The sequence below is a fragment of the Trichoplusia ni genome, chromosome 20, assembly GCF_003590095.1.
Source record: "Trichoplusia ni isolate ovarian cell line Hi5 chromosome 20, tn1, whole genome shotgun sequence".
In the NCBI taxonomy this organism is placed as follows: domain Eukaryota; kingdom Metazoa; phylum Arthropoda; class Insecta; order Lepidoptera; family Noctuidae; genus Trichoplusia; species Trichoplusia ni.
Window position 1 is genome coordinate 6,252,200 of NC_039497.1, and position 68,670 is coordinate 6,320,869.

At 35.6% G+C, this 68,670-nt stretch overlaps 5 protein-coding genes across 5 annotated transcripts; 1 reads left to right on the forward strand and 4 right to left on the reverse strand.

The window, feature by feature from the left end:
- Positions 1 to 2,697: 2,697 nt before the first annotated feature.
- On the reverse strand, positions 2,698 to 7,993 carry LOC113503691 (delta-like protein B). The gene is made up of 6 exons (XM_026885752.1): positions 7,504 to 7,993; positions 6,307 to 6,445; positions 4,745 to 4,903; positions 4,073 to 4,264; positions 3,471 to 3,662; positions 2,698 to 3,009 (listed from the first exon to the last, which is right to left on the reverse strand). Exons 1-6 carry the CDS (start codon positions 7,681 to 7,683, stop codon positions 2,750 to 2,752), a joined length of 1,122 nt encoding a protein of 373 aa, XP_026741553.1. The 5' UTR covers positions 7,684 to 7,993; the 3' UTR covers positions 2,698 to 2,749.
- A 2,502-nt stretch (positions 7,994 to 10,495) lies between these two features.
- LOC113503692 (alpha-(1,6)-fucosyltransferase) lies at positions 10,496 to 46,364 on the reverse strand. The gene is made up of 13 exons (XM_026885753.1): positions 46,174 to 46,364; positions 31,946 to 32,133; positions 30,775 to 30,897; positions 29,653 to 29,868; positions 25,240 to 25,405; positions 19,691 to 19,877; positions 17,195 to 17,294; positions 16,659 to 16,796; positions 15,312 to 15,465; positions 14,625 to 14,798; positions 13,872 to 14,030; positions 13,473 to 13,547; positions 10,496 to 13,239 (listed from the first exon to the last, which is right to left on the reverse strand). Exons 2-13 carry the CDS (start codon positions 32,077 to 32,079, stop codon positions 13,132 to 13,134), a joined length of 1,734 nt encoding a protein of 577 aa, XP_026741554.1. The 5' UTR covers positions 32,080 to 32,133; positions 46,174 to 46,364; the 3' UTR covers positions 10,496 to 13,131.
- A 398-nt stretch (positions 46,365 to 46,762) lies between these two features.
- LOC113503773 (protein maelstrom homolog) lies at positions 46,763 to 53,135 on the forward strand. The gene is made up of 11 exons (XM_026885856.1): positions 46,763 to 47,029; positions 47,333 to 47,534; positions 47,721 to 47,864; positions 49,458 to 49,688; positions 50,067 to 50,230; positions 50,641 to 50,784; positions 51,199 to 51,246; positions 51,425 to 51,515; positions 52,094 to 52,147; positions 52,518 to 52,592; positions 53,045 to 53,135. The coding sequence occupies exons 1-11, from the start codon at positions 46,901 to 46,903 to the stop codon at positions 53,089 to 53,091; spliced, it is 1,329 nt and encodes a 442-aa protein (XP_026741657.1). The 5' UTR covers positions 46,763 to 46,900; the 3' UTR covers positions 53,092 to 53,135.
- Positions 53,136 to 56,577: 3,442 nt separating this feature from the next.
- Positions 56,578 to 61,343, reverse strand: LOC113503694. Its single transcript, XM_026885756.1, has 4 exons — positions 58,997 to 61,343; positions 58,005 to 58,163; positions 57,414 to 57,543; positions 56,578 to 56,864 (listed from the first exon to the last, which is right to left on the reverse strand). The coding sequence occupies exons 1-4, from the start codon at positions 59,117 to 59,119 to the stop codon at positions 56,611 to 56,613; spliced, it is 666 nt and encodes a 221-aa protein (XP_026741557.1). The 5' UTR covers positions 59,120 to 61,343; the 3' UTR covers positions 56,578 to 56,610.
- A 104-nt stretch (positions 61,344 to 61,447) lies between these two features.
- LOC113503693 (signal recognition particle receptor subunit alpha homolog) lies at positions 61,448 to 68,335 on the reverse strand. Its single transcript, XM_026885755.1, has 10 exons — positions 68,132 to 68,335; positions 67,401 to 67,653; positions 67,011 to 67,130; positions 66,130 to 66,265; positions 65,647 to 65,791; positions 65,033 to 65,165; positions 64,362 to 64,504; positions 63,582 to 63,737; positions 62,903 to 63,110; positions 61,448 to 62,389 (listed from the first exon to the last, which is right to left on the reverse strand). The coding sequence occupies exons 1-10, from the start codon at positions 68,246 to 68,248 to the stop codon at positions 61,959 to 61,961; spliced, it is 1,842 nt and encodes a 613-aa protein (XP_026741556.1). The 5' UTR covers positions 68,249 to 68,335; the 3' UTR covers positions 61,448 to 61,958.
- Positions 68,336 to 68,670: the final 335 nt, after the last annotated feature.

Consider the following 68,670-nt stretch of genomic DNA (forward strand, 5'->3'; position numbering starts at 1 on the left):
CTGATGTGGAAGTCTGTCTAAACTACAAATTTAGATTTAGCCTTAATTAATTAGGTATTACACTAAACAGGTGGGTCATATAACATCACAAAAACTGGTCCTCGTCAGAAGAATGTCCAAACGGACGTGTTCCATTACGTAAAGGGCGTGGAGACTTCCTTTACTGGTGATCGAGATCGATTTGAATTTGTAATTCAGTCTCCATAAGATTTTCTACATACAGTCGACGACAAAATTCGACAGACGATTAAATGTCGTCCTTGGCTGTCATGTTTGTGCCATTGTGAAGTGAGTTGTTAAAAATAGTCTCATTAAAATGCTGTTGATTTTTACTTGAAGTATAAGATGTTTGTAAAGTGCGGACATATTTTTATGGTTGTACTTGTACACAGATTAGTAAAAATTCTGAGTCGGAATGGTGGTGAATACGTTTTTCTTTACTATGGGCTATGAGACCGAAAAATTGGATATAACGTTGACTTATAGCTTATAACTAGCCTCAACCTTATAACCAATTTTTATGTCACCCTTTCGCAACTATAATAATATCACTTTAAGTGCTAATAGTTATAGGCTCTCATAGTAACTTTTAACACCCTCTAAACATTTTTTTTTTGGACAACATTCACACAACACCGTCTAGTCTCAAATTAAGCGGAGCTTGTGTTATGAGTACTAGACAACTGATAAACATACTTACTTATATAGTTCTAAATACATACATAGTATAGATAAATTACACCCAGACACAGAACAAATGATCGTGCTCATCACACAAACATTTGTCCCGGGTAGGAATCGAACCCACGACCTCCGGTATAGCAGTCAGGGTCACTAACCACTAGACCAACAGGCCAGTCAATATATTTGACTTAAGAGTATCAAAGATCCCACGACAGTACATACTTTACACAGCATTAAGGCATTTTCAACCTGCATTACGTAGTTAAGATAATTTTAGATGAAAATTATATTTGTCATATTGCTCTTAACTTTTTTCTGGATACTATTTTGTTTCTGACTGTACCTAGTACATTGCTCAACATATGCTCCGAATAATCTTTGATTTTACATAAATATATAAGCACTACATATGTTGATGTCTTGTGAGCTTTGGTTAAATATGCTGTAGTGAAGTAATTTTTAATTTATCGCACCCAGCGTTCACCCGTAGTAGGTATGCTTTGCCATACTGCATAGTTATTTGAAGTTTTATTTTTATTTTTAGTGTTTCAGTTTAGTGTGAGAACTATGTTAATACAAAATTTTCGATAATTGATTATTATGTTAATTATATTGAGCAATGATGATCACACAGTTTCAAAATAGTTTTAACTGCACGGAGAGCCGATTAATACATGTCGAAACGGTAATAGCCACAATGGGCTATGTCGTGGGTTCGATCCCCATATATGAGATAAACATTTATGTCATTCGTAAATGCTTGTTTTTATACTGAGGGTTCTTTGTTCATTCATCTAAAAATGCATAGGACACAATAGAAACGGAAAAAAGAAACTCCATTTTTAATAAATTAATCATTCATTTTATTACAAAAACTATAAATTAAATCTATCGTTATAAACCAGACATAAACATACATAAAACATTTTACATGTCAAGATTTACTTATAAATATAACCATTCAACAGACAGACAAAACAATAAATTAAACGATCACACACAAACACATGCATTTAAGAAACATATACTTTCATATTATACGTTCGCGTTTAGAAATTACGTACACAATTCTCATAACTTTCTCACTTAAACTACTCACGCGCGTTCCTTGGTGCCGCACGACTAGTTTCGAACCATTTTTCGACCCGGTAAAATGCTGATGAGACGACTGTACCTTGCGACGAATCTAGTCGGGCGATCTCTAAAAATACGCAACTGAACCACCTTTCGCTTCATGTATCTATTAGGCTCCTGAAAGTTTTTATTTAGGAAAACCAGTTGCTTTCATAAACCATATAACTCAAAGCTATAATTAAACTATGCAAAAGACTAACAAAGTACAATTAAGAATCATTCTTATAAAATTATCTAAACACGAACATAATTCGAAGCAAACAACGTCATTTGAGTTCAACTGAAACCGCAATAAGTTATTATAGCACTTGCATCACGCACTGTTTATCTTTCAATCGTACATTATGCAGACATTCACTAATTATAATTACCTATACATACATACTTGCATACTCATATAAAAGCCCATTCGCAATGTTTCAATACACATATGTTTTGAAGCCCATAGTAGAAACACTATCGAAATGTATTTCGTATTCTAGCGTTATAATTTGTATGGAAAAACACTGTTCTCGTATCAACGAGACTGAAAAAAGGTTAAATAGCATATATCCACACTCATTATAACGTTAAAGATAAATAAATACTTTTTAAAAAGTATTTGTGATAAGTTCTCTGAACTTTTAACTAGATTATGAAGAATTGTGTTCCAGTTGTGGAGTTTGGACCAAACAAGGTTTCACGATATTGGCGAGTTTCATTTATTATGATCAATATTTGACTCTTAGAAATTAACTAGAGTAAAACAAATACATCATTCAGACTGTAAATAAGAGATTGAATAAGTATTCTTTGAGCACCTAATACTTGAGACCTAGTGATACCTCTTAAAGTAATTGTTGCAGTTGTAAGAGAGAGTATAACGGTGTAAAGCGACGTCCCTCTCACAGCTGCAACCGTCTTACTTTAAGTGGCGCCATCTATGATCTCATCACTCAGTCTCATTTTCCCCATTATCTATCTCGGTTGATGTTGCTTGTGAAGAAGAATCCACCTCCTCATCTGGCACTTCGGTGGTGTCTTCGGAAGTGGTCCCGTTGGCAGGCTTCTGTACCTCTGGCAGGATTTCACAGTTCTTGCCAGTGGTGCCAGGCTTGCAGTGGCATCTGAAGGAACCTTCACCAGACTCTAGTGACTGGCACTCGCCCCCGTTCTGGCACGTGTCTGGATTCTTCTCGCAGTAGTTAAGTTCTGCAAGAGGTATCGGTTAATCGTTTTTAGTCAAAGCAAAGTATATTTCATCTTGCCAATCAAAACTAAGTTGTGAAGCTACTTATATGTATATGGTTATAACTTGGATTTCACTTAAAAAGAACAAAGGATTTGTCTGATCAGATTAAGAATAGTATGTATTAAAAAGGTCTAATATGAACAATGGACAAGTAAAGATTATAATGCATTGAAGGAAATCCAGTTGAATGAAACTTTCTACTCAAATATTTTACAACTTTCACACAACCCTAATAAGTATCAGAATAACCAGAAAGTTTGTATTATGAGTACAAGGTGATAAACATACTTATATATTTCTAAATAGACACATTACACCCTGACACCGAACAATCTAATCGCAAAATCATTTATCCTCGAATCGAACTCACGACCTCCGGTATGGCAATCACGACCACAAACCACTAGACCAACTTAGTTACCTTCATCGCATAGCATTCCTCCCCACCCCTCCTTGCAGATACACTCCCAGGGTTTGTTGCAGGTGCCGTGCAGGCAGCCGGGGTAGCGATGACACTCGTTGCAGAAGGTGCCAGTCCAGCCCACCTTGCAGCGACACTCGCCGGGGCGCCGGCAGTAGCCGCGTTCGGTGTGGCAGCCGGCAGAGCAGATAGCTATAGATGTCATAGAATTTTATTTGTCGTTGCTTGTGATTTGGACTGCACTTTCTAAAAAGTAGCTAAATCGTAAGGTACTTCGTAATGCTGGGTAGTTGCTAACGAACTGGATCAAATCTTTTAGTATAGCTTAGAAGGCTTCAATTCTCAATATATTACAATGAAAGGTTATTATACTAGGTGATATTAAATGGCAAATTCCCCCTATTTTAAGCTACTAACCTTAAATTTCACCATCCCCATAAAACGAACACATAGAAAAGCTCAATCTAATCTTTTCTATTGCGATCTTACGCTTGACACGGCCATCATCATAGATGATTTTGCCGTTTTTTTTTGCTATTGGACGAAAACTGTTGATCGATCTACTGAGTTCTTTTAAATAAAGTTTTTTGTTGTTTACTCACGCGTCTGACACAGCAGTCCAGTGTACCCTGGCAGACATTTGCACTCCAGTGGCTTGTCGCAGTACCCGTGCTGGCAGCCGGGCAGCTGCTGGCACGAGCGGCACGTCTTGCCCGCCCAGCCCAGCTTACAGCGGCACTCGCCCGGCATCTCACAGAAACCGCGGGTAGCGTGGCAGTCGGAGCGACAGATAGCTGCAAATTTGTATTAAGTATACATCGACACGTTTGTCGCTTGCCCGATAACTCCTGGGCCAAAGTATAATAAAGCAGTGAGTTCCATCCAACATAAAGAGGGGTAGAGGGCTGCTCCGCGCAATAACGGGACAATTTGTGGCATACAAAAAATGGATGGAACAAGTAATGAAGGACCGGACAGAGTGGAAAAATCTAATTATTGTTTTTGCCCTGCAGTGCCAGTAACGATTTAACAAAAACAAAATATCGACTGCACTGATATGACTGCGAAATGCCCATATCAGCCCCAATGTCCCATCCCAAACATTTGTGTATTCCATGAACGCGTATTGAGTTTGGGTGTTTTGGTGCATGTTACTTGGGTGTTTGTGAAACACCGTGACATAAGGATTACATCCCTACGCGCAAAGGTATAAAACGAATTCAGTCCACATTTATCAAAATCCGTTTCTCCATATATACCAAAGTGTAACTCACGTTCGGAACAGAACAGTCCATCCCATCCTTGTTTGCAGATGCACTCGAAGGATTCGTTGCAGTACCCGTGCTGGCAGCCCGGCAGCGGTATGCACTTGTTACAGCGCTCTCCGTAGAAGCCTAGCTTACATCTACACTCGCCCGGACGCTTGCAGTAGCCTGGGGATAGAGGTAAGCTTGATAAAGAGGTAGTATTTTATAAGGTGGACTTCTTAAAGTAAGTCTGTTTGGACCATGACGAGTAATGTGCGTCACTTCCGCCATTAGTTATTTTTTTTATAAGAGTAGATGTGCAGATTTTAAGAAATGGGTTTGATTACTTCTATTTAGTGTTTATCCAAATGGCTCTTTAGAAACATATTGTAGGTAAACAGTGCGTGTTATAAACGCATGACTTAAATCTCGAAATATTCCATCGTTCCATGATTCATGTGAACATTGCTACAGTTGTGCCAGTTGTGCCCATGGTTGGGATAGAGAAGATATCAAAGTGAAAGTGACTTATGTTTTTGAGCAATTCTCACTCTCTCTCTAAATATTTATATGCACACAAAATAGTAAAAACACAATATTACAAAATAAAGTGTACAAGGATGCTATTTTTTTCCGAAGAAATGTACCATCAGACCTGCCGGTACAGTTTTACTTACAGCATTATACTGCCCATAGCTATAAATAAAGTAATAAAAATAATAATTACAGGCAAAAGAAAAGAGCGTCGTATTCCACAGCATTTAAACAGGCACTTAGACCGAACACGAACGAATCAAAGACAACCGTTAAAACTGTCAAAGTACAGTCATCGCATTGCACTAATGAGAAAATTAAATAGAACGCGCCGTTAGCTTTGCACAAAGCGATTGACTCATTGTGCTGGTTTAAAAGCTTTGTAAACATCATCTCGATTGAAAGTGTAACAATTGCAGTTAGTTTTTAACAAATGTACTGTACTTCAAGTGACAGTTTCATGTTCTTTGATTAGGTGTACAGTATAGATTTGACATAGTACCTACATATACATACTCACACCATTTCCTTTATTAATTAGTAGAAACAACAATCTAGGAAGTTCTAGAATGTTTATTCGAATATGCTTGGAGCTATAACAAGTTAACAACTACTTACATACTTAAGGTGTAAGTGTAAGTATTGAACTAAAATCTGACTAAAGTATAATTAGTATTAAGCTGAATTTACTGAAGTCAATCAAAATCGATCTATTTATATTATACCTATGTCACTGTATTGATATTTTTTTGCATCTGCTTGGAATCAATATTAATGAATTGCTTGTGGGTCATGACTTAAGGCGTGTGTTTATTTATATATCTTTGATCAGAATTCGACCAGATCAAGATACGCACTGACAGAAAATATCGTGCTCTCCTTTTACTGCTTTAACAAGAATCACAAGAGCCAGAGACTGATGTTAGTGAAGGGCTAATGCTAAGCTAATGTCATCTACCCTTGCCAAGGTCACGGAATAACGCTTTTGTCTGACTTAGGTACATCCACTAAAGCACCTCGCTCCCTTTTCCCAACCAAGTGCGAAGCTTCCTTACCTTGTAAAGGATCACATCCCTTCTTGCATATCGGCACATCGCAGAGGTCTCCCTGCCACCCCGGCAGGCACTTGGGCTCTCCTTTATCATCACACACGTAGTGACTGTGCTCGCTCTGCACCGCGGGCAGCTCGCAGGCCTGTCGAACACGCACCGGCTTGCAGTAGGTGATGACAAACAGGTTAGTCAGGAAAGAAGTGCTTAAGAAATAGATTTGCAATAAGGGCATGCGAAATTAGTGTTGATAGTAGAGAATCTTTGCGGAACCTTGATAATATTGAAACTCGAGATTTCATGTTAATAGCTTTATTCTATTATTTTTTAGTTATTTACTTTAAATTTCAAGAAATGAAGAGCTTATGGTTGTTTTGAAGATAGGAATGAAATTACAGAGGTGTATCAAGAATTTAGATCTGACTTGACTACAAATGCGGAAACGGAAAGGATTAAGTTACAAATTTTTATTATTGATAGTAACCAGTTACGGCCGTTAATTACGCGCATTTTAGTATATTGTTATTATTTATCAATTAAGGTAAAAATAAGTGAGAGGCAGAAAAATTTTAAGATAAATAGAGAGAAACATTTAGTGATCAGTCATAAACGTTAAAGAATATTAGAAAAGAATTACGTAAAGTGCATTATTAGGAACCAACAAAACACAATCAAACTTGAGTTATTGTGTTTTTCTGCGCTATAGGCAACGTGCAGTCTATTTCATTATCAATGAGGCTATCATCCAAAAACACCTAGGTATAGAAAGTGACACGAACTTTTTTCATCCTAACAGGATCGCGTCGAGATCTGCGTCACCGCAGGAACTTTCTAATATGAGCCGCGAGAAAGCAGCACGAAAGTGTGCCGCGGGAAAACAGCGTGAAAACATTTTGTATACCTCGATATTAATAATTTTATATTTTTTTTTAGTAAATATTATATGAGAAAAGTACTTTAAGTTAAGCAATAGATCCCTTGGACATCATAATATCTTGGTTGGTATGTATTTAAAATATATGGTCTAAATTCAGCTGTTTTAATTTAACCAAGTATAAAAAACCAAACAATGGTTCATCCGAACTATTGCGTTAAGTACCTAATTATAAGTCTTTTAACACAACACCAAAAAATCAAGCGAAAGTTTTGACTGTCATCAACAAATATTGTTAGAAAAGTCACATTAATTAGTCACAAACCAACCTGTTTCTTCCATTTAGGCAGATGCCTGGCCGGCAGCACGCCACTCACACAACACACAACAATTACTAGAGCACTCCACATCTTCCTGTCATTGAGATGCAACCTGGTCGCGCGCACACCACTGACTGTTGCCGTGCTATTGAACTTGAGAGATAGTCGACTTTCGCCGCGTCGGCCCATTAAAAGTGCGGTTGAGAAAGTTGCCCGCTGTTTTGTTTGGTAGCGGATACAGAGGTGGGTCTCATGTCGGCATGAATGATGGCTGTCAATTGTTAGGAGATAGGTAGAGCTGTGATAGGATCACATTAAAATTTTGCGGTGTTAAACAGTATGATAAATAGTATTTTGCAAAGCTAAACATTTTACAAATTAAATAAACAGACTTAGAAGTAGGTAATCCGTCAAGCATATTTTGTTCTAGTCGGGAATCGAACCCGAAGTGTACCTAATGTGCAGATGTCCTATCTGAAAACATTTTTGTAAAAGTCTAAGTTCTTTTGTCCTATAAACTAGAAATATGACCAAAGCATATAATAAGTGAGAAATGTTGTACACGAAAAGGATTTACAGATTTCAAATATCACTAACGAATTTAGCAAATACGTTTACTCCAACTTTAAACAGATAATTCAAAACAAACACGCTTACAAACCTCCGCTGGTTTCATAGCCTCGCTTAGTTGCAATCAATAAAATTTCTACATAATTACCTTATGGGAATCCCGGTTTACATGCACTTGAGATGCGCCATGTTTACCCTTCCGAACAGTTAACGAAACTGATCCGAAGTAACGGCACTCCTTATAAAGAGGGTAAGTGACCGCACGCGAGCCATTTCTAAGAAGCCGAAGAGGAAAACTAGTACCTTCTTTTGCAGTAAATATTTACTTACTATAAACTTGGTATTATTATCGAGCCCACTGTGTCCCACTGCTGGGCAAATGCCATAATAATGGCCATATTTATAAAAATGGTATAATTTTTAAATAAAATTTTATGAAGATGTTAAATCTCAATTATGCGTATAGAGTACTTTATTGCATTTCTTAGTACTGCTGCGTATCATAATGATTCTCCTAACCTTTTTCGGGTTTCGTTAGTTCCTGACCGCATGCGCCAGAAAGAGTGTTATTTAAATAGAGCAACTGCCGGAAGGGAAACCTTCAAATTACTTATCCAGCTTTGGGTTGAGCGCAAGGGGTTTTGGTCAGACTTTTACTGACTAAAACAACACCCATGTTCCTTATATGGCCTTTGTGTAAAGGGGCCGCAGTGATCCATTCGGTGGTTATTTTCTCTTTGATTCGGACAATCCTGGCTACCACCACGTCCTAAAGTAATGCGCTGTATATTGCACTCTCACGCTAACAACACTAATTTTATTACTTCAAAGGAGAGACAGTTGGTCATCAGAATATTTTTCTGCAGGTCTCAATAAAACCACACAATACCTTCACATGTTACCATTTATTTATATTATTTTCTTTCTATATACACTATATTATAAAGCTATATACACACATTTTAGGTCCATGTTACTTTATCATCAGTTACATACTTACACAAGCTCAGACAGATACGTTTAAAAAATACACCAGATATCACTTTTCTAGAACAATCTATTTACTTACTATGGAAATAAATATGGAATAACAAGAAAATATTTAGATGTGCCTTATTTAATTCGCTAAGTTCAATCTCTAAAGGAGTAAACCTTGGAAGTATACCTGTGTTACCAGTGCGTAAAATAAAAATAAAATCGTACAACACGATTATTATATACCACAAAAATATAACAAATTTAAAAGCAATAATTTAACATTGCACAATTCGAGAATGTTTTCTCGTATTTTTAAGATTTTTTTACTACAGTAACATTTTTATTATAGGCGTCAGATTACTCACAGATATAAGGCATGTACGTATAATAGCACTCGGAATACACATTTTTTTTACACTGAATAATAATTAAAGTTACAAGAATATTCATCTCAAGAAAAACTTTTTAACAAATCATTTTTTTTGATTTGACCATAATTCAAAAATAAAATATCTCAAATTATATTATGACACCAACGCCTAAAGCAGGCAACGGCAATGTTTCCAATACTGAAATACAAACTCTTCCGTTGATAGGCACGCATCGATGAAGACTAAACTTAAGTATATCAAATGCTAAGGTTGACCAAAAAAGAAACGATTTGTTAAAAAAAATACTTGAGAACAAATTATAAATGCTTTTCAGACAATATCATACACGGCTACTTTTAATCATAACATAGTACATTTACAAATAAAAAGATTTAAATATAACAATAACTAAAATGAAAGTAAAACATTTAATTACATGAGCAAAATGTCCTCATAAATAAATAGTTCGTACGTAATTAAATTATTATTAAACGACAACTTACAAAAACAAAACAAAAAAAAAACTATTTTTTTTAATATATTTTATAATATTTAACTAAAAAGAGTGGGCCTTGGAGTTCCGATTTGGGCCGAATTTCAGATCTTACTTCAGAATCAATTAATTAATTTAAAAAAAGATCTAATAAGAATCCAATTTATTATTAACACTATAAACTATAATTTTCTAATTTAGTGGATTTCGACAGACCATTAAAAATCGTCTAAATAAAAATTAGTTACTATTGTACATCACTATTTGTCAGCTACTCATATAAAATGACGTCACAAGTTTTATTAACACAAATATTAAATTTAACACATACTGTTAAACTATATTTATAGGCCGTGACACATACATCACAATTAGTATAAAGCTGGGTTTGCACTAGAGATGTGCGAGGAAGCGTAGTGAGGGATGTATTTTTTTACGACTCCCGCTCTAAGGAATGTTATACTTGTGTCGCGGGGGGGTTTTACAAACATACAACTCATATGCACAAAGACACCCAGACTCAGGACAAGCATTTGTGGATCACACAAACGCTTGTCCTACACGGGGATCGCACCTGCGACACGTCGCGCTCAGTGGGTTTGGCGTGATGACCTCAACCACTCGGCTTTCCGTGCAGTCGACGTGTCGATGTGTTTGTAAAGAATCAGTCATCGATCGGTCTGAATAGTATCGGTCAGCATAGCTCTGATGGAAACGGCTTAGCGGACATCCTCACACGATTCCATCGCCCATGTCTGGTGGAAACACAGCTTTAACGAGACCAACCTCCATCCCATAAAGTAAATTCTGTAGTTGCACGATGAAAGCGAGAGAATGCACTACATTCTCTCGCTTTCATCGTGCATATCGGTAGCACCCTTCCACAAATGCAATGATTTTGCTTTAAGAGGTGGAGGAAGGCAGTCAGACCAAACCATGATATTAATAAGCTCATTTGTTTTAGTTACCAATATTGAGTGTTGTAGCATTAAGGAAAAGTTAAGCTATACCATTTAAAACAGCTAACGTTTCATAATATGGTCTCATCCCTAATTTAATATCTTTCAAAATGAGTTGATAAAAAAAAATAGCACTAGAATGTCATAAAATATCATTTGAATATCGCACGATATAATTTTTAATAAAACCTTTTCAGATTTAGTCAACATTGTTTAATCATTCAAATACAACAGTTAAAGTCTTTCACTCATTCATAACGCGAGAATTACTTCTCATTCAATTTATCATTCATTCAAAAGTATTCGATCAAGTTGGTTTTTAATGAGGTTAATATAATTTAAATAAGCTGTAAATTATTTATCGGAATGTTCGAACATTTGCAATGTTGTCACAGTACAGACTTTAGGCAGTATTAATAGTACACAAGCATAGCCGTCCTACCTTTTAAAATAAGTGTACTTGTGGGAGCTAGACAACGCTCTATACCGTGTAGCTTGCTATCTCTTTCCCACTATTACTCCGTCTTACATTAAGAGGCGGTGGAAGGCCAAAACATTGAATAGGCCACATTGGACAGAAGCAGTTATATTCAGTACATTATTTAATAGGGAACGAATTAATATGGAATGTATTCACTGACTATTAATTTATTATATTCAAATACAAGGTGAGTTTTGGAAACTCATTGTTATTTACGCCCATTTTTTTAAATAATGTGTTGTTAGTCCGCGTAATTAAATTTGAAACTTAAGTGTGGTAAATAAGACTCATTTTCGCGTGCTATAATAACGGTTGAGTTTTGTACATTTTCGAAACATGTCAATGACTAAGTTATTGCACAAATTATAACACACATATACTTGTCCTACGCGAGGATCAAAGTCGCGCTTTAATAGGTAAATCATGTTTAAGAATCACTAATCATTGGCAGTTAACAATTAACAAGCCCGTAAAAGACACACGCTGTAAACTTTAACGATCGTAGAGATTACAAATTTAATGAAGATCTAATCCGCGTTCACTTCAAAATATATTTCTTATTCAACGATTTTGATGTTATATTTAATGTACGTATTTAATATTCATACACAATATATTAGGTTTTTGTTTATTTAAATTCATTCTGTATTTCAAAGGCGAAACGGCAATGGTCCAGCTTCGCATAGTAAAAACAATAGAAAACGTGAATCGGAATACTATTGCAGAGTAAATTCTTATTACAATGACAGTAGGTACTGATTATTATATATGAATTTGAATGCAATCATTGTGAACATTTTAATATCGCTTTGCTTTTACAACGCAATACGACTGTCTACTTTATTCCCTGAATGATAAGGTTAACATTGGAAAACATAACAGATATTTTGACATGTCATTTAGTGCTATGCAAAATGCAACCTTGCTAGTAAAAATATGAATGTGACTTTAGATTGAAACTATCTGAAGGGCACGATGTAACACACTTGATCATTTAAAAATTACAATTTGGATGTAGTTATATGAAATAGAACCAATTTAAACTTAATCAATAAATGATAAAGTATTTATATAGCTAAAACCGTTCAATAGATTCACCAAACAAAATAAATTTGTTTCATTCTGATCTTGGTTCTTTAACACATAACTACATCCAAACTACGTTTTATGGCTTAACATAACCGTATATTGAAACGCTAAACAATTTTAAACCACTATACTATCTCTATCACTTCAAGGGGTAAAGTAGCGACAGATAGCTATTCGTGCCGCGAGAGAACCTCATTGGATAGTTATTACGAAGTTCTTATCGTGGGCTAAAAACATTAGGTGTAGCGAGGTCCGAGGTAACTTAAGAACGTGTTAAAATTGTGTTTCGTTTCAGCATACAGTGGTAGGAACACAGATATAGACATACAATAGATGAAACAGGTATCGCTATTTGTATTGAAACAAAGCGTGTCGACTTTTTGACCACAGGATTTACGCATAATATAACTTTAAAATAATTTACCTGTGATAGGAAATATGCCTGCTTGTATGCTTCTTGCCTTTGGGTACTCGAAATTTTTGGGCTATTGCAGTTAATTATCCCGCAACGAGGCATTTTTTTAGATCACGCGGTCGTCCGGTAACAACAACAAACGCCCAAGGACTGTGAGTAGCGGCGGCCAACCTCGACGCTTGGTCGGGGTTTGGACACGTAAAGTACGTGCATTTGCGTCATCTATTGTTTATCTACGTCTATGGGTAGGGAGGTTACTTTAGCACTATCGTGTGTGTTGTCTATAAGTCCTTTTGCCGCGTGTCAGAGTACATCGGCACCTGTTTGTATTCCGGGAAAGGGTACAGGACCAAGTGGTCAGCCGTCTTGTACCACGGGATCAGGCCGTTCTGAAAGGATAAGCGTTATTTTGTCAATTAAAACTGTTGTTTATGAGCCGTCTACACGCACGAAAAATGCGGTGTTACTTCGCTCTGAGGCGTTTCCTTGACAATGTTTTTCCAATGTAAAATACAAACATTCCATCAGTATTTTCTTATGACGTTGTCACATTAAAGTATCGACAGTAAACCGACTTTACAGACAAACGATTTTCTTTTTCATTCAATTTGTTACAACTTACCAAGTTAGTTCTCTTATTAGTCCCTCGACCGTAACCATTCCAATGGTTGCCAGCGATGCCGATTAGATCGCCGACCTACAAACAAAAATCAAAATATAACATAAATAAAAGAAAAACTTATCTACTCAAAAGTCGAGAACGACTTACTTTGGTTGCGATGGAATTGTTAAACATTTAGGGTAAGTAGATAATCATAAAAAAAGTGGCTAATTGTTACGGTTTGTGAGTTTTCAGTGCTGCCATAGGTAATCAAAACGACATTTAAAATTAATTAAAATGATCGGGTTTTCTTTTATCTTTTTCGATTAAAAAGTCTCGGTGCAATCGTTTCACACCCCTAAATTGATTGCATAGATCTTTTAATACAAACTGTATATCCTAAATATGACATGGTCTTACCTGGAACGCGATATCCTGGTAGTTGCCATCATTGTGCATGACGGCGATGCGGTCGTGCGCGTTCTGTCCGCCGAAGTAGTAGATGTCGTCCAACGAGAAGAAACTGTCCGACGCGTCCACGCGGTTCGTCTGCATCATCTCGTAGGCCACGCGACCCACCTGGAGGTCAAATTATAAATATTTAGAATCAATTAAAATTCGGGAAAGGAATAAAGGAAAGTTAAGCTTTATACATTAAGGGTTGTAAAAGAACAAAGTTATATTTCAGGGTTGGCTGACTAAAAAAATTATCATGTTTTATTCTGTCAATCTTTTTTTCACCAAATTTTGACGCAAAATAATTTTAATTAAAGAAAACAGCCGATGTTATAAAACTTTAAATAGCACGTAACACAACAATCGGTTATCATCCTAGCATAAAGTGATAATAAACCTTCAATTATGCGTTATAAAGTAGAAACATGGCACAGTATGCTTATAAACATTTATTTTCTCAAATATTTGTGCGCCGGAAACGGAAAAATATTATGGAGCGAAATTTTTGTTACATCCCAATTACTATATTCTTACAAATAAATATATCTTTATCTTGATCTGAAATCAGGAGTCTGTGAGTCTCCCACCACCGCTTAACAGCAAGTACGTATGTACCCTTCAAGACGGCTAGTGCTCTGTCTTCACTTACGACTGCAACAATCTTACTCGAAGATATGGTACTTGGGTTTACACCTTTACCCTCCCCCCTTTCCTCACCTGACTACTGAAGGTGCAGACGAGGTAGTCGCACATGGCCAGCATGTGCAGGTCCACGAGCAGGCCCGTCAGCGACAGCGGCGTGTAGCGCCGGTGCGTGGCCGCCGTCTTAGCGATGGACGCGTCGCCCAGGAACGTGTAGCCCGGGTACTTCGAGCGGGCGTCTTCTAGCACCTGGGATCATTAAAATTATGATATCAGTTGTTGAAGTTTGTTGATAAAATGTAATATTATTATGCTTAACTATAAAGGTCCCACTGCCAGAATCAAGTACACGTAAGACGTTCCAGTTTAATTCGATATTGAACCAGGTTTAGATCAGGACGTTTTAAAAGCTTTTTTGTTCAACCTATTGCCTAATTGAATTTAGTTAAAAGTCGTGCAGAACTGGCGCTAATGCCACGAATCTTGCTCAAGCAGAAGAAGAAGCTGGTTTAGTCACTGAAATATCACATGCCCCACGTGCCCTCAGTGGTTGAAGTTATTAAGTGTTTGACACCAGAAATCAAATGATGTGTGTGAACGTATCAGTGTAGTAGAGTATTCTGCAAAACGACACTAGAGCCACTCAATCTTACTTGGGTTGGATAGTACCATTTTAAGACCGAATTGAGGACCAAATCAATCAAAAACAGAACTACACCAGTTTTAAACGTTGAAATATCACCAGTATATTGTATTACTCACGTTAGCATCATCAGTGGCGAGATATACGCGGCGGACGGCGACGGGCCGCGTCAGCTCGAGCTGGTCGTAGTAGTCCTTCACGTGGGCCATATACTCGTGGATGTGGTGGAACGCTGCCTCCGTACCCACTTTATCCGTCCGCCTTATGTGGACACTAGAAGACAACGTGTAAATGTTAGAGAAGTAAGTAACCATCGGCTTTTTCCCAACTATGTTGGGGTCCGCCACCAGTCTAACCGGTTTCAGCTAAGTACCAGTGTTTTACAAAGAGCGACTGCCTATCTGACCTCCTCAACCCAGATACCTGGGCAAAGCGATACCCCTTGGTTAGACTGGTTGTAAGTAATATAAAGGTGGTGAATACTATTGTATTTTAACCTTTTAGTGATGCATGATGTGGTGACGGTGCGACCTCTGTTTGGGACAAAAAATTAAGTGTTTGGGACGGATACGGATGGTTTTAGGAGAATATGATTATAAAACTAAAATAACAATATTTCTGTATCATATCAATAAAATACCTAGAATAAGGTTTCGTTAACTGTATGTAACAAATAAATTGCTTAGAAAACAACTGTACTTCGCGTCAATAAAAATCTCGATCAAGCGGTGCAAGCAATAAAAAACTATTATCACATAACCAGCGAAGGTATTATACGGTAAATAAAATTTAAACAATACTAGCACCGACAATAAGCCTCGGTAATGCGCCATAAGGAAGCAATGTACGCAAAAACAATTAATTTCATACGATATACCGATTAACGACACCATAAAAGTAGGTATAATGGAAACTGCATGCTCGCCGTAACTAATTTTGTTGATGGTATGTTTGCCGGTTCGCATATTCCGAAAGATATACGCCTCAGACTATGACAATATTAATTATAAACTTGCAATTATTTCATGATCAATTTTAAGGGTGAGTTATAAAGATTATTTTACAAATATTAATAATAATTATTGACCAAATATTAATTGTAGTGCCAATACCTACCCATTTAATTATTGTATGCTTATTAGGCAGGACATATTGATACTCGAATATATTGTTGAGATCTGTTACTTACATATGCCCACAATAAAGATACTTTGACTTTGACTTTGACAAACATATACTTGACGAAAACTCGGACATTCTCATTCCTTGTTAAACAATACAAACTTTTTGAGCCCACGGTATCTTAACTAAAAAACATTGCCTTCTAAAAAAATGACTAGTTCTTTAAACGTAGTTTTTTTAACCTGCTTACTAAAACTTTACCATACAGAAAATGATTAATCCTAAATTGATGAATTAATGTGTACTTACCTACGTTTTTTGACTAGAACTTATAGCACACTCACCCAACAATAGGCGTCTTGAAGTTCATCTTCGCGATGGTATCATTAATGGCCTTCTGCATCGCCTGCCGCGGCTTCAGCACGTACTTCAGCATCTGACCGATCCACCATGATGATGGATCGCCGTTGAATCGCGTTATCCTGTTACAATATGAAAAATAGCATTGTTATCATTGTTAAAATACTTAAATACGGAAACGGACAGAAGCTTAGGTATCACTTGATCCTAAAACTTTCTGTGATTAACAACTTAGGTAATCATTTTAGTCTGTAAATGTCCTTGCAAATATCTTTTTTTTTTATCTGGATAAAGGCATATTTTCCAATATTTCACGACGCTCTTAATAAAAATAACATAGTCATAATAATAACAACATACAAACGATCAAGTTATTGAATTACACATAAAACAAAATAATTTCACACCTGCGAAGTATTAACTCAGTTAACATTAAATAATTTATTTAATAAATTGTTCTTACATATGATAAAGGTTAGGTTACGGTCGTAAATAATAAAAATACAATTTAATTACTCACCTATGCGCTAAATCCTTAGGTATTGCCAGTGGTAAAAACTTAGGTTTCTGCGATATTGAGTCTATGAATGGTAGGGATACCACTTTAGCGTCATACGTCACTGAAAATAGAAAAAGATATATATTAGAAAAAGAGAAAAACAGCAAGAAGAATTAAAGAGAAGTAAATACTTTAGAACGAAAGCCTGAATACAATAGGCTGATATTAAAAGTTGTGACCAAAAAATCTGTACAAATGTAAGGCACAAACCTTGCTAGGAGGCTACCACATTACCATACATGGTCGAACCAGATGAAAACGCTAAGAATCAGTGTATTTGGGAATTCACACTCACAGGGAACGTAACCTATATCTTAAGTTCAATTATGGAATGTTACGTACAGTAATTTTTCGGTCACAAATAAATACACCACAAAAGGAACACATAGACATTACAATATTTAATAATATACCCCGAATACACCTACCAACGTACAACTGTGAAATATATTTATGTCTATATGATGAAGTGTAGAATGAATTATAGTATATAGTACACGAAGAGTACAGTATATAATTTAAGTCGAAACCCAGTAAGTGCATATTGCAATAAATTGATATATTCTATAGTAATATTTGTTCTAACTATAACAAAGAGTATAGTATAATAGAATAGTTTTTAATTGTTACATTATAAAGCCTCGTTCTCATTAATGCCGGCCGGATCACACAAAAAACAACAAAAAAAAAACAAATTCTATTCTTTAGTTTTCAATAGCATATTAAAAAACAACAATATAGATTGTGTAATACATATAATTGATTTTAATAAAGTATTTATAAATAATATTGTGTAAATTTAGTTTCAGTCTTTCATAAAGATTTAAATAAAACAGTTTCAACTTTAAGATGTAAGTATTAAGGAATGCAGCGATCGGCCTTTGTTTCCAGAACATTCCAAAGTTTGATCGTTCTCTTTCCGATGTTTGTTGAATGTTCGCAGAAGCACTCTCATGATCTTATTGTGATTGTAACCCGAAATCCGTGCATAATGAAAACGAGGTCAAATTAACCCACGATAGTGCAAAACAGAGAGGAGAAAAAATTAATTTGGAAAGAAAATTTAATAAAAAATAATTTTACGTGAGAAATTCGTTTCCAGCAACTTTCGAATTCCTTCCGGACATGATTCGAAGTCTGTTCGATTTGGATTACACATCCTCATCATGTCTTCGTCTAGTTTTTAGCCCAAGAAAATAATACCAACATTAGTTTTCCGTTTATATTTAAGCAAATCAGCTCAGTTCAGATGTTCTTATTCAGTCACGAAATTGCTTTAGGCTAAGCACGAATAAGCTTTTAATTCACTTTTCATTTATAAGCTGTTTTATATAAAGTCAATAACGGCTTTGCCTATCCTTAAAAAATCTTCTAACCATTAAAAAAAATGGTTTAGGAGCTTTCCCATCCAGACATTACAGACAAACTTTTTTACATGTTTTAGAGGAGCAGAAAATATTTAATAAATCATTTGTCATACCCGGCCGGCATAATATGAACGTAGGTCTCAGAGACTACAGTGTGCAGACGAGAAAAGTAGTTCAAAATGTATTACTGTTCAAAATATCCTTTTTCCTGCATATTGCACCTTCACCGGGTATGTTTGGGTCACACTCATGATCACTGAATATATTCCAAAGATATTTTCTAGCGAGTTTCTTTTTGTCTCCGGAAAGAAAACATTTATTATTTTAAGTAGGAACATGGTACTAAAATTAAAGTTATTAAAACTGTTCACGATTGTCTAAAACTTGGAAGACAGCAATGGGAATGGATAAAAAAACAGGCCGTTTTTTCAGGCACTTTTAAAACGTTATAGTAATGAATCTAGGATACAAATACAGGTGATATTTTCGTCCTATTTTATCTTCCAAGAAGCAAAAATGTAGGGTTCTAGAATTTATTTAATATTTAGTTTAAGGCGAATGTGACATAGATAGCCACCATGTGTGACTAATCATTATTAACGGCTAATTCTATTCAAAATTCGTAACTGTACAATGGTTTCCTTAACAATACTGATAAGTCTTATCGTACTGCTGAAACATTATTTCGAAATGTCTGTGTCTAACATTACAATAAAACAATAAATTGAATTAAGACTATCCTCTCTCTGGGTTTTAATCTTTGAATAAACTTAAATCTAATTCACTCTACTATCTCATTCGAGGCCAAATGCCGCTATCTTACAGAGGTGGAGAGCGGCATCAAGTCAAGTATTGCTTTAAGGGGTGGTAGTATGCCCCAGGTTTTCCAACCGACTTCAAAAACTATGAGGTTCTCAATTCGCCTGTATTTTTTTGTTCGTTACATCGAACTGGATGTACCGATATTGTGGATTCATTTTTCATTTAACTTGAGATAGCTGTCATTGAATCCCATACATCAAGTTTAATTCAGTGGCTTATTTTTGTAGTTAAAAAAAATATTACAACATTTTTTGGAGGAAGTATTTACCTGGCCACTGCACGACTTTATCGTCATACGCGCTGGTACAACTATCCGATATGGGCTGGAAGACGTAGTCCCAGCCCTTGTTGTTATACCGCCAGCCCTTAGAGTTGAGGATCAGGGTCCTCTCGGTGGCGTACGCGAAGATCAGGCAGTACACTATGTGGTGGAGCTGGCAACCGAAGCCGCAACCCTGGTGGGAGAAAATAAATGGGAATATTAGGCTAACTTCAAGGGAGAGATTTGTATGTATGTAAAATCTCGGATAAACATAAAATATTTTTGACTTTCTTGGGAATATTATTGATAATAAAATCTTTGACTGGTCTACATATCTTGGCTGGGCAAATTAGTTGTGCAACCGCCTTTATTTAATTGGTTCGGAAATTGTTGTACGTAAAAATTAACACGTCTTCTTTAGTTTAGTATGCCGGTTTTTCAAACCAATCAGAGAATATGCGAAAAGGGTAAATAATTCACAATGTGCAACTATTTATACGGAAAGACCTTCAGTAGATTTTAATATAAAACTGAAACTCAAATATTCTCATAATAAATACAACACAATTCTATACGCACTTATGTAATCCTAATATTTAAATAAACTAACTTTGATATGGCTTTACAGATAAAGTCAATCTAAACTCAGAATTTCAACAATAAACAAATTAGTTTTGCTAGTGACTTTTTATCAACATTACTTATTATAAAATGTCGTTAACCTTTCCATTTAATCTAATCCGATTATACATAGTTTTGTAACGACGTATGTAAATTAAACAAAGTTATCGTCGATTATTAAATAACGCAACGGGTAACGCGTATTTATCGGGGTTGCACGACTAGTTTCGGACCCAACCGGTCCTTAATCATAAGCTGACGCGGCGGCGGGGCGAGTCGAACTAGTTACCGATTCTCATTATAATGAGTTCAATTTTAGTTCAAAGATATAGAAGTGTCTAAAAGAGTTGCAATGTGATAAAAAATATACTTCATTGAAATAACTTAGTAAACAACTAAAATGTATTAAAACAATACGTTTTTGCTCGCGGCTTTGCCCATATAGATGACGGATGCGTCAAAGAGAGTCCTGAAAAGTGAATCGACTAGTTTAAACGTAACAAACCAAAGGGGCAGGTATATTCGTTTAAAAAAAATCCTATGTGTTAATCCAGGTTAAAATCTGTGTACCAAGTTTCGTCTAAATCCGTTCAGTGGTTTTTGCGTGAGAGTAACAAACATCCCTGCATACAAATAGCGATTTGCAATATTAATAGTACATGTACAGTTTCCTCATTTAGCTGGTCCCCGACTTTTCACCTCATACATGCAAATCATTGCACCGTGTCGCCGTGTCGTTTAGCGTGACGCCGTGAACCGAGACAGTTCAGGTCCGGCTCGCGTGACAGAGTCTCGCTAACAGCCACCGGTGTTAATTGCTGCGCTAACGACGGCTGCGTTTAGTGTAGTGTACTTAGCGTAGCTATGTACTAGGTGTGAATCGGAAAACTTTTGGAAAATAAATGTATGCAGTTAACATGAGAGCGATGTTTTGATGGCAGCTGCTATCTGCTTTGGGGGTATTTTTTAATGATCTTAGCTCACACACTAGGAATCTTGCCAGAATAAGTTTTTCTAAATCATATGTAACATTAGTGATAATGTTTGATAATAGATCTATACAGTTAGCCTTAAAGTTTTGACTGCCTCCTGCTTCTTTTTTGGCTATGAAGTTTTGGGTGTACGTAATTAATTAACTTAATCTCAGACCAGGAATAATTCGGAAGAAGTTTAAAATAACATTAAAATAGGAAAAGATCTTGGACTTTAAGAATATTTTTAAGATTTTATAATAACTAGAAACGAATATGAATGTAAACTCAAGATTGTAATAACAACCATAAGAATTAATTTCCGACACTTTTACAAAAAATCCTGTTAGTTATTTTTATTGAAGTTTACTTCTCCGCCTCTTTCTTTGTATGAATGAACACTCTTTTCTGACATTACGAAAGGTCAGAATAATTCTTTTGTTTTATACATAGCTGTGTTCATAGAAAAGGTCATAAAAATTAAAAATGCTCGTAATTACATGACGGAATTTGTAAGTAGTATTCCTTTGAATTAGCAATTATTCATAATATGGAAAAATAATATGATTCTGCATAGCCCAATTGAAATGCTTTGGATAAATTATTCTGAAGGATAAAATTGTCAGTTTTACATGTCTTTTTTGATAGCTGTAGTTCGATATACGTCTATCTGACTACGCCGAGGAAGGATATTACCCTGATTATTTTGTTGCATTTAGGAGCGATAGAAGGTTGTCAAATTGTCCATCAAGTGAAGAGCAAGATGTTACGTTACGTTACTCATCATTTGCCTAGCTTTTTCCCAACTATGTTGGGGTCGGCTACCAGCTTAACCGGTTTCAGCTAAGTACCAGTGTTTTACAAGGAGCGACTGCCTATCTGACCTCCTCAACCCAGTTACCTGGGCGACACGATACTCCTTGGTTAGACTGGTTGTCAGACTTTTCAAGCTTCTGACTACCTGTAACGACTGTCAAAGATGTAAGAATAACAGCCTTCCGTTACGTTACTATACAAAGTATATTCGATTTCATGCTGGAACATGGCATACTAGTTAAATCCTAAATAACAAATTAGAATAACCTCTTCACTTCACTTTTATTCTTTACTCAAAAAGCAATGAAAGTGTTGATAATTTATTCAAAGAAAACAAGTTTTGAAAGAGAGATTTTTACCGATTACTTAATTTTAATAGTCCAGTGAGGCAATAAAGCAAGTTTGATTAAACTGCTGCAGACATTTTTAACAAAAACTCGATTTCGAACAATCGAAAGCATGTCCAATTGTTTTTGAATATATTCAATTCACGCTATGGTAATTGCGATAAACTTTCATCTGAACCTTATTTTGGTGTGATATCATCCGAAATTGTTCTTAGCCGGCGTCAAAAGAGGAGGAAGTTCTTTAATGAAATAAAAAGTTTTAATTTAAAGAAGCTCCTTTTGCAAGCTCTTTTGAAACCCCGTTATTGTAACGAAAGAACTCCGATTGGGTCCGAAAGAAGTTGGGCTAGAAGTTATCAAAATAAATAATTATATTCCTATTCAATTACGATTTCAAAATGATACGATGGCATCAACTTGAACAACAAGAAAAAAACATACGTATCTATCAACTCTCATATCCTTACTAGCTGTTGCCCACGACGTCGTCCGCGTGGTTAGAAGATATAAGTTGTGATTTATACCTGCCCTGTTTTTCCACATTTTCCATTGTATCTTCGCTCCTATTAGCCGCAGCGTGATGATATATACTTCATATATACTTCAGCTTCATATATTAGTATAAGTATATAGATACTAAAGCACATTTACATAGTAAACTAAACAAAACGTTTATTTACAAACCTTGTACTCTAAATAGACATAAGACTGCACGTGATCGCCATATTACTACAATACCTACACATCAATTCAGCGGCATGGTTCCTGCGGGTCGCGAGTTCAAATCATATTGGATTATTGACCTTGCACCCGCCGATAAACTGAGGTTAAAATGTTCAACACGTACGGGTAAACTACGATTTACATTTAAAAATACTGATGTGGGGAAAACGCGAAAGAAATATTGAAGTTTTAGGTTTGGATGAGATTAGGTGCAGAGGAGGAATGTAGAGTAGGCAAGGATGTTATAAAAGTACGAAAATGTTGATGCCCTTAAAGGCGAATGATTGGACATTTCTACTGTACAAGTAGGTATACGAAATGATATTATAATTCACCTGACATCTATACTCTATACCAATATATAAAGCTGAAGAGTTCGTTTGATTGTTTGTTTGTTTGTTTGTTTGTTTGTTTGAACGCGCTAATCTCAGGAACTACTGGTCCAAATTGAAAAATGATTTTTGTGTTGAATAGAGCATTCATCGAGGAAGGCTTTAGGCTATAAACCATCACGCTGCGACTAATAGGAGCGAAGATAAAATGGAAAATGTGAAAAAACAGGGCAGGTATATATCATAACTTATATCTTCTACCCACGGGGACGAAGTCGCGGGCAACAGCTAGTTCACGAATAAAATGGCAATGCTTCGGTCTGACACTTTTGTCTTGTTTTTGCTGTCAGCACTATATATCATTCTTAACTTAGGATTCGACTGACGAAAACTGATGGCTATCTGTTAATCTTAATCTAAGCTTAAGAGAGACTCAAAAATTATTCGAATAACGAATTGCCATCTTTTGTCTGGTCAGATAAAAAAAAATAACTACACATCGAAACAAAAAAAGGAGTCAAAAGTTTTCGCACATAACTGTCAGGCGTATATAATATTCTCTTTCATTCTGTTATAGTATGAATTTCACCTGTGACATATGTATTGGTGCGTTTCCCGACACTCCTACGTGTGCATTGTATCGCACGAGACTATGAAAGTCTGCGATGACAACATTGTTATTGTGGGAATCACTCGAGCCTGCGAGACTGGGTCAAATGTAGTGCCAATGTTATCCAGACTATGAGAAATTAAAGCGTTATTGCATTGTTCTTTATAACTAAGTTTGGAAACTGCTGATATTTTTTTTGGTAGAACCTGAAGTAGTTCCAAAATCTTACCAGCACTAATATTGAGTTTTTTGCTCTTCAAACCAAATCAGATAAAGTTTTTTTCGATGGCTTAGTTTATGGTTTTAAATATGAGGGTAAACTAAACTACGACTAGAGGAAAAATACACTAAGAGTTAAGCTTGATTTCCCATAAAAAAACCCTTACCAAAAACCCCGCTACATGTGAGACCAACAAATTCCTACATTAAATCTATTTAGGAAGTCTGTGCGAAAGTAAACACGTATAAACACAGAGTACCACAAATGAAGTAGCAGTTCGAAATCATGAGTATTCTATCACAAAGGAATAAGGTTGATATTTGCGATTGATTGTAACTGTTGACGTGCTGTCGACTGTACGTCACAATGTCAATGACCCAGTGACGGATGCGTGCGTACGAGTTGTGACACACTGACGACTAGGACCGTTGTTTGCTAATTATAGCAAGTTAGATCTTGGATAATGAAAATTGATAGCAACAGCACGATACACATTAAGTTTGGAAAACAATTTCGAGAATTTCTTTGTTTGGGCTACGACAGCTAAAATAAACTCGAGATAAACGCCACTCGGGCCCGACTCGCGTACGTTTTAAGCGATCGTGTGTTGTTTCACGAGAACAATAAAATTTAGATTCGATTCAGCACGCGACATTTTTTCCTGTGCAAGAAAAAATGTCGTAAAATGTTACAGTTAATGCGAAACACACCATGCTTATAATACCTAGGATTATTTTGAAAGGTTTTAATCTATTGTGGTGGGCAACTTAATGCTTATTCTAAAAACAATAAATGTGTAAATATTTGCTCCTTAATGGGAAAAAGCAGCAGTAGTTTGATTTTGTAAGGATTCTCGTTATTATTTCCATTTTACGATCAGTCAATTGTGGCAATTGAAAGGCATCACATATTTACCTTATTTAAATTGCATATAAGTTTCCTGGCATCCTTGCAGTCCGGTGGGTTCTGCAGGTGTCTCAGCCGCCTCTGCACCAGGTCACTGACGTTGGCAGCCTCCGCTATCCGCCAGTCTTTGTAGCCGTCGAGATTCGGCAACTCTTGCTGGTCAGAGAGCAACGATCTGAAACGGAAAGCTTTATAAGAAGGAGACACAAGACATTTTAGGAGCGCAAGATATCATAATAAAAGGATCCCCCGGTGCTGAAATCGTTAATCAGTATTAAAACCTTCTTCCCTCTACTTTCACACATATTTAAAAAAAATAACAAAATAGATCCAGCCCTTTTGGAGTTTTATCAAATCTAAGGAACATTATTTTTTCCTTGTTCTACTAGTTGGCTTACGTAGGAATGTGTGCACGGAGCAATCGTCTATCTGGAGACACTTTATGGCTATTTTGCCAGTCGGCTTACGTAGAAATGACTCAATATAATCATGGATCTAGAGGGAATTTTCTGACTAGTGTCTCAATATATAAATCAGCAAGTGGACCGTTTGTACTTTTTTCTTTAAATGAGGTCCTTATTGACGTGACGCTTCCAACGGTACAGCCGGGTGGTGTTCTCTTCATAAGGTTTTCAAAACATATTTATTTATTCACGAAGCTAATGAAATGGACTTAATAAAGGTTTCCAAAATCATTAATACTTATTTACATGATACAATTTGAAAGCTCAACTTAATTGAATCGATACAAGAGCAAATAATTAATGATAACAATTAAAAATTGACGACATACAAAACGCTTGTGTGTGTGTGCCCGTTAAAAATAACCTTGAGACCGTACAGACGCGTGACTCATTGATTTGTGTACACAAATTACACGATTAGATATATACAGTTACAAGTTGGGAGTTGGTGATCAGTCAGAAATGGTCTAAGACGGGAAGACCGATGGGCAAAAATCGTCACCCACTGGACATCGTCGCCGAGGTCGTCCGCGGCGCAGATGGTGTGATGATCTAGACAAATATGCGGGACGCACGTGGCGAGAAATCGCAAAAGATGGAGAGGTCTGAAAGGGAAAGGGGGAGTTCTTTGCGCAACAGTGGAAACTAAAAACAGGATATGCCAAAGACAAATACTTTTTACGCCAAAACAAGACAATTTTTCAAGGAGAAATGATTCGTAAAGTGCCTTTCTGGCTTTTTAAGAAAACTATACCGAACTTAACGGATTCCAATGTGCAAAACATCAATGCTCCACATACCTACGCAATGCTTTGTGGCAAAACTTAAATACTAGTTATGGTTCGTACCGAACATTTTGTTTTTATTCTTTTACATCAGATCAACACTCTTTATATCTTAAGCGCCAAAGCAGATTCTATTTCTTTTTAATTTATCCAAAAATCCTCCTCATATCCAACAACATTTTGCAAATAATCCTTTTGCTGCTTCCATATGGCCCAGGACAGAGAATCATGGAAGTATCTGAGAGAGGCCCTAACTTAGCAGTGGGACACAGCGGGTATAAAAAAAATCATCAAACTATAAAACAGTTTGTTGGTAAGGGTAAAAAAGGCGAAGTAATTATCAACATCACTAATCTATCAGGGTTCCCTCGATCACATACTGTGTTCTACTCGTCAGTACTTGTAGCTATCGCGGCGGCCTCATAAGTCAGGCTCGTGACGCTTACGTAACATTTGTTGACTTGAATCACTAATGAACAAACTTTCTTTGCATATATGGAAAGAACGCATATTTTGTAAGCCGGATATGTAAACATACACATTTTTAGTATAAATAATAAATTAATGTATTCTAGGTGTCATTCAAACCTTCCCAATACGGGAATAGGCCTGTGCCCAGCAGTGGGTCGTATATACAAGCTTGTTTTATTATATTATCCCAGAATCTCTATGATAAATACAGAGATAAAATATAGGTGTGTATTTAATTAAGGCTGAAAATTAGTCATGAAAACATTTTTATTTTATTACATTTGAAGGAAATATAAACAAGCTAAATAAGGAAAAAAACGATAAGAAGAGGATAATCAGAAAAGGAAATATAACAGGTTACACAATATTGTGGTTTGATTAGTTATTTTTCAACGAATACTATTTTAAGCATATCAATACTGGGAAAACGATAAGAAGGAGGGATAAAGGCAAAAAAAACAATGAGAAACTAATTAAATACGTTGACCTATTTATAACTAAGGGAATTAATTAAGGGAAAGGTGAGTTTGTACCAGCAGGAGATGCGTACGGTATAGGCACGTTACCGGAGAAATCAATAGACCGATTGTTTTTGATAATGTTTTAACACATGCACCTGAAAACTCGATATTAGGGCAAGTACAGAAAGAAATTGCATGCAGTTTGACGAATTTTTGTTGAGTATCTATTGTATGTATTTTTGATGAAGAACCATTGCAATCGTATATAAGAAGAATGCAAAGATAGCTGAGAAGTTAAAATCACGGCGCCGAACCCACTGTGTGCCACGTGTCGCGTGTTCGATCCCCGCTTAGCACCAGGTTTTGTAGGATCCACTAATGCAGTTTTGAGTATATGTGGATGTGTCGTGAATGTTTGACCTTTTATTGAAGTAAACGTGTAAAAGTGCCATCACTTCAAGCCCTATCTACCAAAAAAACATATTCATTCAACGATGCGCTTTGCACTAACATATCCAAACAGACATTCACATTTATTGAAGCAGAAACATTAAAACCAGTTGATATTTCATTCGCGATTCCCTACAGACCCAATAACCAAAATTAAAAGCGGCCATCATTATAAATTCAAGAACCGCGACCGGTTTCCATACTCGTCCGAGATTGTCTTGACAAAAAACCGTATCAAGTGTGTGCTGTTGTAACGACACGTGCACTTTGTTATATATTTAATACGAGTATGAGGAAGGCTTTTAATGTTTCCTAACTTAAAAGATATTTAAAAGATGATTGATACTTAAAAGAACATAAAAAAAATAGTTATGTGAACTTTCGTGATTTATAATAGGGATGATGAGATTTTTTTCAGTGTCCGTCTTGCAATCCGATATTCCAATATTTTAAGAAACTTCCCAAAAAAAAAACCATTTATATTCCAATTTTCAGCGTATACCCCGCCGCAGAGTAAAACCTTTATTTTCGCACATTTTGCTTAATACAAAACGTAGTTTATTAGTTGTACTTGAATTTTATTTAACTTTGTATGACCATATCAATATTATGCATTTAGTAGTAATAGTTACGGAAACGTCGTCATATTATTCTAACAACTTCAGTACCTAGTTATAATTTAATAATAGCATGCTGATTATGGTTATCATTTTCAAAATAGAAATATCCTTGCATGGCATGTTAAAATATCGCATGTAGCATCAGTATTTTCAATTAGCATTTTGAAACTTATTAAGATTAAAATATTGTTGCATAAAAAAATATCTTATTTTTCTGTTGGTTTTTGTCACAATATATCAATATTAAGTTTCGACACTTTATGAATTAAGCAAATCGGTCTATTTGTTACAGTTTGACGGTTGTATATTTTAACTGATTTTGATAAAACCATCAGGTCAGTAAGAAACGCTACCCAAGTGACGAAACCTAAAGCTTTTCACATAAAGCTTATTTTTTGCGCCATAACCAGATCACTTGGTATGATCTAGCATTGTAACCATGGTTATTTTCAGTACACTTATTAAAGAAAACAACGTATTATTCAATAGAAGGCCAAAAGAGCATTTATCACTTAAAGGCTAGATCATCATCATCATCATCATCATCCGAATCACTTCACTGCTTGCCTGCAGCACTCCACAAAGCTGAGCTCGATCTTCAGCTCATAGGATAAACAAATTATTTTGTTGAGAAAGAGAAAATGTACGTCAAAATGCCAACATGCCATAGGAATGCAATTTCCTCTTTAGCATACGGGAAGCAATTCAACCTCAGTAGGATATTAAAACATACATTCCCATTTATTCTTCACGTTAACAGAAATAAATATGGCGGTATTGTTTCATGTAAAGATCATAACTAAAATTATTTTACTTAGGTTCGGCCTATAAACCAGATGTTAGTAATCAGCAAAGACATTTAACAATTATTGTTTATTAGCCTTACAATGTCATACCGCTAGGCGAAAGCTTCCACTTTTCTCTTTCATGAGAAATGGTGGATAATACCATGTCTAGCACACTGAGTAGGTACCGCTAGCAAAGACCAACTCAAAATCTTTCTACGATTCTCTATCACGCCACCAAGAACCAGCTCACGCTCTCAAATCAACCCTCTCTATAAGTAGATAACTTAAGTAAAAGTAGCACCTTAAGGAGAAATACCAGTTAATCATAGTCTCCAAGTATATCTTACTAAGAAATAAAAAAAACTACAAAATCGAAAACCAACCTTTTCCTTTCAGCAATTTGGTCTAAAATCGTCTGAATCTTCTCCGCCTTATTATCCTCTTGCAGCACTTTGGTCAGCTCATGGTTGACGTAGTACCATAACTCCTTCGTGTTGGAGTATATCCTCCTTCTGAGATTCTCGTAGTCTTCCGTTGGTCCCTGTCCCTCATCAAGGAACAGGGACCCTGTGTCGATGTCCTTTAAGTTACCATTGAGACTGAAAAATAATAAAGATTTGGAATCTCAAATTTTTAATTGTGGCGTGTATAGGAGGAAACAGAGGGCCTAAATAAGGCAACATCGGTTTAAAACACCAGCGTGTACACGGCCCAGAACTGGACATAGGACTCTTCTTATATAGGGGAGGTTTGAGTTTAAAGTCAGATTTTTCTTACGTTGATTTCGGTAAATGGATAAAGATACAAATGCGTATTGTATAGGACTGTATCAATAGATGTTACAATTTGAAGAACTTTCGTCACGGCTATTGTTTCAATCTTAACCAATAAATAGCAAGGTCAGATTGATCATAGGAATTTCAGTAGAAAATTGCAATACTAGTGCCTTGTAGTACGGTACGGAGCACAAAGGTTATACGAAATAAGCTTGTTAATGAATGAGTCAATAGTATACTGAATGAATGTATACTACAGACCAAGGTTTACCTCAAATAATGATAACGAAGACGCATTACGTAAAAGGAGAAAGATCAATAGTACGAAGAACAAGGTTGAAATTACAAAAACTACTCCAAAAAAAGAAATAAATTCTAAGTGATTTTTCTCCTTACATTTTTCTCGAGTCGTGTTTGCAATTTATTTTAAACAAATACTCTTCATAAGTTGTTTAAAATTACAAAAAACTAAAGGTTAAGTAGACAGAAATTTATGGAGATGACATTTCAGACAAGCGTTTGTGTGATCCTCGAAAGCATGTGTCTTGAATGTTTGTCAAACCCCGCGCGACACATAAATTCCTTAGTGCGGTAGCAGTATTTTAATATACAAAGAAATTTGATGAAAAGTAACATAGAAAAAAAAACATGGATTTTCCTGGCTGCCTGTATTTTTTTTTGTCTCTATAAGTATTTTCGCCTAAACGCAACAAACAAGTATAACTTTACCTCGATGTCTTTTTGATCTGCGAAATAAGATTACTATGCTGTAACCTCAGAGTCTCCAATTGTGACGACACTCGCTTTAACCTCTCCTGGAAGTCTGACGACTCATCTTGGTTCCCATTGCATCTGAAAAAAAACTCCATATGAGCGACAGATATAAATGTTAATTGTGTAAAAGACATTATAAAGCTTAAAAACGGAAATACTAAAACTACTATAGCCGATAAACCCAATATTCGTACTGTCAAAACATACCTTTCTGAACTGCAAGAAATAAAAAGAAATGCTTGTGAGTGGCAATTAGCAGGTTTAATTACTTATTTACTATGTAAGGCTTATATTGAATTAGAGTCTATTTAGACGATTCGGGAAATGTCCTGTAATAGTTTGCTGGCGATCATCTATCACGTTAGATACCCGAGCTGCGCGCCTGCACAATGTATTAAAACTTGCTTGGTATTTCTCGCATCGTCTAAATGGGCCCTAAGTCTTTTCATTCTGGAAAGACCTACTACCCTCATGAACCCGTAGGCGTAAATAGCCCAGTCTTAAAAAAAATATGCTGTATGTATTTTTACACGCTGTGCTGTTTCGAACAAAAGCTTTGCAGACAGAGCGTCATACACGTAAAACAAACGACTCTAGAGCTACACCCTTGACAAGAGACGGTAAATAATTTTAGTGCTTCGCAATGCGAAACGAATTGCGAAGCTTCCGCCAAAGATGCATAAAGCTATGCTCTAAGAGTAAAAGCTAATTATACATCGGACATAAACTGCATTTACTATGGACCTAAAGTTATTATAGTTCCGAGATTTTGTCATGGCCTTGTAGACTAAGATTTGCTTGTGGGAAAATCTCAATGGGAAAGTTTATTAGAGATACTTGAATCTTGGTGAACGGTGCGACATTGCGAATTTTATTCTAAAGAATAACAATGTTTAAAGCAAGTTTCTATTAAACTAGTGAGGCTGAACTCTAAAATTGAGAGCTTTCATAGAGCCAACTTCTTTTCTGAGTTCTTTTTATCATTTGGTTTTAGGGTAGTAGCATATTTTGATTCAAAATAAATGTCAAAAAAACTAATTTAATATCATTAGAAACAAAAATACTAGACTATACTTATAATGTAGGACTATACTTCAATATATTTTCGATGCAAATAGATGTATACCTGAGTGGCGATATAACGAGGTAAGTGACGACGATCCATACAAGCAACAAGACGACAGCGGCGCGCTTCCATCTCGCCAGGTACATCATAAAGTAGTCATTGACTGTAGCGTGACCATTGGAGTAGTGTTTCATTGTCGCCGCGGCATCGTTGCGGAACGGACGTCACTGCTGGGGCATGGTGACGTACTGGAACAAACGAGATTCCTATTAAAATTAAGAGATATGGTTAAACAAATGTGGTTTACAGGAAAACAGTCATTAGAGCAGGTAAAATGTACGAAATTCTAATAATTTGCTGAATAATAAGTTCAATGATGAAACTGAAATTGAATTGAAATGTTGAATTTCTGTTAAAACTATAATAGAGAAAAAAGTAGTTCTTATGCTGTTCTGATAGTAAAACACTCTAAGCAAATCTTTGGCACTCCAAAAAAAACTTTCGAATTTGGTATAAGGAGTCTGAGTCGACAGGGATACAATAACAAAAACACATCACCGACAACTGATTACCTAACTTTTTGTTGAGAACCTGACTTTGACGTCATGCGGGATCAAGAGTTAGATTAAATTATAATTTCTACGGTCGGCTGAACGAGAATATACAGAATTAACGAATTCAAAGTAATCAACATTAATGTTACACCTTACAGGACCGACCGGACTATACAGAAGCTATAAATAGTCATGGCTAATATCCTGACTCCTGAAAACAATAGGTTGTTAAATCAAAAATTTAATTCTAACTACTCGTAAACCTAGCTTCTTGAAAACAGCGTACTGCCAATAAAAAGAAGTAATAATTAGTAAAACTGGTGAGCGGAGTGCCAATTGCCGGCAATACAAGCAGAACCTGTTAGTCAACGGTCTCATCCGTAAACTACATTAAAAATGGCCTATCAAATACATCTTCAATCAAATTAAGTCGGCGACACGACGCGACGGTGAGGTAATTGATTTATTGCTGCACATACAAAGGAACGCGAAGATCGAAGAATCTTCTTACAAAACATACAAATTACGCATCTATTAAAATTGATGATTTAATCGTGCTTGGAATACATCAAGAATCAAATGAAACAGTCTTAAAATGCATTAATTTAATACCTAGCAGCTTTTCACGAAAACATATTGCGTTCTGTTCGGTTAGCCGAATCCTTTCCTGTACTATATTGGGATCGACTGCCAGTTTTCCCGGATTTACCTACATGAGTACCGTGATCGCAATGAGTCTGCGACTGCCAAAGATTTACGTCTGATAGTAAGGATCAAAGACCACGTGCTTTCCAAACCACGTGGTTATATCACGTGACGCTTCTTGACTTTGAAATCCAACAAGTATAAACCAACATTTATGAATGAGGCAAAAGTGTAAATTGTTATCAAGTGGATCATAAGTTGCGTGTCCCACAGCATTTAGCCGACACTGTAGAAATAGCCTTAATTCGTATCACAATTCGTGTTAACGTTCACGCCATACTCAAATTGATACCACCTAAACACAATTTCTCCCTGTGGGACCATAAAACGTATCACAGCCATAAAAAGTATATTACGTTCGTTTACGTTTGCGTTCCACGAAAATTGGTCCATGGAATATCAATACTGAAATCCATTAATTTTATATGGTAACCAGGGTTCAGGCTTGACTGGATATTTTGTCCTGTCCATATGATTATTTGCTAATAGCCAACATCATCAATGACTTCTGGGGAGTTTCATTTTCCTTATCTTTACAAAACTCTTCACGTGGAGACAGTTATCAAGGATGATTAGGTTTCTATTTCTAATTATATTGTTAAGGATAAAACTAAAGGGCTATCAAAAGGCAATAATAGATTCGTTTAGAGATAATATTCGAGGCGAAGAGCGTTACAGCTTCTGCATTTTAAAGAAAGGATTTTTAGTCAAAACAATTGCATAATGGAGTATTATTGTATCATAAATCTGCTGACGAGGGAAGCATGAAGAAACAGTGGCGTAATGCAGCTATAAATAATCACAAATAAACTGCACATTTTACGTCTTTTTGTGTTTACTATAACTTCATAAGTGAAGGCGTAAATGAAATGAAATTAAACGGCCGAAATGAGAAACGAGAAGCAGAAAAGGCAGTAAAAAATAATACTAAAATAGAAAAGTTGCTATAGTATAGAATTCATACAAAAGGTATAATAAAAACCTTCACAGTATCCTCGCATAGATGTATTCCTCTCTTGAATCTATTGTGTACTAATAAAGCGATAGATCTAAACGAAGCGTTGGACTGAGTAACGCACGTTTTATTTATGACTAAATCTCGATAGATAACTTTGTGTCGGGTAAGGTTTAGCAAGTGGATAATGTTTTTGTTAGTATTTTTTTTTAACGATCTGGCTATTGTAAAGGCTACCAGTATCCTGAATTTAACAGGACCTAAACCCAGTTTGGAACTAAAAATACCAGAAGTGAAATCTTTTGGAGTTCTTACGTCCCATCTTTCATACAAAACAAAAATACAACATGTAGTAAAAACTCACGCCGACCTCTGCATTTCACCACAATATTCAATTTGTCGGAATTCATAAAAAGAGATATTTAAAAATCTTCAAAGCACTTTAAAACATCCCAAAGTAATCGAACATTTTCTCGCGGTTTAGTCATTCGACACTTCACACGAAATAAACAACGCCCACGTTTCGCGTACGATCCCAGTGCTACTAAGAATCGTCTCACACTTGAGATATGAATTCAATCACATGCTTACTGATTGCAAATTGAAACGAAATTTGCTTCGGCTCACACAGCGCTACAAATATCGAATTTAGTACTCCATGCGTAGTAAATAACGAAGTTTATTTCTTTACTGGATATGTATTTATCATTGACGGGACGAGTTATTGCATTGTGTCCAAATAGATAACACTTCTATTCGACTTCTTCGCTAATGGATAAGAATCTGTACATTTACGGAATTTTGTCAGAACGCTTATGAAATACCTACAATATTGTTTATGACCATCTTGAAGAAAATTTTGAGAATGTAAACATTCCAAGCTTTATTTACCAAAGTGACTAAAAGTCAAAGACTATTCCACCATTTCCACCCCCTATTGCATTCCTAGCCAAGCCAGCCGTCTCGAAGCGGCGAACGTAAATGCCAGTGGCAGTACAATTTATATAGATCGGTGAATCTTTTTATACGAAGCCCTGCATAATGGGAACGACGTTAAACTTTAATCTTGGTGGAATGAAGCGAGAAAGATTTCCGACCGAGGATTTATTTAAATAGGGCTTTGGATTTTTGTAACAAGATCTTATAAAGCCTCTAGCTATTAGCTTGAACATATTTATTAATAAAAGTTGAGGCCTTGGAAAAGATATATGCCCAGTATTGGGCTGCTCCGGGCTGATGATGATGATGATTATAATGGAAAGGTGCAAGGTTTAGATTAAATACGCTTTAAGATGTGAGTGATGAGACACAACAACCAACATACACTTTATTTTTGTTTGATCACAATACCTATACATGAGGTTTAAAATATTCAAATTGTAATTTATGAAATGCAAATCATGGTCAAATAACAGGCAGCTGTTCGGCTACATAAATTAAAGCAAATTAAAGGTAACACAAATATCATTACTGAATTACGTGTTGAAACCAGTTCTACAAATTAATTATGCTACGGAAATATGGAGGATATTTTTTGCTACAATAATGCTACAAAACTTTAGTTTTAATATTGAAAAAAATTATTCGTCTAGCCGTAAGTTAATTATGGTTTTATGCTTTCATAAGTGCACTGGAATATTAAGGGTTTTTGTTGCACGATGCAGCCCTAATTATCTTTATTTTATAAACATTTGATCCACACGCATCCACAACATGGATGTTTTAAATTGGTCGTCTGCACACAATAATAAACCTTAAGATTTTGTACGTAAGCCCTAAAGCCTAATGTCAGCATTATATTCATAAAACCGGCCGCAAAATGCCATCCAACGAATAGACTTACATTCATACCCAGACATGCATGAAAAATTTCAACGAACACTTTTCACTATCGCTTTAGATGCATATGGAAATATGTATCTTTTTTACGATCGCTATTCATCGCAAAACGCCTTGTCAGTTGCAAAAGACGAGGGGAATAACCCAAAACAGAAAGAAAAGACATCGGTAAATACAAAATATATTAGACATTTAATTATTAATTGCAATTATAGTGAATCCTTGAAAGCTGAGTGGAAACTATTACTTCCATTTTCTATTATCATACGCTTTACTGATTACAGGAACATCGCAAAACGCGGAAACTCACGAAATTAACCCATATCTCATTGTAATAAAGACCATGTTGTATGCTTAAATATTATTGTGAAAATTGAGATTAGACCATCAGTCATGGGTCAACATGTCATGCTTGGTGACACAGGTGGGTGCATGCACAGAGGCATTGTGTTCAAAGCAAATAATTGTTGTGTGATTATTATCTCCAACATTTGTCAAAAAATTGAGCACACTTCCTGAGTCATAACTGGTATATTCAAATTGTTTCATATTTTCTTGGTGTTTTGCTCAGAATTCATCAAACCCATATCTACATAGCAGAACCTTAACTTACCTTTTAAAAATGTATGGGATATAAATAAAGCATGTCTCTAATGAGTATCCTGCTCATTACTTTGAGCCGCGAAACCCCAAAAAGTCACGAGCGAACAACAATGAACAACTCTTCCTGATATTGCAATTTTTCATCTGGCAGTCGCAGCTTTGTGGGGGCTTAAGCCCGAAAAGCTCCTTTCAATATGCCGCTAGATAGCTAAGTCTACCTAGATAGATACCGTCGACACTTCTTTATAATCCCCTGGGGCTTACTATCTCACTCTTAAAGTAAGACTGCTGTAGGTGTGCAAGCGAGATGACGCTTTACAGAACGTAGAGTGGACTCGTTTTCGCTCCACGTTTCAAACATCCCCAGTTCAAGTGGCGGTGAAGGAATCTTAATCGTTGAGCAGTCACGTCTAGATAGTGAATCAAAGCTTTTTCTGCATCGATAGCAGTTTAATGAAATTTAATGGCAATCTTTGCTGCAATTGAACGTATTTCTTTTTTAAACCATGCCATATATATATTTTTTTCGTTTTATAACTTTGAATTATATATGTGACTCTTCAAAGTGGATGACTAGTTTTCTGGAGAAAAGTTATGTAAACTTTATACGTCGGCTGCTGTCGTCCAAAACTCATAACTTTGTTTTTTCTTCAAACTCTACGCTAAATTTAGAGAACTGTACATCCATTCCAAGAACATCAAAACAAAATGAACGATTCAAACATACACGTTTCCTGAATGTTTGCATACGTAACACTATGTTGACAAACAGTCAAAAGTCTAACATAAATATGGACAAACTTAAGACATGATAGCGTTGAGTCTGACCGCATAACTTATAAGGAATTTCCTGAGGATCGGCTATAAGTGTCACTAATCCGAATAAACTAATAAAACACCGATCCCACGCACCAAGTTATTTGCTCGACGCAAAGAGATTATCTCGTGAATATGGTCACCTTGAGTGACTGTTATAATGATTTTATCAGCATTCCTAATACGTCTTATACGCCTGTTTGTAATCCCGTAGCTTGCCAAATTTAGGTCAAAATTGATAATAAGTTAATTGAAATTGTACTTGTAGAGATGGTTTTACGAATTATTGCGTAAATGATACGAGTTCAAGTATATAATATGTTATAGATGATAATAAACTACTTCCAAGTCCATTACGAGATTCGTACCGTCAACTACACAAGGCTTTTAAACTGAAGATCGAAATTAATAAACCATCTATGCTAATAACCATTAAGGCAAAGTCCTCTTAAATGAAATATGGCCGACGTTAAATACGTTCGGAGCTAAAATACGGTCACAGTTTCCCGGTGGAGGCGAGCGACCTAATCGCCTGATGGCCTAATTATCACTTTTGGCATGAACTTCATTACAGACTAATCAGTAGAGCAGCATCGACACGGTTTTAGTACAGTATTTGATTCGGAGGCTGGAAGAGTAAGGTATTTTTGTCTCAAACCAAAGGTTATGAATCATGTTATTATGTTGGATAGAAATTAAAAACTGCATGCAGGATGTGAACACAAAAACCGTTTGTGACTTTTGATGGGATTAAAACGTTTGTCTTGAGACAGATATCAGGTAGAAGAAAAGAGTGATGCTAATATAATGGAGATTGCGAAGGACATACTAAACAATTTATAGTTATTGTTATCCAAACAGACCAAGAGGGACAAGAAGTTTAGCCGTAAGATTTTAGATTGAATGGTGGAAAACAAATTCAGAACTTTCAATACGATTCATTGTTCCAGTATCCAGATCTAATTAATAAGAGCTGACGCGACAATCATTCACCCAATCCACATGGGACCGCCTAATAAAATTACTTGGTAAATCTCATGCAAGTCGCCTGTTGATCCGACGCCCACATTATTGTGTAAACAAGTCGGCGTAACACTAACTGTATTATTATTGAGTTGATAAAAGAACAAACGCGTTTCCATTATGACCCCAGATAAATTGATCTGACTCATATATTTTTTTAATCATCGTTATTCTTGGACAGCTCAGGATTCAATTGTTTTGACGAAAGTTTTGAATTGTTTTGCATAGACAAAATTTAAATATAAGAGTCAACGGGCCAAGACAGAAATAGTCAAATAGGCGTCTTTGAAGTTGGACTTCAAATGGTTTTTATTATGAACCTTCGGGTGATGGAATGGATAGAACTCTTAGGAGAGGAGTATGTCCAGAAGTTAACCTAGTGAGGTGTATGTCCAGAAGTTAACCTAGTGAGGTTTACTTCTGGACATACTCCTTCAGCGGAACTGAATAACCGACAATTAGAATATTCTATACTTCTACTTCTATAATGATCTCGTAAGTATACAACGTAAGCATGTAAGATTAGTAGTATATGGGTCAACAAGCAATTAACAAAGTAGGTATATATTATTTACTAGCCACGGCCATCTTACCGCAGCATTAAGTTGGTATGAAGTGCACATACACGTTACAAGCACTGTGTCGACCATTCAAGGCTTATTCGTGATTGGGGAGCAACAACTTAATTCAAGAGTGATATGGTTGCCGTACTTAGTGGAAAAAAAGTGAAAGTAATGAAATTAAATTAAATCTTTTACTATGTAAGTAGAATATATCACATATTTGAAGTGTATTTTTTGCATTGCTGAAATCGTATGCCACTAGACTGACTGTCTGTTATGGTTTGACTGCAAAACCGTTGTACCAATTTTGATGAAATCTCGCAGGCTACAACGTGTCAGCTTGAATAAAAAGGAAGGAATTATAGCCAATTTTCGAAAGTTATTATCAACGGCGAGAACCACACGCAAAATCCAATAAAAATTAACTTATTAACGGACGAGCTATGCAAAAGACACGCGATTAAAAATATGAATAAATAGATGAAATAAGAGCGATCTTAATGCAATTATGTACCATTACTTTAAGTAGAATTTCAAGTACTACTAGAAGGGAAAAAAGGTTTTATTGCAGACGATGACAGAGCGGCGCTTTGTGAGGTTATCAGTAAATGTTAAAATTGCCATTTTATATTACTTCTGTTCTCAGAGTGAATTCAGTTCATTATTTTTACCCGGTTGCGTTTAACAAGATATGTTAACCGGGTGAAGCTGAATAATTACGTGAATTTTTAATTATATTGATGTAGTACTAAAATATTGCGTTTAGGTACTATAATATCCTGCTGAGCAGCGGGATTATTCGAAAGGGTTACCTTGACTTTGGGTGGGTTTTTAGTCAGAAGAAGTCTGACACTCATTTTCACTCAAACCGCAAAAAGTACGATGATCATTTATAATCCGAAAAAAAAAGGTACCATATAACACAGGTTATAATTGATCGCATGTTCAAATAATTACTGCTACAATTAATAGAATTCAATGCCGTAGTGAATTGCTAGATTTGTCGATAAGTGTTAGCTAATAACTTTCCGTGATATGAAAATCGGAACAAATGTTAAGTGTCATTAACATATAACCTTGGATACATTATCGTTGAACTATTAACTTTGTGATTATAATTATTGTTACAGTTAACACGAGAACCTAACATTCTGATATTGAAACAATTAAAAGGGCCTTTATAACAAAGTCTTACTTTTTGTAGTTATTGAGAAAGTGACAATCATATAATCTTTCTATGTTTAGTATTATGTATATCGTGGGAGCGGGACAGCGCACGCCATAGCGTTCAACATCGTCTCTTTTTAATAACAGCAACAAGTTTGCTAAAATTAAACAAAACTGCCTCAAACAGATTACACGCAGTTTAAAAAAAAACTTTACGAAAATACAGGGTGTAAGGAACACCGTACCACCAAAGTCGCATAATGACTTTAAAATAACGTGTTAATTAATATTAAAGAAGTCGCTACCGTCGGAGATTAATATTTATAGATTTAGTCATTTTTGAGCACGCAATGAATTGGTTACCGCGCGATCCTTACGCTCAGCGTACGTACATACACGAACTGTAATGTGGTAGGAGGGCGACACTCGGCGACACGATCGAAACATTCGAAACGCGCGCGCATTTTATAAAAATGTTGTGATGTAACGAAAAACAATCACAAATCTTAATCTCGCTCACTTCTAACCAGATAAGGTTCGAAAATTTCGAAATGTCCGCCATCTACGTGCACACAAATTTTGGCGCGGCGAAAAATCTGCTGCTGAACCCGGGGCAAAAAGTACCGCGTCCAGTAAATGTTTATCGCGAGACTTGCATTGCCACGTGCTTCGCCATAACACATTAGCATGTTGCCATTCTCCCGGGCGGTAAAATAACCTATCGAGCTACTAGGATCGTAATTTAAATAATACACACACAACACACGCACTTATATCACTTAACACAATAAAATTGTCTGCCTACACGATAATTAGTCCGCGAATTACCCGATTGCACATGCACATTCGATTAGCGTAAGGAACAAACTGAGTAAAAATAGGTACTATTTTGAAAAAAGCCGAACTTTCGGTTTTACCTTTGAGTAGTGTTGGACCTAGGTACCTATGATTCTTTATCGATAAATTACATGAGGTCGAAGTGAATATCGTAAAATTATTCTTGACAATAAAGTACTTAACTTAAACCTTTAAAATTGATTAATCACAAAATGTACTTTTGTGTAAGAACATAATTGTTTTATGTGACTGGAATAATTATTCAGCAGTTCGTAGGAAAAAAAATGATAAAAAATTTTAGGCAGGAATTTCATTAGTAGATGATGGATATTAGTAACAAAACAGAGTTTAATTTTAGAAAAAATAAATTATTGTTTATAACAACATGTTTTAGAACTACAGAATTCTAAACAATAACAAACTGTTAATAATAAAAGGTTTTAATAAATTTCGTAGTACGATAAGTTGATAAACGCTGAGAAGGTGATTTTCTATTTTATAACATGGAACCCGTGTAACAAAAATCGATGTACTATTTTATCCAGTGTCACAGGTACGTCACTCGCTGATACCGCTGTAGGTGTCGGCGACGCGCTGGCGGTGTCGACAAAGGCGGCTAGCGGTGCCTACAAAGCGCGCGGCTTTTTTTAAAGGAATAGTAGGCAGGATTACGAATAATGCGTGCGAGTGCGCGCGCAATAGTTGCGCTATCTCTTACGCTTGTCGCTCATGAGTATTGGTTCGGTTTTGACGTCACTTTCGGTTAGATTTGCAAGAGAGCGATGACCGACGAGTACCTTTACGAATCAGCTGATCGGGAGCAGTTTTTAGTGTTTCATTTACATTGCCTTTTTTTGTGAAAACGGCTTAATAATGATTTTGTTTATGAAAATATTATTGAAATACGTAGGAAAAATGATTTTATGACACATAAAATTAAAAAAACGCGAAAAAAACCTGCAATTTTCATGAAAAGACCGATGAAAAATTCCAACGCAGTGGGGTCTGGAATCATGTCTAGAACTCAGGTCCCACGGAAAAGTCACGGTGTTCCTTACACCCTGTATAGCAGAAATAGCTCAATAGAAGTTTTAACTATGCATGGAATAATTTCGCTCATCCTGTTTCCAGTAATTTGGTGCTGGTACAATTTACACAGAATATAATTATAGTTGAAATAGAAACATAAACATTAGAGGAATAGAGCTGCATTTATATAACACTAGCTGTTGCCCGCGACTTCGTCCGCGTGGTTAAAAGATATAAGTTAGGAATTTTTGAACGAAAGCTCTCGAAGATTAATATTTTTCCCCGTTTTTGCCACCTTTTTCATTGTATCTTCGCTCCTATTGATTGCAGCGTGATGTTATAGAGCCTAAAACCTTCCTGGATGAACGGTCTATTGAAAACAAAAAGATTTTTTCAATTTGATCCAGTAGTTCCTGAGATTAGCGCGTTCAAACAAACAAACAAACTCTTCCGCTTTATATATTAGTATAGAAGTATAGATATGGATTTATGTTAACTACGCGTATTTGCAGACGCCCGACTTACAATCCTGCCGCGTCAACAGAGAGTAAGACTCTGGTTGGATCCGAAACTAGTCGGGAATTCCCGATAAATAAGCGTGAGTAAACTGCCGACTCTAAAGTATGAATCATATAAGCACGAAAGGTAATAAAAAAATGGAAATTTGTTGATTTTCATACAAACATTAATGAATGTGCTACCACATGTTAGTGGTTGTATTATTTACTTGTTTATTAACTAGTATTATAACATCATGGTCACTGAACAATAAAATCCATAAGTTAATATTTGTTATTATTTCATAGGGCCATTGTGTGACATAGGAATCCTTTTATTGTTCTTAAATCTATATTTACTCATACCATAGGGTTGTTTTTTTTTCAATTTAAGATGAATATATCAGAAATTATTTCTTACAAAGCGGGTCCAGGGTAAATTTTTAGTTATAAGAATTAAGTTCTTTTTTATGTATTGTCCAATTAATTTATTCTTTCATAAATTTGTTGATCTTCATACAAAGATTGGAAATATGACAATGAAAATAAATACTTTATCACAAATTTTGTTTTTAAGAAAAAAACACTTCATCAATATTACTTTTGTTAGCCAAATTTTATGTAAAAGTTAGAAAAGCACTGATCTCGAAAATCACAGCTCCAGTTTGACTAAATTCTATAAAATAATTACAGTTAAATACTAACGCAATCTTTAATAATAATGCATGGATAATGTAGTGCTTTATACACTCACAGGCACAATTAACCGCCCACCTATATCTTTCGTCGCCCTGTTTGTTTACGTAAACTATGAGTTATCAGCTGTTTTATTTTTTGTCAAGTGGGTACTCTAGCAATAAATTAAACACTTATACCCTTATTTAATTTCTTAAATTTGTTTCGCTGAAGGGTTTTTGGAATTTAGTCGTTGTTAGACATTGTTGCCGTTACGTTACCGTGTTAACATTTCCTGTTCTTTTCTGCCATAGTGAGGGAATATTGTTAAATTTGAGTTTTGCAGTGTTCGCTTATTGTTTGTGACTGTAAAAATGCCACTGGATGCAACTGATGCGGCTACAGCAGTGGCTTTAGCTGACGCTGGGTACACCCAACGTCGCATCGCTCGTGTACTCGGTGTACCTCGAACTACTGTACGGGATGCCATCAGACGATTTCGGGAGACAGGCCTGTAAACCCGCAGGCCAGGTCAAGGCCGACATCGATGCACTTCAACTCGAGATGACCGTTTCGTTGTCAGCAGCGTATTGAGAAATCGCTTTTGCACGGCTACTGAAGCTCGTACGCGCCTTTTTGAGGTGAGAAATGTCAGTGTGAGTGAGCGTACGATTAGAAGAAGACTAGCAGAAAGAAATCTGAGGGCTTTTCGTCCAGCTCGCGCCCCACAACTGCTCCCACAACACCGTAGAGCTAGACTTGCCTTTGCGCGAGAATATGCTGATTGGACTGTGGCGGAATGGAAGGACATTCTGTTCTCAGATGAGAGCAGAATAGCCTTAAGAGGTCCAGATGGACGACAGCGTGTCTACAGACGCCGAAATGAAAGGTTTGCTCCATGCACTGTAACAGAAACAGTGGGTTACCAGGGAGGGTCCATAATGGTTTGGGGAGGTATCTCTTACGAGGCTCGTACTGATCTTGTTGTGTTCGATAGAGGCAGTGTAAACGCTCAAAGATACGTGGAGGAAGTTCTTCAAGACCACGTTATGCCTTTCGCACCATTCATTGGTGACAACTTTAGATTAATGCATGACAATGCACGTTGCCATACCGCAAGGTCCGTCACTGAATACCTTAATGAGGTCGGGATACAAGTTTTACCATGGCCGGCACGCAGTCCCGTTCTTAACCCAATTGAGCACATTTGGGACAACCTCAAAAGACGTGTCCGAGCAAGAGTACCAGCCCCAACGACCCTAGGAGAGCTCAAGAGAGCTGCGGTTGAGGAGTGGCACAATATCCCCCAATCGGATATCCAAGACATCATGGACGGATTGCCAAACCGGCTCCAAGAAGTAATAAGGGCCCGAGGTGGTAACACCCATTATTAATTTTAAGTTTTCTTTTTAAATGGACCTTTTATTTTAAATTTAAATCGTTACATTTTCATCGAAAATTTGCACTAAATCAATTTTTGGTAAGAATCTTGTAATAAACGATTTTTTTTTCCAAGTCTTTTTTTTTTTTTCTTGTTTTTTATTTGCCTTAAAGGTAGCTTTCAATGTACCTCTCATAAAATGTGGTCTAAATTTGAAGATTTCTGCAGATTGAAAGAAATACAAGGTGGGCGGTTAATTGTGCCTGTGAGTGTATAATAAACTGTAGATGCATAGATAGTACTGTGTTACCAATAGAATCTAAATATATAACAGCAAACTCATATTGTTCCTTGCTCAACATTTGCTTCCTACTTCTGATAATAATTAATAATAGCTATTTATCTAATGAAATCATTTATAACTGTGTCTACTATATATTATGTGATGTTCGTTTTGGAACTACGCAACAAGAATCATTTCTATAATGTTTTAATAGTGCCTGGATAATATTATCTGATAATATTATTATATAATATTATGGGCATAAATTTCATTTTATATAACAGTATGTTATTAAATTAATGTCGATCTTCAAATTAATGGAAATTAACACTTACAATTAAAGAAATGGTTACACTTTTATTGTAATCATTGAGTAAAATAAGCTGTTCATTTATAAATATTAAAAGTAAAATTACATAATCTTAAATTACTAAGTATAATACTTTAAATTTTCATTTACCTGGATCCTCTCTATACAAAAAATAATATCTGCCGTATTCTTCTAATATTAAAATATACTCAATGGTATTAGTCTATAATATATAGATTTGGAACAATAAAAGGATTCCTTTGCCACACAATGGCCTTTCTAAATAATAACAACAATTAACTTATAGATTTTATTGTTCAATGACCATGATATTATAATAAACAACCAGATATTACAACCACAAGAATATTTAATACTTTTCATTGTTTTAAATAGCTATGTTTGAATAATAGGGTATTAACTAGAAACAAAACATAAATAATATTATTGTTTAAAGTTTATTATTATTATTTAAATAAATTTCAAGTTTGCCTAAGACAAATAGATATTTGTTTTTCTGATTTTGTACTCATATTTGGTCAGTTCTAGACATTAGTATTTTTATACTTTTATTTATCTGCATTTGACTTTAAGGACAGCATTGTACATTATTTTAATAAAAAGAGTTATTTAGGGTGATAATTAAGAAACATTAGGATAATACGCTTTATGAAGTTTCACTGTATCACGAAAGATGTAACCATTGTTTACTAAAAAATATCCTCATTCAATTTACATATTAACTAGTAAATTGCACAAGACGTGAAGTTTATTAAAGCTAATAGGGTTTAGTGAACGTCACGCCACCTCAAATATTTATTACTCTACTCTATCAAACGGCAAAGGACCGCGCACCACCCTCTCGCCTCGGCGGATATAGATCATTTAAATCAAATCTATCTATTGCACTAACCAACACCACTTCACTCCTCTCATATACAATTAAACCTTACGAAACAAACGCCACACATTTATTAACGAGCTACAAACAAGAGTAAAATAAACTCATAAGAAACATAATCATCTTAAAAGTGCGAATTTATAAACATACCTGTTCAATAATGAAGTAATTTAGTAGTATCACACAACAATAAACACACAATAATTTCTTCACTAAATAAATGTTTTTATCATGTATAATTGATTAATTACTGTAAATATTAAATTTAAATTCACTGTTTCTCACAAGATTCACCACCCAAGCACCATCCCTGTGACACAGACTGAAAATAAAAAGTGTGAGAACCTGTCAAACACGATTCCACAGAGTGTTTCAAACAAGCTACGTCAGAAAAACGGTTAATCAGAAAACTAAACGCAATAATCTACGAGCTTTTTCGTATTCATTCATTCATTGTTATTTTTAATTACAAAATCGTACGTATGATTATTTTAGTAATCTGTAACATATTTTTAGATAATTCAGGCTTTTTCATGAAAGCAGTTGCAGTCGCACTACTCACTAGTATGCTTAAGATTTCTCGGTTAATTTTAGTAAAGCAAAATGATAACTAGAAATAGAACCGTGCATCATTATCCTTTTGTCATTTATCAAATAATAGAGTGGCAAAACAAATGAAATCGATCGTATCAAATCAATATCGATTTTACGAAGTCCTGACATTTATATAATATGGCAACTTTAACAACTAATGTCCCACAATCACAGATTTTGTCAAGTTGGTTGACAAATTTCGAAAGTTAAAGTTTGTGGGGCCTACTCCATCGGTGTGAAGACCATCAGTTTTATACTTACCTGCCTATTTAATTACTTAAAAATGCCGAAAAAACCGCCAAGAAATGCATTCTACTTCTTCATGCAAGATTTCAGAAAGCAGCAGCGGGAGAAAGGAATTAACTACGAAACGTTGGCGGAGGTTTCAAAAGATGCTGATCCTGCTTGGAGGGTAAGGATTTACTGGAACTTGTTTAGATTTCAGGTTTAGATATTTTTTTCTTACTGCTTGATTTTATGTAAAGTATTTTATTATATTTTTATACACATAGCTAAAATTAATAAAATTCTTAGATTCTTTGTTTCGTCGTAATTAAAAGCGTGTTGTGAAAAATGCGAAGGTGTCGTCTTTGTGATATTTGAAACATTAATATTTAAATATAGTTTATTCATTAAAAACATTTAACAATGACAGCACAGCCTGACAAAGTATTTTTTTTAAATGTCTCATAATGAACCCATGTATCGATCTCAGAATGCACCAGCTCCAGTAAGAGCAAAATATGATAATATGGCAAGAACTTTGAAAAACAACCGTGGCATTCCACTAGCAAAGTTTACATCAACTGGTATTCCGCTGGCTGCTATTCAGCAACAACAACAAGATCTGCAGGATGCCATCCAGTATGAGATACAGGATATCACTAACATGATCAAAACCAAGGTTATCAATCACAGTAAGTTATGTTTACTTTTTTTAATTTTTGAAGCTTCAGTACATGCCTGACTATGCCATAGGTTGTTTCCTTTATAAATTAATTTTCATTACAATGATGTCGGCATCTACACAAACTCTAACACTCAATGAAGTTTATTAAGATTACAAATGGATGTAAAACACTTTTTTGTTGTCTCTTTAACAGAAATCACAGAAGAGGACTTTTACATTATGGACGTCAACTCATACTGCAAAGCATCGGACCATTATGTGATTGGTGAATTTACCGTACTGCGCTTCAATTTGAGATATGGCTTTAAGGATTTCTACCATGAAATGGTAAATCCAGGTAAAGTGAACTTATTCTTTTATTCCGGTTAACTCAATCGTATTCAATGGGATACGCTGATAGGCGGCTGTCAACTTTGGTTTGACTCGTAACCCCACCACTGCATCAGCTAATGATTAAGGACTAAGGACTCTGGTTGGGTCTGAAGCCAGTTGGTCTATCCTGATAGCATGAGCAAACCGTTATCTATGATTATGAAGTTATTACAAGACACTTTCATTTGCCAACCCATAGTCAACAAGAAATATGAGATGCTTTAATGTTTATGGCCTGTAATTGTTTTACTGCTAGGATAACTTTTATACTTGTCTGTATAAAAGTGTCCCAATTAATAAATTATTTTATACAAATATAAAAAAAAAACTACTATTTAATACCATGTTTGACCTAGTCTTACCAAGTCACTCATACTTTATCTTCTAACTAGCTGGTGCCCGCGACTTCGTCCCCGTCGGTAGAAGATATAAGTTATGATTTATACCTGCCCTGTTGTTTTCACATTTTCCATTGTATCTTCGCTCCTTTTAGTCGCAGTGTGATGGTTTATAGCCTAAAGCCTTCCTCGATGAATGGTCTATTCAACACAAAAAGATTTTTTTAATTTGGACCAGTAGTTCCTGAGATTAGCGCGTTCAAACAAACAAACTCTTCAGCTTTATATATTAGTATAGATATATAAAATTTCCCCTGAAACGGCTTAACCGATTTTAACAAAATTTTATATGCGTATTCAGTATGTCTGAGAATCGGCTACCATCTTTTATACCCCTCAGTGATAAGGGTTGTTCAATCTTATTTTTTTTCCTTTAAATTTTAAATTAGGCAAAACAATGTTTGCTGGGTCAGCTAAAATATATAATATGTCATTTCTCGAAAGTTTTATGATCAAATAAAATAGCAGCAAGCAGAGATAAGAAATTCAAACGGCCTTTTATTTCACGGACTAATCACTTCCGTTTTGACAGAACCGATTATGGTGCATGCATCTAGTTGCAAGCGTAAGTCAGGATTGCTGAGCGTTACTATGAAAACTATGTTGCAGCTTGTTGCTATGGCGAATTTTATTACACTTGCAAACTGTACATATGTATATTCGAAATGGTAGACAGATGTCTGGAACTTTCTGACTGACGATCGTTGCCGCGTTGTTTAATGCCATAAGGTGTGGCCGTTACGATAGTCGAGTGATTGAAAATATTGCTTTTCGAGTTATTTATCAAGATTTTTTATCCACAAGTTCCATTTGGTGGATTTTTTGCGGTATTGTAAAACATTCAACCTTTCACACTCAACCGATGATGCGTTATGGCGTCGAGCGTACAGCGCCTATTATTAGCGATAACACGAGACGCATTTTTCACGAAAGTATTAATCACTAGAAACCGATTTAGGTGATAACGTGAAGATGTAGATTGTCCATTGTGTACATCCTCCGTCCGACCGCTCACAAACATCCACAAAGCTAAAATACAATAGTGCTCACACCATAATAAAAATAAATATTTACTCAAGTTAGGTAATATGTTAAGAACATCAAAATTTCACTAGAGGACACTTAAATTCCTCCAGCTTCACCGCTCCATATTTCCGTAGGTCGCATACCAGTCGGCTACGCGTCTGACGTCAAGATCGGAAGTCAAGAGTTAGGTCTGAAGATGCCAGATGATGAGCACGACAAGAGCAACTGCCTGCAGATCCTAGCCAACATCATAGATTACTTAAAACAGGAGGATAACAATGTCAAGTCCCTGCCGCCATTGTTCACTATGCCGGACAAGGTGGCGCAGGTACAGGACTTCATTCTGCAGATGTGTACCAAAGCTGGTGAGATTTGTTTGTATTACTATATAAGTATAAGCTTGTAATGCCCGTCCAGAGTTGTATTGCATGATGTTGTGTGTAAAAGTATGCGAGACGATTATTTTTAATATACTTCCGGACAATTTCGCTCTGTATGTGTAAAATATAAAGAGTCGGGTTCTTGACGTTAGAATTTGAGACAAAATCAAGTGAAACAAATCATTTAAAGCAAGTAAATGATGCAGATGGCCTGAATAGATTTTATCGTCCACGTATTAAAAATATAACCTTCTATTGGCGTACTTGTTGTTTAGTTACGGTGTAATTGCGCTGAATTCAAGTCAATATTTTTCTATTGTGTCCGACATAATACATCAATAATAAGTAATGTTCTACTCCCAGGCGAGGATGAGTTCCTGTTCCGCGTGTACAAACTGGACACAATGTTCTTCCAACTTATCAATCAGATCCGTACTCACAAAAATGAAGGTTTTCCCAAAGAGTCGCTGGCGCTGGTCCAGCTGAAGAAGGATCCTTTTAAGTACACCCCTGGACTCGCTTGCGAGGTAAGGCCATTTATAAGGTATTGTATACAATTGGCTGTCTAGGTTTTTTCTCTATAAATTGATTAAAGATAAAAATAATACCTGGTTTAGTATGTTTCATTTTTTCTTAGTATGTTTCTTGTCTTTTCATATAATCAATTTTTTCTGAAAGAACTCTGGTGAAACTCAGTTATAATTATTGCAGGCTCTGCTATACATGTTTAATTCGTTACAAAGATATAAATTTCAATTGTGTTTAAACCGCTAACTCTTCAGTCCAATCTAGAAAAGTATTTTTTATCTAATGTATATCCCGTCACCAACTTGAACCTTAATATATAAATATATGTTAAATCTTTTCATCTCATAACTAAAAAAGACCATACCAATCCCAGCCTTATACACATATAGTAAAGTCCATATTGCCCCAGTACCACGAGGAGAGCGACAAGGCGGTGGAGTGCTCGCTGGCGCGCTGCAAGCGCTGGGCCTACACGGTGCTGGACAGCTGCTGCCCCGCCGCCGGCCTGCGCGCCGCGCCCGGCTCGCACGTGCCCCTCGACTACGACGTCGAGGTACCGGCTACACTCACTCTTATCTGTAGGAACTGTTCCCCTAGTGCCGGACCCCGCAGGAGTCATCATGAGCCGACGCGGCAGCCAAGTCGAACTGGATCAGTAATAGCTAAAATATCACGCAACAAGTCTAAAGTCGTCGTTGTCGGACGCGCGGTTGACGCTTGGTCGAGGTTTGAACACGCAAAGTACATGCATTTACGTCATTTACTGTATATCTAAATCTGTGACCATTTATTTTTAAACAACTGTCTCTCATCACTTTAGACACTTATGAATCGCGAAGTATCAATACCCAGATTTTATTGATTTTTAAAATACACTGAAGTTATGTCACTTTAAAATGCTGTATTATTTTCTGCTGATGCATAACAAGATGTGAACATCATTTAACAAAGCTATTATTATTTTCAGTCCATCCTAAAATACAAAGACATGAAGTCATCAAACGCTGCTTATACGGTAAGTGTTTATCAGACCGTTCTAATTTTAAAAAATACGTAATATTTATATGCAAAGTGAACTTTAACTTTAACTCACAGATATAAGATTGCACTGGCGTATGTGTATAATATTAATTCTATAAGGATAAGTTTCAAAATCAAATGGTTTGTTTTAAAGGATTATTTTTATGTTGTAGGTGATCCATGATTCATTCAGCACTACTGGCAATGAGTCGATGTTTGAGAGGAGTGCCACTGGCTCCAATGTCGGGGAGAGTAGCTATGGATGTGAGTAAACAAAATATTTTTGCACACACACACGAGTGCCTAAGTTTCACACTGAAGTAACCACAGCAAAAACACATGTTCAAAAACCCAGGAATATTGAATAATATTTGCGGGACCATAAACCGAAACTTGGACTTTAAACCATTGATTTTATACGTATGGATTTGTACATGAATCGCAGGTTCGACACCAAAATAGTCAACTACCTATGTGACTTTTCAAAATTAAGTCATTTTGAAAAGTTTTTTCAATATTAAGTCTTGGAAAACTGAATTCTACTTATTGGAATCTGAAATCACCAACCCGCAGTGAGCTAGCATGATGATCAATACTCCAATCTTCCCTTTATGGGAAGAGGCCTGTGCCTAGCAGTAGAGCATCAATGGCTTGTTATTATAAACAGAAGCTAGCTCTAAATAAATTCAATTAAAAGTTGATTACAGTAAATAATATTAGCTAGATATTAGTCGTGTTTACCCAACCTAGTACAACTAATTATTATTTATAATAAAAGTGATGTTTTTGCAATAGGCAATATGTAGTAATAATTTATATTCAATGTATATTTTTACTTCCAGCTGAACGTAAAGAGAAACGCACTTATGCTCCACTCCGTATGCCACAAACTGATTGTAAGTATCTTAATTTAGTTGAACTCACTGACTACTATGCGCGATTTCGAATTACTCTAAGTATATTTTTTGTAATAATCTGTCCGATGAAACACAAAAAATCTAGTCTCAAACAAAAGTCCCAGCCCCAAAATCTATGAATCGATAAACGATGAATTAATATCGAAAAAATACCTGAGACTTGCAATTTACACGACGCCGACATTTAAGTAAATGACGAATTTATTATCTGTGTCTTCAGAGATAGCATGACAGGAGACAAATGACAATTTCTTATGATATGACAGTATCTGTATAATCTCGTATATTCTTATCTATGTAAGGAAATTCGATATTAATACTCACATACTCATTATTTCTTTACTATCAGATTCTAAAAGCATGCGCCCGGCTCCAGAGTTGACAGATGAAGACCATTTTCCGTCGCTAGGTGGCGCTGGCCGAGGTATGTACAATGGATTTGTTCTTTATAGATGAATTAGATTATCTTTTAGATAAATTTAACAATTATATAAAAAGAAATATCTTTTAAATAAATTAAACAGTTAAAATTAGAAACTGACGCAGACAGGACTCGAAAAATAATTTCTGCACGTAGGTATAGTCCAGTGGTAAAGGTCACACTGTCAAACCCAACGGGACGTGTCGCGGGTTCGATCCCCGTTTAGAACAAGTATTTTTGTGACCCACGAATGTTCTGAGCCGTGGTCTTGTGTATGTAACTTGAATACAAGAAATTAAAGTTATTTTCATCAAAGTGGCATTTGCATAAATATGAAATGTCATATTGTCTGCGATATCTCGTACTAATAAAGCTTTCCATGCCATAATTTTGCTGGCCCGACTTCTACATAATAATTCATAGTTATTTTTAAAAGCAATTTGTTTGTGTTTCAGGCCGTGGCCTTTCCAGAAGCTTCGGTAAGATGAACATAGGCAAATAAATCATTTTTTGTAATCTTACTGCAAGAAAATTGACTCAATCTCAGATTTTTGTTCTATTCTTTACATTATTTTGCCCCAAACTATGCTTTCTTGAAACAAAATGTTTCCTTATGTGTATATACCCAAGACCCGTTGTCAAATATATAGGTTATATACAGCGTGATGCTGCAATGATGACATTCATTTAACATTTTTAGATATGTCTTCATAGAATTATGAAAAGACAGTTGATACATACTCTTACTTACGCGGAGAACGTAGATTCAGTGGATCGATTACGCCGTCGAATAATAAATGCGTTTGAGAAATTGAGGACAATGACTTTAACTGACAATTAATTTTCGAATGTGTGGTTAAACATGAAACGTCACATACTTCTTTGCTTGTGTTGAATTAATGTCACCATTGCAGCGCCGCGCTATATTAGTTATATATGACATTGTTTAATTAGGGTGTTGCCAGTTAATTTAAATATTATTAAAGCAGAGCTGACAAAAGAACTACTTGTCATTCTCCAATCGTCTATTAAATACTGTTCGTTAACGAAGGCTAGCAACATATTGGCTGGCAACACTTAAACATAATTAAACATTCACATTCTATATTTTTGGATGTAATTTATACATTTTTTTATACAAGCTTATTTAATATAAGCTTTACAAAAAATGTTTATGAGCGTTATTTTATTTATACACGATGATTTTTTAGTCGTCTTACAAAGCCCAGTTCATGTATCCGACGTAAAATACCCCTAGACCCAATTTTTTTTTATCAACTAAGATAATAAGTACCAAGAAAAATTAAACAAGAGAAATCTGAAAATACTCTTAAAAATGATAAAAAAGCCGCCGCCCGCGCCCCTCACCATTGTTACAAGGCTCGGACCGCGCTCGCAATAGAACTGTGTTTCTAAAAAACTACGAATTGCATCATAATGTTGAATAAAAATTGCATTTTAAATTCATTCAAATCTCATAAATACCTATTTTTTTAACATGAACGTGTTCTAGTCACTGGATACATGAACTGAGCTGCTTTTGTAAGACGACTAAAAAATCACGGTGTACATATATCTTAAGTACACTTTTCGGATCTATTAAATATAATTTGTGATAGAAAAAAGTTCAGAAAGATGGATGTGTTCAGGGTTATTGTACTAATAACATCAATAATGTCTTGTACTACTACTAAGGTTCATATAATATCTGGCAAGGCCTTGACGCGTTTAGAATATACGAGATAAATATCTTGGTGTTAGAAAATATGATATTCAACTATTATTATAAGTTTATGTAGTTACCGTAAGTACATAGTGGAGAAGATTTCCCTATTGGCTGAGTATTCGCGAGCTTAAGGCTCTAAATTTGGTAGCTTTTTAATTTAATCTTTCGTCGGCTTATGGCTGCGAAAGTACCAACTCGTCCCTGGTGTTACTCTCTTAAAAATAACCTGTGTTTATCCATGGTCTTACCTAGCTATAAACACACCCAAAAATCTTTTCTCGTCATCTTTATATAAAAAGTGTGATATTGTGTCACCAAAGATGAAGGTAATTTATTTTTACCTTCTGTGCTATTTGCCATATTTGATTTACTTATTAACCATTATTTGTACTGTACATCCTAATCCAGTAATAGTAGATTATTATTACGAGTGAAACCAGTAAACATAGTTTAAAAAAATATCTAAACAACCGCTGTTGTTATTTTAATTAAAAAAGTCTCCAAAAAAAATTAATACTCCTTTGTCTGAGCCAATATTATTTTATACGTCGGCTGTCTCTTAGAGAATTAAAGTAACAGAGCAATAAATGTCGAGTATTCTTCCTCAATTGATATGCGTTTTATATTGATTAGAATTAATGACTCAAATTGCCAGTTAATTAACTTTAGTTTTTGTTAAATTTAGATTGTTTTAAAAAAATATTGTTGTTTATTACTTAGTTGTTAGTGAAAATCATTTCTTTATATTGTACTTTAATAATAACAAATAAATGTATTTAAATCTGTTTATCTCACCTTTTCATGCAGTAAAATAGTGAGAGCAATAGATTTAAATGCTATGCAACTTTGAACCTAGTTATCTTTACTATTAAGACCAATTTAGCCAATTGAGGTCCACTGCTGGACTTGTCCTCCCCGAATTATTAATTTACGAACATATAATTATCTAGGATCATAGTATTGTTTTTCTCTGTACAGCCCAAACATTGCACAGTCTGGATTAATGCTCTTAACGATTGATTTAATTATATGCTTAATTTCAATGTTAGTAAGTACGTAAGTGACTTGAATTATACGAAATATTTTTCTCTTCATGTATAATGATAGAAATATACTACTTTCAATACTATAATAAACTATATCAGTGTGAAAATAAATGTTTAAAGATATGCAATGATTAGGCATTTCCGACGCGATATTATTAGTGAGTGCCAATAAAGTGCTGAAATCAACCTTTCTGCGTTCTAATAAAGACCTTTTTGTCATTAGTGTTAGGTAAAGTCAATGACCTGTATTATAATACTCCTAATCCTGTATACTACCTTATAATATGACAGCTATTTTATCAGCTGATTTGATCCCTCTTTTGTGTGACCAGTGAACCAATTGGATTGCAAATTATCTGCCCTTGGCAGCTACTATAAATGATGAACGATGTTAGAAATCATAATAGCATACGATTTTTAAGTGTCATTCAAAATTGGTAGCGTTCGCCAGTTCGTGTATTTCAATACAGGTTAATGAGTTTGCTGTATTAACTTGGAGCCATATTAACCCTATTGTATAGATGAATGTTGATCTGACTACAATTTTGACTTCTTGATGTGATATCTGATTAAGACTAGTATTACATACTTACAAATAAATGACTATTCTAAATGAGAAAATTCTTTTATTATACACATGTACCGTAAATAGTGTTTTTTTTTTACATTTTGATGTTCATAGAGTATGACACAATATTCGGAAAGAGGTGTACAATGGCACTGCTTATTGTTATCCGAATTAGTTTTTTGGTAAAATACTAATCTGCAATCAAAGCGTTGATTAGACCCTCCACTTCAGACTATTATTGAGAGTTATTGACACTCATTAATAGTAGTTATTAGTAGTAGTTTAAACCGCTGTTTACCAGATCCACTTAACTTCGAACAAAAGACAACACTGGCTGGTTAAGAACAGATAATACAAAAAAAATGAATGTACCCACAAACAAATATGTTAAACTAGCTGTTGCCCGCAACTTCGTCGCCGTGGGTAGAAGATATAAGTTATGATTTAGGTATACCTGCCCGGTTTTTTCACATTTTCCATTGTATCTTAGCTCCTATTAGTCGCAGCCTGATGGTTTATAGCCTAAAGCCTTCCTCGATGAATGGTCTATTCAACACAAAAATAATTTTTCAATTTGGACCAGTAGTTCCTGAGATTAGCGCGTTCAAACAAACAAACAAACTCTTCAGCTTTATAGATTAGTATAGATAAAACGATCCTTTAATCAGCAATCTACAATAGTTACACTTTCTCGTTAGTCGTTTCTTCCTTAGGGTGTTCGTCAACAGTCTCCAACCTCGGTTTATCACCATTTTCCTCATGCACCGAGTCTTCTGCCGGTGTTTCTACGTCGGCTGGCTTCTCTTCTGGCTGGTGGTCCTGGGTCTGTTTTACAAGAGAGCTCATCACGATGGTCGGCAGTTCCAAATTCTTCTGTTGCAGTCGCATTTCTACTATCATGCTTCGTACTAATATGAGGACGTAGAGTTGGAATACTGAAATGGAAAATTCAAGTTAGAGGCTATAAAAGATCATTTTGAGATAATAAAAAATGAACTTCTTATAAAAGAATGGTTGTGATAAGACGGCACGCCTGTATTTTAGTTCCTTATATATTTTTTTTTATTATGTAACGCCTTAATGGTTATACTAACATAAAAACTAGGATAGCAAAAATGTGTTCATTGATCTTCGAATGCACAATGTCAGTGTGGTAGCTAACCTCTAATCACATAAAAATATATGAGGAGTGCAATTTTGGAAGCTGTTACTTTACATTTTCCTTTTTCTCATTTGCGCATTTGCCTTGGAACTGGTTAAATGGAGCGGTGAGTTTCATGAATTGTAAAAATAAAGGTCTTAACTCCACCTCATGAAGTAATATTACTTCATTAGAGTCACTACGCACTGCTTGCAATGGAGCGTCTTTTTTCACATCTAATAATATTACTTTATTCGGAAGTGGTAAGCTCCTCATTTATAAGGCAGGCCCCACTCCACGCTTCCTATCTGTAAATCTACTAATGAACTTGCAAATAACTTACCTATGCTGAGCACGAGGGTTGTGGCCACGACTACTCCGATGGCCGCCACCACTAACGAGTAGAACATGATGGACGTGATGATCGCCGCGATGCAGTACTTCATGTACACTCGCATTAACTTTATGTCATTCTAAATAGAATAAATTAAATAATAGCTTAGTATTTACATGTGTGTTGGAAACGGGCACGTTGTCTAAGGTAGGTACTTTAAGGGTATTGGGTAGCCATCTCATTTAAAAATTCTCTCTGATTTAGATATTTAGGGCAAAGAATATGGTCTGTTGTGAATAGTCAAGAGGTCATCACGGGGGCAAGCATTTTTGTGACCCACATGTTCAGATTCTTCACGTCTTTGTGCATGTGGCTTGAATGTTCACTGTTCACTGGCTCTCTACACAACGACAAAAATCATTACAGCAGAAAAAGTAGTCGATACACCACTATTCATGCAATGTAATATTGCGTTACGACTAGTTCAAAGAATAAAGAGGGACAGTGGTTCCAACCCAGATAACATAATCGACTGTCTGTGAAATATCCCGAGACATATCCATTTGAATCTGTGAGAGGGTATTTTTGTTAAAGGCTTACCCGATAAAGAGCTGCAAGTAGAATAACATGGAACGCCAGCTCGGTGGTGTACGCGAGCATCGGCACCGTCTTGGTTGCATAGTCTTCTAGAATCGAGTCCTGCACCTGTTTCAATACGGGAGCAAAGCCCTCCTCTGCGATGCCTACTAGAGATATCACCTGAAAACAAAAAAAAAAGATGAAACTGATTGTTTGGCCTTTTATTTTATACTGTTTCAGTGAACTTCTAAATGAAGAAGACGGAAAAGTTGTAGTTTGCCCCCGGATTCATTCTTTTCTTTTTAAAAAGCGACTCCCGCACTAAGGAATTTAATCCTTGTGTCGCGGGGGATTTCACAAACATGCAAATCACGTGCACAACAACACCCAGACTCAGAACAAGCATTCGTGGATCACACAAATGCTTGTCCTACGCGAGGATCGAACCCGCGACAGTGGGTTTGGCGTGGTGACCTCAACCACTCGGCTATCCGAGCAGTCGAAATTTTATGCTTTTCATTGATTTCATGTTTTAGATTGATCAAGCTCAAAGTTCTGTTTTATGTGTATATGAGTAGTGTAATTGGTTTTTACCGTTCTATCCTATTCAATAAATAAATAATAAAAGTTCAAACTTGCACCATCATCGTCAGGGCTCGGAAACCTCGGTCATTTTAATACAACGCATAGGTACATATTCAGAAAACTTTTGATTCTGCTTGAACAGAACCGATATTAACTACTACAGTCCCGCCTCAGATCAATATTAAGCAGCCAAGTATAATTATAGAGCGTAAATCCGCTCCATTAAGCATTGAAGAACTAAGCTCCGCCTCCACTTTTAACCTGTATATTTCTGCCTTGACATCTTCCATTTTTTTTAAAAGAAGAGTTCATATAATTGAAGGACGATGATGGTCCATCGCATTAGTTTCACCCACTAGCTGAAAATGTCCTGCCGATTACTAGATAAAGCCCAACTTGTCTCTTAGTAAAAGTGTGCATCGACTTACCGCTAAAATGATATTCAAATAGCCAGTTATGAACAGGCCGATCCTCACAGGAGCCAGCCAGCAGCACCAGTCCAACTTAAAGTTCACCACCGCGTTCTTCACATACTCATAACTTTTCTCCATCTTTTACCTTTTGACGCGTGAACACAGATGGACATTCAAACGAATTGTACCGAAAATGTCACCGCATTATAATTATACGGCTTAATTAGGATGCTGGTTAATTAGAAGGACGTTTACAATTTTTATATCTATGCTAGTAATTGTCCTAGTGGTCAGTTTCCATGCGAGTGTGTTAATTTGTTTTAGTGATTTTACCTTGGCCTAGGAATTTCTCCTATATGCCTAGGAGGCAGATATTGTGGCATGGCCTTGTCTTCGGTAAATGTAAAGAAAAATACAGTTGCACCTTAGTGGTATATGTTTTGCAGGAAAACTCCAAAAGATATTTATGTGTTTTATTGGCGGGATTTAACCTCGTAACGACCCCAATATTTTTTGACTTTTCGCCAAGGGCAATTCAATAGTGAATAAGCAGGCTTTCTTCCTGCACGTAAACTTCAGCGCGAAGAACATTGATAACGTCATGCAAGATTCCTATAGTAATAAAAATTTAGAATTAAATAAAACACAAACATTATACAAGTATAAGATTTTTATTCGAATATTAAAACTCCCGTATCCAATGTTAATATTCAATATTTTCAGGCTTTTTACTTTGGATCCTGTTCTGTTCAATAAAGTTGAAATCAAGAGGTTGTGTCTGAATTCAGGTACATTCAATGACAGTTTTAATTTATAAAAATTTTCATAAGCATTGAGAATGCGGTTGCCGATAGATACCAATTATGCAAAGGTCTCTTTTGAAACAACCTCTTTCTGAAAATAGTCAACGAACTACAAAAAAAATTACCATCGTAAAACAACAGTGAAATCAAAGTACATCGTAAAATGGTTCCTGTAATGGCATTATGCATTTTCATATTATACTTATGTTCGTAAAATTCTTAATATTTTTGGGCAGTGTTTTTTTTTATTATGGAAAACCTAACAATTTTTTTATTAAAAACCGTCTTGTAAGCAATAAAGGCACTTAAAATTAATGCTATAATTCTTATCAACATTACTTATTTGGCAAAATTAATTGAAAACTTTTGTTTCAATAGTTTTGAAATCATAATTATACTAAGTGCTGCGTATATTCATTACGACGAAAGAGATTATCTGGCTGAAGTTGTTGCTAAAGTTAGTTATGAAAATAATGTCGAAGAAATGTTAAGTCGAGATTGTATTAGGTGAGAGATTTCAAAATCAACAGGTAGATAAGTTTAATTAATTTTCGGGACTGTATTGAGTATTTTATTAAAATATATTTAGTACTTACATATAGGTAAGATAACAGATAATAATTAACATATTATAGAGGAGAATAATACATTTCAACATATTATGTGTTAGGAAAGTGTGTTGTAGTTTCACAAGCGTGCAAAGAAACGTCAAAATTGAATTACTTCGTTGACTTTAGGTATATTTACAATGTACATATATTTTATAGAATTATCTTAATAAAATTTCACTAAACATTAACAAATATACAATTTAATGTTCTAAACAATTTTAGTGGTCAGTTGTATGGAAAAATTCAGAAATAATAATTATATACAACAAAAATAAATCATTTTATATAATATGACATCGCAATAGGATATTAAACTAAAAAAAACGAATAAGAAAGTCAGGTAGATTTGAATAAAAAATGTTGGATATCTAAAATGGTGGAATGTGGGACAAAACGTCACTTGTCGGTAAAAAGAGTACTGATAAGTGACGTCACAAGAGTTAAACTTTGTATCACATTAATTTTGTTTTTACGTTACAATTAGAAATCTATCTGACAGACTTATTCGATTTTTTTATTTAAACACCCAATTAAATAATGTAAAATCATAATAAAATAATATAAATTTATGCATACTGGTGTATATTTGTATGTAAATTTACTAAATATACATATAAAATATAATATACTTTGCAATACGTACATTTTAATTGACTAACTACTTAGTTACAATTTGAATTAATATTTTGATGTTTTGACACAACCACCGGTATATTTATCACAAATTAAATATTATAATAACATATTAACTTTGATGGTTCATGTCCAAACATATAAAGAATATGATATGATACAATATAATATACTTTGAATAACAGTTTTTTAATGCTAAAATACGGTTTTATTTTTATTATTCCAAAAAAGTCCAACGAATTTTAAAAATACCCGATCGGGAGTTTGAAAGAATCTGAACATACATATTTAATGTTGATTATAAACATTGAAAACAAAACCGTATTTTGATATATACAATAATAAAACATTACAAACAAATATATCCGATCAGTATGCAAGACCCTGTAACCCAACCCGAATAAAAACAAAATTATATTAAAATAAACATTTATTTGTGAACAAAACCTTCGACTATTCGAACGCAGGTGGAGTCGAAATAACAAATTACAATATTTATGGGAAGGTACATCATATGTAGTGTGTGTGCTGTTAACCATTTTGAAATCAATCAATTTAAAGGTTCAAAACAAAACCTTCAATTCAGAAATACCGTATACCCTAACACCATGGCTTATAGAATAAAAATTGAACATTGAGTTTGATATTTAACATTCAAACGATATTTTCATAGAGAAAATTAATACTAGAAAAGAATAAGGTAAATAATATGGCACAGTATTGCCTCAAAATAATAACATGATTGCACATACTTAACACATAAAACGGAATACAAAAGATATAGAAACAATACGATTGTAATCATCACTCAGTATAGTCAGTATCAACAAACAGTATTCATTTATTCAACTGTTTTGTCTATCAATGTACGAAATGTTTTACAAGATGATCCTTCGTTGCCATAGCAACAGCACACACAAATACCGACACTTACTTCATAAGTGCATGAACGACCGCATTCGCATTCAAGGCTTTCAAGTCTGTGTACGTTTGTCCTGTGCCGACAAAAACTATAGGCTGGCCAGTGATGTACGTCATAGAGATCGCTGCACCGACTTTATCGTCAATAGTATCAAACTTGGTTAGAACTATACCGTCTATGACGTGCGGGTTGTTTGAGGAGCTGTGGTCGGCTAAGGCTTGGTTGAACTTGACTAGTTGGTCGACGGCCTCGTTGCCTACGAGGGCCTCGCCTACGAACAGTACGAGGTCGGGGTCGTTGACCTTGATGAGTTTGGCGAGGGCTCGCATGAGAGGCTCGTTGTCCTGCATGCGGCCGGCCGTGTCTATGAGTACTACGTCGATCTTGGAGTCGGACGCGAAGCGGATGGCTTCCATTGCGATGCCGGCTGCGTCTTTGCCTGTAGGGAAAAGGAATATTTAGAAATTTATATAAAATACTAGTTTTAATTTTTATAAATTAATTTGTATAAATTTTAATTTTAACGTGCTAGTTGCCGCTACCTATTTTGTATTTCATGAATGACATGGGGTGAAAATTTTATACTTAAAGAAGAGATTGGACATGTCGCATATTGATTTTTAGCGTAATTTCGAGTGAATTCTCGAGATCTTCATTTTTCTTCCACGAGAGTGAATAACTTCTTAAATCATGAATAATCCTTTCTAAAACAAACAGACTTAGCAGCTTATAAACTACCAATTTTCGTGCATAGCAAGGAATCTGTTTTGTCTAATGCTAAACTAAAACTAAATAAATAACTAAATAAATAAATAAATAAATAAACTAATTTTCTTTTCTACCCTCAAAATACCTTATACCAAAATACTAATTGCATTATTGTGTTAGTTTGTCAGCTTTCATCTACATTTCCTGACAGTTGTTCACTAATGACTCAGTGGCATGTGCTCACCGTATCCCTTCTCGTACAGCGTGACCATGCCCCTGCCGCGATGCGCGGCGGGCGGGTGCAGCGCGGTGAGGTGCCGCGCGTGTGTCCGCAGCTGCTCGACCGCTCCCGCGCGGAACGTGTCGCACGCCGCGATCAGGACCGACAGGTCGTTCTCGATCAACCAGAAGCAGATCTTTGCTAGGTTCGTCGATTTGCCGACGCCGTTCACCTGAGGATGGGTTTTGGTGTTTAGATTGTATGATTGGTTTGGAGGTGTTGTGAAGTTTTTTTAGAATAAGTATGAAGTTGTGAGCTTTGAACGCAAGCATCTAGATGAATAGGCTTGGCTTTCATAATACCTAAGTATTATGAAAATTTTAGAGAAGAAAATAGGAAAGTTATAAGCATGCAAAACCTCTAGATTTATGATGAAAATATTATTTACAAAGCATTAGGTTACTGACAAACTTATCTAATACGAAAGCAATGAATACTAAACATTATAATGTCTAGACTTTTAAGCATGTTGAAAAACTTAACACTTATAAAGTGATATCCTATTCAGTATCAGTAAAAAAGCGACCAAACCAAACTATCAAACCCCATTTTTTGTTTTCTCTCTTACAAACACTAATTTTGAAACAAACATCCAAAACCACTATACATCATATTATAAATTAAATAAAAAAATGCTGCTCACCCCACAGAAGGCCATAACATAAGGTCTCCCCTCCTGCTTGGCGTGCAGACAGTCCCTCAGGATGTCGACGCGGCGCTTCGGAGACAGGATCTGCACCAGCGAGTCCGTCAAAGTCTGCTTCACTGTCTTAGCCACGCTGTCGAATGTGCCTAGAACCTGGGAATTAAATATTCATATCAATATATTGGCACGAGAAACGGGAGGCCTATGCCCAGCAGTGGGAGGAAAAAGGCTGTGGATGATGATGATGATATCAATTTAATAGTACTAATATTATTCGGCTTTAATTTACTAGCTTTTGCCGTTGGGCCCGCCAGCTACCCATCGAAAACGATACCACGGGAACATAACATCGGGATAAAAATCATTACCATTCTATCCGTGCAGTCGAATATCGTTTTTGAATATTTTTTCAATGTTTTTATCAAAATCATAAAACCGTATTTGAGTCGCCCGTCTAGATTCGGACCCACTCGAAGTCGAAGCATCAATTGCTACTTCCTACCTAATATAAATGCGAAAATTTGTTGCATGGATGTTTGTTCCTCTTTTATGCAAAAACCACAAACGGATTTATTCAGTTGGTACACAGATAAAAATATAACCAGGATATAATAGAACACATAGGATATTCTTTATCCAGATTTTTATGTCCGAAAACAACTCCTATTTGCATTGCATAGTTACGCCGACAGTTTTTATCTTGATTTTATGTTCCCGTGGGATCATATTCGATGTATAACGGGCGGGCAATAACTATACTTCTCTATATCCCCTTACCTTTCCCTCCAGCTTGGTAGCGACGGAGTCACACAGCTTGGTGGCTATCTCCGCGGCGACGTTCTTCCCGATGAGGTGGTCCTGCAGCTTGTCCAGCACCGGACGCATCGTCTCCTCCGTCAGGGCCTTCGAGCCCACCAGCCCTGAGGACATAGCAATGAAGATGATTAGTATGTTGAAGCTTAGCGGTTCATTATTATTTTCATTTCTAGTTTATAATTTAACAAACTGATTATACTCGTAACTTTTTTCTTATTTTAGGCATTACCACACACCTCCAAAAATAATAATGTTAAATATTTCACTTCAGTAAGGTGATTTAATAATTTAGTGGTTTATTTCAATGTGAATTTTATTCTTGATACTTCTTCAAATGAAACGATCAAATGGTCTGCAATACCCACATTAAAGGAAATTATTAATTTCATTCATGATCTACAGAATCCCCTCTCGCAAATGCCTATGAATATTAGTGTAAAAATCTTAAATTAGCTTGCTGCAGTTTCAAATAATAATCTATCTATATTTTTTCCTGGATGGGAATCCAACGACATCCGGCATAGCAGTCAGGGTTTTCCAACATAGTACTATTTGCAAGTAAACATTTCGCACGCGTCGTATTACTCCTATCGATAATATGATAACAATCCCTACATTAGTTACATCCGTACCCTTGAATATGCTGAACATTCCTCCGCTCTTCTTGGCCGCGGGCGCACTCTGGTGTTCCACCTCCTCCTCATCGCTGCTCTCCTCGGACTCCACCTCCAGGTCTCGGATAGCGCCCGTCATTTGACCGATCAACTGTTACAGAAAAATTAATTTAGAACGAGGATAAAATTTTTGAAGCTCAGGTTTTTATACATATGGCAACTTTTATTTGGGATTGACCTCGAAGCTTAATTCTCGCTTTTTCATGAGCAAAAATATATGAAATGATTAAAGTAATTTGAATGCATGTTTAACAGAATCTCGGGTCTAAGATGTCGAAAAGCCAGTTTTAGCAGCGCATTACAGAAGGGCGTCTAAGTGTTACAGTACACCTACTAAAAACACCCCGGAACGCGTTCCACTACTGAAGCCAGTCACGGGATCGCAAGCGTATGCACTACGCGACTTTGGCTAAAAATGCGAAAGTATTTCTGCCTGTCTACTAAACTACTGAACCGATTATAATGAAATTTGGTACACAGGTCTTCACAGATAGTTAAGAAGCTGACGCGGGCAGCAGCTAGTTCACTACATAGTCTATATCTAGTGTATACCTGTACTAAGTGTACTATACCTGTGTGTCGGGTGTGACCTCGTTGTTGGCGTCCTCCGCCTTGTCCGTACTGAAGTCCAGTGAGGGCAGGTCGCGCGTGTTGCCGCCGAGCTCCCACACGCGCGGCTGCTTCACGCGCTCCACCTTCGGACTCTTTGGTGACTTCCTGTAGTGTACAATTGCGAAATTAGTCTTTGTTTTTATACTGTGGAGTTTGTTATGCTGTTTCTTCTCCAATGCTAGAGTTAGGCAGCTAGAAAACGGGATATTATGTATGCTTTGACGTTAAAAATGTATTGAAAAATAAGCCGATTGAGCTTAGTCATGAGTCAACACTCGGCTATCTGTGCAGTTAAAATGCACGCTTGATCAGGTTATCTATCTATTCAGGCTATGTTTTTGCAGTTCAAGTTTTCCTACTATTTAAACCAACTGTGAAGTTTTTTGCCATTCAATCTATTACAAGCTACTAAACTACTGCTTAGCTATTAAATTGCTACTTACTTAGGTAACTCCTTCTTGCCTTTAGAGGCCAGTTTCTGAGCCAGCTTGGCTCTGTTCATAGCGATCACATCGTCTTCCGGCTCGGGAGATTCCTCCACCTTGCCATTGGTCATGTTCTTATTTTCTACTATTTTAACTGAAACAATTATATTTTATACTTTACTAAAATCATCATCAATCATTTGTCATATATCGATCTTTGATGGTCAGTTCATATTATGTGAAGAAGATAGTAGATAAGTAAGAACAATAATAGGAGTGCAGATCTGCTACATAAACATTAAAGATTAAGGTCTTTGAGAAAGTCACACAAAATGAAAGTGGAGTGGACACAATTGGCGAATTTCACTAAGCAATGAGCCCAATTTTATTAGCAACCCTATAGGACCTTCTGAATAGCAAAACATTTTAAAACCTAAGAAAGTAAGATCAGTAAAAATTAGATTAATCACATTTGTTTTATACCCGAGCAGATTCATCAAATTATCTTATGTAACAGGATTACATTGGGTAACTTAAACACTAATTAGGTAACATAATTATTAATTATACATAAATGCTAATATACAATTACACTAATTGAAACTAGTTCAAACTGGGCTTATGTAACCACAACATTTACTAATGAGTATGAATCAGAAAGGCAATGATTAACACTTATAACTTTATTCTTTTGTCCAAAAACTTAGAACAGATTTAGGTTTTTTCAGTAACTTTTTGTTGCTGTTTCTATCATTGTCTATCATTCTAGTAGATTGTTGTTCTAAATAAACTTGGAAGACATTGTGGGACTAACAGAGTTCCAAATTGGTCAAAATGTGAAAGACATGCATATAGGCAGACTTAATTTTAGATAATTATTGAATAGATTAAATGTTTACCTGATTTCTTGCCCTTTTCCTCCCCTCCCCTGCGTTCTATCATAGAAGCTACAGTCTTTTTAGACTTCTGCGAGTCTTCAAATGATCTCATTAGTTTTGGAATCTTAGCTTGTGACTTAGCTGCAAAAAAAAACAATAATTAATCAATTTTAGGGCTCGTTACTATGGATGTTAAGTATTAGGTACTTTGGGAATGTGTTATTTTTTTTAATTCTAATTAAAGTAATAAAACCAAGACAAAACTAACATTTTTCACTAAAAAATATTGAGTTTCATTAAGAATCAACAACAGAAAAATAGGAACATAACACCAATAACTTAATTTATTACAGGTGAAAATGTATGAATGAATTTCAAAACATTTATAGATAAATAAAAACTCAAACGCACCCCATTTTTCGCAATCCCTCAAAACTTTATCAAATGACATCTTGAAATCGAAATCCATGATATGCCGGGCCCCCTGCAGCTCATTCTTATACTTGTCCCTAAACTCCAGGTGGACATCATTGAGGAACTTGTCCACATATGATAGCTGCAGTATACGCTGGTACGCCACCACAAACACCAGCTCAAACTCATTGTCGAGTTTGTATTGCAGTGTTAAGGCATTATGGTTGAATGTATTGTTGCCTGAACGCTCCTGAAAAAGAAAAAAAAATAGTCTGTGTCTGTGTATGTACTACTTATTATTTCTAATTTAATAAAGTTACTAAAGTTAGTATAAATTGCTAGTTGTTAAGGTAATCTAATTAGGATTATGTAGCAATGATCTAGTTTCTTAATATTTTTGACTTAGAAGGTCAATGTATTAATGTAATACAAATGTGAATGTATCCAGTAATTATATTGCATTAATATTTAAAATAACTTTACATCGATATTCAAACATATGGTACTTTCCCAAGTAAAGATAATGTCACATAGACTTTGATAACATTGGAAGAACGCAATTAAAATAAATCAAGGACATCATTGCATACATTCTGTTCGTAACGTAGATTGTTGAGTTATTGTTAATCAAAAGACACTTTAGCATATGTAAATTATACAAGTTCTGAATACTTAATCAGATTAAACTACAGTTCACCAAAGGTTTCCCAACTTGTTCAAGTGCTTACTTGTAATATCACACTGCGAATTAGAGCGTTCACCGACGGCGAAAAAATTTCACTTGTACTCTGGAAACACCACAGCACTATACCTCCTTTACTAAAGATGCTGAATAGGTCTAACATTTTGTAAAATAATTGCGTTATTCACAAAAGAGTAACTTTACAGATGTTTCGTCGTACTACGTAGGAATGTGTAATGTGTATATGACAGATAACTGACAACTCACGATCTGACGATCCAGCATTCCAGCTGGATGGATTCGGAACATAAACCAACAACACAAAGGTCACAAGATTAACAAAAACAATTTCTATAGATACTTTTGAAAATATTTCAGTTACAATTAATCGTCTGGTTTTATGCAAAATATATTATTGAGTATTAAGCATGATAGTGCGACCGAATTATGTGGATATTTTGTCGGGACCGTTACTTATATTACGAAACAAAATCAGGGGAATTGATTACTTTCAGTATTGAAACGCACCTTGTGTCTATGGTTTAAAGCCAAACAGTGTTGTTACTTTATTAATGGGAAATGCCC

What these genes read in the sequence shown, in the direction of transcription:
- LOC113503691 (XM_026885752.1), bottom strand. Translation starts at nt 7,683, where the DNA reads ATGGGCCGACGCGGCGAAAGTCGACTATCTCTCAAGTTCAATAGCACG. An exon ending in GGGATGTGATCCTTTACAAG is followed by an intron (nt 4,904 to 6,306) that starts GTAAGGAAGCTT and finishes CTCTATCCCCAG; the next exon opens with GCTACTGCAAGCGTCCGGGC. An exon ending in TGGACTGTTCTGTTCCGAAC is followed by an intron (nt 4,265 to 4,744) that starts GTGAGTTACACT and finishes ACAAATTTGCAG; the next exon opens with CTATCTGTCGCTCCGACTGC.
- LOC113503692 (XM_026885753.1), bottom strand. Translation starts at nt 32,079, where the DNA reads ATGAAACACTACTCCAATGGTCACGCTACAGTCAATGACTACTTTATG. An exon ending in CCTAAGGATTTAGCGCATAG is followed by an intron (nt 16,797 to 17,194) that starts GTGAGTAATTAA and finishes ATATTGTAACAG; the next exon opens with GATAACGCGATTCAACGGCG. An exon ending in ACCAGGATATCGCGTTCCAG is followed by an intron (nt 13,548 to 13,871) that starts GTAAGACCATGT and finishes TTTTGTTTGTAG; the next exon opens with GTCGGCGATCTAATCGGCAT.
- LOC113503773 (XM_026885856.1), top strand. Translation starts at nt 46,901, where the DNA reads ATGCCGAAAAAACCGCCAAGAAATGCATTCTACTTCTTCATGCAAGAT. An exon ending in CCCTCGACTACGACGTCGAG is followed by an intron (nt 50,785 to 51,198) that starts GTACCGGCTACA and finishes TATTATTTTCAG; the next exon opens with TCCATCCTAAAATACAAAGA. An exon ending in CCGTATGCCACAAACTGATT is followed by an intron (nt 52,148 to 52,517) that starts GTAAGTATCTTA and finishes CTTTACTATCAG; the next exon opens with ATTCTAAAAGCATGCGCCCG.
- LOC113503694 (XM_026885756.1), bottom strand. Translation starts at nt 59,119, where the DNA reads ATGGAGAAAAGTTATGAGTATGTGAAGAACGCGGTGGTGAACTTTAAG. An exon ending in TACTTGCAGCTCTTTATCGG is followed by an intron (nt 57,544 to 58,004) that starts GTAAGCCTTTAA and finishes TATTCTATTTAG; the next exon opens with AATGACATAAAGTTAATGCG. An exon ending in AACCCTCGTGCTCAGCATAG is followed by an intron (nt 56,865 to 57,413) that starts GTAAGTTATTTG and finishes TTTCCATTTCAG; the next exon opens with TATTCCAACTCTACGTCCTC.
- LOC113503693 (XM_026885755.1), bottom strand. Translation starts at nt 68,248, where the DNA reads ATGTTAGACCTATTCAGCATCTTTAGTAAAGGAGGTATAGTGCTGTGG. An exon ending in CTACCAAGCTGGAGGGAAAG is followed by an intron (nt 63,738 to 64,361) that starts GTAAGGGGATAT and finishes TTTAATTCCCAG; the next exon opens with GTTCTAGGCACATTCGACAG. An exon ending in GCTGTACGAGAAGGGATACG is followed by an intron (nt 62,390 to 62,902) that starts GTGAGCACATGC and finishes TTTTCCCTACAG; the next exon opens with GCAAAGACGCAGCCGGCATC.